The sequence below is a fragment of the Bufo gargarizans genome, chromosome 3 (genome assembly GCF_014858855.1).
Source record: "Bufo gargarizans isolate SCDJY-AF-19 chromosome 3, ASM1485885v1, whole genome shotgun sequence".
NCBI lineage: Eukaryota > Metazoa > Chordata > Amphibia > Anura > Bufonidae > Bufo > Bufo gargarizans.
The window spans coordinates 334,034,712-334,106,800 of record NC_058082.1 but is presented as its reverse complement, the minus strand read 5'-3'; the positions used below and the strand labels follow the sequence as shown (position 1 = coordinate 334,106,800).

Genomic DNA, 72,089 nt, shown 5'->3' with positions numbered 1-72,089 from the left:
AGCTTACTGGACAATAGGTAGCTAACATACATGAGCGTGGAATAGGGAATAAACATAGTTTATGATGCAATAGTTTACATACAGCATTGTGTAATAGGAGTTTAATGGACTATATGCACTAGGGGGTTAAAGTGCTATATGGTGCAATAAGCAATTAGCTCGCAATATCGTGCACTAGAGGGTTACAGTACGATGTGGTGCAATTAGCATACAATATTGTGCACCGGGAGTTTACAGTACGATGTGGTGAAATAGTAGAATATCTCCATATGATCCGCACTGCTCCTCCTTTATTTTATTTCCACCATGTACACCAAAGTTCTCCTTGCTACAGAACCAGTTATCAATGCACGACCCACAGTAACTTCACTCAGCTACCTTCCTGGTAAGGCTACTTTCACATAAGCCTTTTTTGCAGATCCATCATGGATCAGCAAAAACGCTTCCGTTACAATAATACAACCGCATGCATCCATCATGAATGGATTCGGTTGTATTATGTTTTCTATAGCCATAACGGATCCGTCATGAACACCATTGAAAGTCAATGGGGGAAGGATCCGTTTTCTATTGTGTCAGAAAAAACTAATCCATCCCCATTGACTTACACTGTGTGTCAGGATGGATTTGTCTTGCTCCGCACTACATGGCGGACAGAAAACAGTTTCTGCGAAGACTCCTGCGTCCCCCTCGAGATCATACACGATTTACCCAAATTACAAACCGTGGTTCACGAACAAGCTCAAACAACTACGCAGGCGCAAGGAAACTGCGCATAAATCTCGTAATCAATTAGAGTACAGACTAGCCAAAAACTGCCTTAATCGGGAACTGCATGCAGCGAAACGGGCATACGCAGAACGCATCCACCATTCTCTACGCTCGAATGACCGGAGAGCGGTCTGGAAGGGCCTTAGGTCCGTGACCAACTACAAACCCCCCCCCCCTTCCCGGAGCTGACTACCCCTTGTCAGGCACTGGCAGAGGAGCTGGGCAGGTTCTACTGCAGATTCGAGACCTCGACTGAGGTGGATGTAACTGTCCCTGCTGCCACATTATCTTGCCGGTTCGCTAACTTCGCTGACTCCCCTACAGTGAATGTGACTACGGTTCGCACCCTGCTGTCCAAGCTAAATGCGAGGAAAGCCCCCGGTCCCGACAGTGTCACTCCTGCGTGCCTAAAATACTGCTCAGTCCAACTGGCCCCGGCCCTCACCCCAATCTTTGTCAGATCCCTTAAGGAGGGACATGTCCCCGCCTGCTTTAAGAACTCAACTATCATCCCTGTGCCGAAGAAACAGGGTGCTTCCGATCTAAACAACTTCCGGCCCGTGGCTCTGACTTCGGTGGTCATGAAGACCCTAGAGAAGGTGGTCCTCTCCATCCTGAAGCCCGCCACTCTGGACCGGCTGGACCCTCTGCAATTCGCCTACAGGGCAAACAGATCCACTGACTATGCGATTAATATGTGTCTAGAATACGTCACTGAACACCTCGACAAACCCAACACATACGCGAGAATCCTCCTTCTAGACTTCAGCTCGGCTTTTAATACTATCTCCCCCAGTATCCTGCAGAGGAAACTCACAGCGCTTGATGTCCACCCAACACTACAACATTGGATCATGGACTTTCTCACCAATAGGTCCCAAAAGGACTACAAAAGGTCATCAGCTCGGCGGAGAGAACTACTCGACTGCCACTACCACCCCTTGACTCTATCTTCTCCAACAGACTGCGCTCCAGGGCTATGAAAATATCCAATGACCACTCCCATCCAGGCCATCATCTCTTCAGACGTCTAAAGTCCGGCAGCAGGTATCAGGCCATCCCTGCAAGGACATCGAGGAGGCTGAACACTTTCTTCCGTCAGACTGCTGAACTCACCACGCCCCATCTCCTGCCCATAATCCCTCGCTCCCTGATGTGCCCATTGCATAACCCTCCCCCCCTCCCCCTAGTACTATGCTTGTACCTGTGCCTAACCCAATTCCAAGCACGATCGACTGTGTCGTGTTTGGCGAATAAAGCTGATTCTGATTATGATTCTGAAAACACTGAAGGCAGCGTTTTAATGTCCACCTCCAGAGCGGAATGGTGACTGAACGGAGGCAAACTGATCCTTTTCCATTCAGAATGCATTAGGGCAAAACTGATCTATTTTGGACCGCTTCTGAGAGCCCATGACGGATCTCAGAAATGGAAAGCCAAAACACTAGTGTGAAAGTATTCTGAGTGGACACCGAACCGACCCCGTTATAGTCTATGGGGTCTTTAGGCTTCGTTACACTCAGTTAGGTCTCAGTTATCTGCAGAATCAGTCCTTTCCGTTCTCCTGCTCCTCAACGGAGCCGGAGAATGGAAAGGAGAAACAGTGATGTGAAAGGAGCCCAAGCCAAATGTTTCTCAAAAAAAGATACAAAAATGTTCCAAAGTACTGCAAGGTAAATGATACACCCAACACTTAGGTTTACTCACAAGGCACTTATCTCCACTGGCATATCAACCAGCTGATAATAAAATCCTGCTACACAAGCACCGCTGGTTTCCTCCTTCACACCCTCTGAATATGCTTCGAACACCAGCACTATCGTGTCAATAAGGCAACAGATAAATAAATAGAGATCCGCGACTAGTGAAGCACCGTCTATAACATTTCTTAAAGGGGTTGTCCAGGCTTTTAATATGGATGACCTATCCTGAGGATAAGTCATCATTATCAGATCGGCGGGTGTCCGACACCCAACAGCCTCGCCAATCAGATGTATGAGGAGACTGTGCACGCAGTGTACACGTACCGTCTCCCTTCTCTTTCCTGGTCTGCTGCTACTGTCTATGGCAAAGCAGCAAGCAGACTAGGAAGTGAGATGAGAGGCGGCACGTACACACTGTGCGCCATCTCCACGTCCAGCTGTTTGGTGGCGGTGCTGGGTGTCAGACACCCACCAATCTTATATTCATGACCTAACCTGAGGATAGGTCATCAATATTAAAAGCCCGGAGAACCCCTTTAAAAAAACGTTATTGTACTCTAGTATTATACTCAGTGCCACTCGAGTGGAATACAGATAAGGACAAAAACACTATTTTTCTCTTAGATATTGGGGCAATAGCAGGTTCACATACATATATGCCAGTGTAGGCAATTTTTTTTCCACTGAGCCTTGTGGGCATTTTCCCACTTGTCCAGTTGCAGCTCCAGCGCCTCCTGCTGCCACAACTGATTGTTACAGAAGCGATCATTGTGCATGTCTCCTCTGGTGTTCAAGACATTCTAGCTGTTCCACGTCCAAGTTTGGTATATTTGCTAGAATTCCCTTAAAGCAAAGGCCTTTCTCAACTTCCCGAGTTCTGACAGGGTCAGACTACACAGCTTGGAGATTTCACATGGCTCAGAGCGTTTTACAGCAATGGAGACGCAAAATGAGGATAGCATATGGATGGTTTCATGTATCATCCTCATTTTTGTGTCTCCATTGACTTGAATGGGACCACAATTTGCGGCCAAGAATAGGACATTTTCTTTATTTTTTATGGGATTGTGGGATGGACATATGGATATGGACGACACACGGTGTGCTTTCCACATTTTTTGAGGCCCCATACAAATTAATGGGTCCACATCTGATCCCAAAAAAAATGCCTAACGGATGCAGAAAAAAATACGGCTGTGTGCATTGGGCGTTAGTCTTACTCATTTATACCATGAATACAGCTCACAGGAACAGACACCCTAGACAAGGTCCCTCAAGTTACGTAGACCCAAAAATGGTAGACGTCTAGACCTTGTATGCCAGACCTCACCAGCCAACCTGCCATCATAGATGTACAAGAGGAGACACTGGCCTCATCCAATGCATTTATGATGCCAGCTGTCCCATGTCCAAACACCTGGTGTCCCGGGTCTGGATTCAGACCATAGTCTGCTAGTTTTAAGGCTATTGCAGACTGAAGGGTTAGCAGCACAGATGAGAGAAGGCTAGTGGGGACATGCAGGGTGTGTGTGTGATCCTTCTCTTCTACTTGTATGGTTTAGATGATCCCAGGAGGATGGATAACATGAACTTCCAATCCCGTTCTTAAATGGTTATGCAAAAAAAATGACTAGCTGTTAATCAAGTGTCAAATAATACGCACCAAACACTTGCACCACACACACATACACATGTGTGTTTCATACTATTGCCTACCATTCCCCTAATTTTTTATAATCTCAGTAAACTCCTTTAAAGGGATTCTGTCACCTCCCCTCAGCCAAAAAACGATTTAAAAGCAGCCATGCAGCACAGCTTACCTGGATTAGGCTGTGCTGTTTTATCTTGAAATCCGTCCAGCAGTTACTTCAAAAAACGACTTTGATCAATAAGGAAATGCGTCCTGAAGGTGCCCAGAGGGGCGTTTTTTTCTTCCTAGTGAGCCCAGTACCGCCCCTCTTTCAGTGCCCAGCCCGCCTTCCTTGTATTTTCTAACCGCCGCCCCCAGCCTGCCACAGCCTCCCCTCCCTCTCCTCCCCCTCCCTCACGCCGAACGAAGTCTCGCACAGGCGCAGTACCCACTGAGGGCTGCGCCTGTGCGATCATCAGGAGACTGAGGGCGGCAGCTTCATCTTCGTCACTGGGCATGCGCCGAGCCCAGTGACGTCCGATGCTCGCTCTTCCCTCAGTCAGCAGGGAAGAGCGAGCATCGGACGTCACTGGGCTCGGCGCATGCCCAGTGACGAAGATGAAGCTGCCGCCCTCAGTCTCCTGATGATCGCACAGGCGCAGCCCTCAGTGGGTACTGCGCCTGTGCGAGACTTCGTTCGGCGTGAGGGAGGGGGAGGAGAGGGAGGGGAGGCTGTGGCAGGCTGGGGGCGGCGGTTAGAAAATACAAGGAAGGCGGGCTGGGCACTGAAAGAGGGGCGGTACTGGGCTCACTAGGAAGAAAAAAACGCCCCTCTGGGCACCTTCAGGACGCATTTCCTTATTGATCAAAGTCGTTTTTTGAAGTAACTGCTGGACGGATTTCAAGATAAAACAGTACAGCCTAATCCAGGTAAGCTGTGCTGCATGGCTGCTTTTAAATCGTTTTTTGGCTGAGGGGGGGTGACAGAATCCCTTTAATATATACACCAGTTGCAGGTCGGCAATGAACAATATATAGGATATGGGCAAATAAACATGACAGAATAATGTTTTTTGCTTGTCCCTTGTTGGTTTGTGCAGACTACAATTTGTTCTACAAAAAAAAAAGACTCCATAATGATAGTGTTGAGGCAAGTGGTTTTCTGAGATTTAGATATTGATGACATATCCTCAGCATAAGTCATCAATATCTGATTGTGGGGTCCATCTCCTGGCATCCCTGCCGACTCAGCAGCCTCTTCCTAGACTATGTCACGTACATCATTAACATGTCCTATCCAATGGACAGCGCTATGTTTGGTAAGCAATTGTTTAACAAGACCATGGCGCCCACTCGGCAGCCTCTTCCTAGGCCAGTCATGTCACGTACAGTACAGACCAAAAGTTTGGACACACCTTCTCATTCAAAGAGTTTTCTTTATTTTCATGACTATGAAAATTGTAGATTCACACTGAAGGCATCAAAACTATGAATTAACACATGTGGAATTATATACATAACAAAAAAGTGTGAAACAACTGAAAATATGTCATATTCTAGGTTCTTCAAAGTAGCCACCTTTTGCTTTGATTACTGCTTTGCACACTCTTGGCATTCTCTTGATGAGCTTCAAGAGGTAGTCCCCTGAAATGGTCTTCCAACAGTCTTGAAGGAGTTCCCAGAGATGCTTAGCACTTGTTGGCCCTTTTGCCTTCACTCTGCGGTCCATCTCACCCCAAACCATCTCAATTGGGTTCAGGTCCGGTGACTGTGGAGGCCAGGTCATCTGGCGCAGCACCCCATCACTCTCCTTCATGGTCAAATAGCCCTTACACAGCCTGGAGGTGTGTTTGGGGTCATTGTCCTGTTGAAAAATAAATGATGGTCCAACTAAACGCAAACCGGATGGAATAGCATGCCGCTGCAAGATGCTGTGGTAGCCATGCTGGTTCAGTATGCCTTCAATTTTGAATAAATCCCCAACAGTGTCACCAGCAAAGCACCCCCACACCATCACACCTCCTCCCCCATGCTTCACGGTGGGAACCAGGGAGTCCATCCGTTCACCTTTTCTGCGTCGCACAAAGACACGGTGGTTTGAACCAAAGATCTCAAATTTGGACTCATCAGACCAAAGCACAGATTTCCACTGGTCTAATGTCCCATCCTTGTGTTCTTTAGCCCAAACAAGTCTCTTCCTGAGCAGTGGTTTCCTAGCAGATATTCTACCATGAAGGCCTGATTCACACAGTTCCGCTAGAACTCTGTGTGGCATTGACCTGGTCTCTAATCTGAGCTGCTGTTAACCTGCGATTTCTGAGGCTGGTGACTCGGATTAACTTATCCTCCGCAGCAGAGGGGACTCTTGGTCTTCCTTGCCTGGGGCGGTCCACATGTGAGCCAGTTTCTTTGTAGCGCTTGATGGTTTTTTGTGACTGCACTTGGGGACACTTTCAAAGTTTTCCCAATTTTTTGGACTGACTGACCTTCATTTCTTGAAAGTAATGATGGCCACTCGTTTTTCTTTACTTAGCTGCTTTTTTCTTGCTGTAATACAAATTCTAACAGTCTATTCAGTAAGACTATCAGCTGTGTATCCACCTGACTTCTCCACAACGCAACTGATGGTCCCAACCCCATTTATAAGGCAAGAAATCCTACTTATTAAACCTGACAGGGCACACCTGTGAAGTGAAAACCATTTCAGGTGACTACCTCTTGAAGCTCATCAAGAGAATGCCAAGAGTGTGCAAAGCAGTAATCAAAGCAAAAGGTCAACAGGACAATGACCCCAAACACACCTCCAGGCTGTGTAAGGGCTATTTGACCATGAAGGAGAGTGATGGGGTGCTGCGCCAGATGATCTGGCCTCCACAGTCACCGGACCTGAACCCAATTGAGATGGTTTGGGGTGAGCTGGACAGCAGAGTTAAGGCAAAAGGGCCAACAAGTGCTAAGCATCTCTGGGAACTCCTTCAAGACTGTTGGAAGACCATTTCAGGTGACTACCTCTTGAAGCTCATCAAGAGAATGCCAAGAGTGTGCAAAGCAGTAATCAAAGCAAAAGGTGGCTACTTTGAAGAACCTAGAATATGACATATTTTCAGTTGTTTCACACTTTTTTGTTATGTATATAATTCCACATGTGTTAATTCATAGTTTTGATGCCTTCAGTGTGAATCTACAATTTTCATAATCATGAAAATAAAGAAAACTCTTTGAATGAGAAGGTGTGTCCAAACTTTTGGTCTGTACTGTACATCATTCACATGTTCTATCCAATGGACAGTGGTGTGCTTGCAGGGGTGCACCACCAATAAGGCCAGATGAGGCATTTGCCTCACGCGGCAAGACCTAGAGACAAGTGGGGGTAGTGGCAGGGCTGTAGGAATTTCTCTCTATATTCAGCTGTATCGCATTAAGCCTTAAAGGGGTTATCCCATGATTAATGTAAAAAATTAAAATGAGACAACATACGCTACATGACAATATTTTTATAACAGTCATTGATCCAGTTGCTCTGCTAGATTAATATCATGTTGACAGTTGAAGGGGAGTGTCTTTCTTCTGTAGCTCTCCCTATCACAGCTCAGGAGGCAGTTGACGGTAGAATATTTTTCGCGAGACAGCGTCTTTAAACAGTAGGGCTGGAGGGGTTGGGTGCCGTCTCAAATTTTTGCCTCAGGCAGCAGAAAGGCTAGGTCCTGTGTGCTTGGTAAACTGCGAGGAGGCTGTAGTGCTCACCAGAAGGCAGTGGCCTCCTCACAGAGCTGATGGTCAAGGTTGCCGGGTGTCAGAAACCTGCCAATCTGATATCCTGAGCATAGGCCGTCGATATCTAAATCTTTACGTAATAGGCTACCCGCACCTCTATGTATACAGTCAGGTCCATAAATATTGGGACAGCGACAGAATTCTAACATTTTTGGCTCTATACACCAACACAATGGATTTGAAATTAAATGAACAAGATGTGCTTTAACTGCAGACTGTCAGCTTTAATTTGAGGGTATTTACATCCAAATCAGGTGAACAGTGTGGGAATTTCAACAGTTTGAGAAGCCAATTGTCCCATTACTTTTGGTTTCTTAACAAGTGGGAGGCACATATGCAAACTGTTGTAATTCCTACACCGTTCACCTGATTTGGATGTAAATGCCCTCAAATTAAAGCGGACAGTCTGCAGTTAAAGCACATCTAGTTAGTTTCATTTCAAATCCATTGTGGTGGTGTATAGAGCCCAAAATGTTAGACTTGTGTCAATGTTGTCCCAATATTTATGGACCTGACTGTACATACCTATAGCTTAGAACACAATACCATTTTTGTCTGGAGACATGCTATCATCCTTTCCACAGTTTTCCCCTTTTTGCATGTGCAGTGTCCCAGGGGGTCAGTAGTGTATGCTGGGCTTTGTAGTGCAGATTGACTCACTAACCTGGGATCCACTGTCGTCTTCAATTGGGGCAAATACTGGAACAGGCAGGTATTTAAGAGTTCGTGACGCCAGTGTCAATTAAACGGTGACACGCCGTGTATGGTATTGTAGAAGAATGAAGCAAGCATAGGATAGCCAACAAAAACTGGAACTTTTACTGAATATCAGTGAGTATAATACATGGACGCAGTTGGAAGCGCAGTTCCATGAAAGACAGTTGGTGACTATTGGAATACAGCTGGTTCTTGGAAGTACAGAATGGCCGGTCTTAGCAATGTATTATACAGAGTGTTGATTACAGGAGATGCAGTACAGGCGGCTTGCACACTATTCCTGACTGGTCCTGAAACATGTGACTTTCTCTCCAAGGTCTAATGCCCTTTATCTGGCGTACCCTTGAAGCTGTCCTTATCTAGTACCTCCTCTGTTATCTTGAGTACCTCTTGCTTTATCTGATCGGCCTCTGTGGTATTCTGTGTCTTGGCTGGTGGCTTGCTTATGCTGCTTCAGCTAAACGGATGATGACTCAGGAGGGGAACCTTTTCCTTGGATCCGGAACCCGGTTACAGGGCCTTTACTACCCTCTCCTAGTCGGCAGGCTTCAGGCCTGCTCTGCTCTCACAGGCCCATAGCCTGGCCTTCACTCAGACACAGGATCATTTCTGACCTCTGCTCCCACTGTCTGACTCCTACTACCACTTCCTGACTGGGCCTTATATAACCTAGGGTTCCCTAGCTCCCTCTAGTGACTCAGAGCTGGAATGACACCCTAGCCGGCCTGCACATGCACGTTTCACAGTAACAGGAAGTACATAGCATGACATTGACAAGATGTTCTATACCAACCTCCCCATAAATATAGGGGGAACGACAATACCCAAGTGACCCTTCTGTAGTGACGGGGTATTACTCTCCCGTACACTACATACCCCGCTGCTTTAAGCTGAGTACGACCTCGTACTCCATCAGGGCCCGCCCAACTGGAATCATTACCTGAAATAGAGAAAGACACATGCATACATACATATATGTCAATTACACTCATATCAGACCCAATTGGCAAAGGTGAAGTCTGGTGACAAGGGGCGTCGTTCTCTTCTTCACAGGATAGTGAGTGGAACGGGGGCGCTGACCTGGCACAGCGGATGTTTAAAAACCAGGATAGTCCATGACAATAAATGAGTCCATAGTAAAATCAACCTCTCAGAGGCTTGCACATAGGAAGTCCATCTCTGGGCACATAGACGTGAATAAAAACCGGTTACTAAATACTGTCAGCAGCACATATATAAAATGACAATACAGGACTCTGACAATACCAGGGCCATGTTATCCTGGCAAGTCCTGCTTACCCTTTAAAATAGTGCTGACATAAAAATGTCTTTTCAACCTGAAATGGGGGTAAAAAGGGAAAATTTGTGCGAAAACTTTAAGGCACAACTGGGATAATAGCAGCAAACCGGATGTCCCAAACAAAACAAAGGCAGCTGGAAGCAGTGGTATACAGTGGCACATTATTCAGTTAGAATGCCACCGGCCGTGTGTAACTGGCAGCGAGCTTGACCAGCTCTGCCAACTGGAGGGACAAAACGGCCATTAGGGAGATGGACATGAGGAAAGGAGTACTCACAGGCGAGTGTCATATTCTTCCTCGGATGACGAGTCGATGTACGGAACCTGCAGCAACTGCTCTGGCAAGGCCGGCCACATCTGGAAACCATCTCCTCTGACAATCTTTAGAGGGGGAGGCTTGTCCTTCATTGCCTCCATTTCGGCATCCGTCCTAGGAAACGGGAACCACCGCACGCCTCCTGCGCACCCGAGGTCCGCCACCCAATACACTCTCTTGCGTAGGGCCTCTAGGTCAGCCTTGGTGCAGGTCGTCGGAGCTACCGGAGGTCCGGTGACAGTGGCCTCTGGGGTAACGGTGGCAGCTGCTGCTTGACGTCGGGCCTCTGCACATTCTTCCGCCCGCTGGCAGCTGTCCAGCCTCTCTCTCTCCTCTTCTCGCCTCACCGCATCGGGAGGGGGGTATGGTTCCTCTGGCGCCTGCAAGACGATGGGCTCCCAAATCTCTTCTCTCACTGGGTGCAGAGTCGACACTGACTCCTCCCACACACTGGGCCGGTCTACCTCCATCTGAGGCCCGCCTCCCAGGCGTAACTCTTCAGGGTAGTCAGTCGCATCGTCACTCCTCAAGGTGGGTGGCGCTCCAGGACAATCTCCTCCTTCTTCTTGGAAGGTTTGGGCGCCAAATCTTCGCGCCTCTGCACATCCTGATGGCGCAGTAAAAAGCCTCATGGCGTCGGCGGCCATTTTAGATGTCCTGATGCTGCAATTCACTGACAGCAAGCAGGATGATGAAAAGTCCAATAAAACACAGTCCACAAATGCGATTTTCTCTCTGGGGGTAGCGCAACACAGTACAGCGTCTCTGATTCCTCCCAGGCACAATTGTAATCCACAGATTAGGAATAAAGGTTACAGTCTTTGCAATATGGTGGTGGAATAGTTAAAGCACACAGTTCACACTTCCCTGCACTTCAGAAGTATGCAGATCCTGTTCGTGACGCCAAAAAGAGCGATGCAGTGTCCCAGGGGGTCAGTAGTGTATGCTGGGCTTTGTAGTGCAGATTGACTCACTAACCTGGGATCCACTGTCGTCTTCAATTGGGGCAAATACTGGAACAGGCAGGTATTTAAGAGTTCGTGACGCCAGTGTCAATTAAACGGTGACACGCCGTGTATGGTATTGTAGAAGAATGAAGCAAGCATAGGATAGCCAACAAAAACTGGAACTTTTACTGAATATCAGTGAGTATAATACATGGACGCAGTTGGAAGCGCAGTTCCATGAAAGACAGTTGGTGACTATTGGAATACAGCTGGTTCTTGGAAGTACAGAATGGCCGGTCTTAGCAATGTATTATACAGAGTGTTGATTACAGGAGATGCAGTACAGGCGGCTTGCACACTATTCCTGACTGGTCCTGAAACATGTGACTTTCTCTCCAAGGTCTAATGCCCTTTATCTGGCGTACCCTTGAAGCTGTCCTTATCTAGTACCTCCTCTGTTATCTTGAGTACCTCTTGCTTTATCTGATCGGCCTCTGTGGTATTCTGTGTCTTGGCTGGTGGCTTGCTTATGCTGCTTCAGCTAAACGGATGATGACTCAGGAGGGGAACCTTTTCCTTGGATCCGGAACCCGGTTACAGGGCCTTTACTACCCTCTCCTAGTCGGCAGGCTTCAGGCCTGCTCTGCTCTCACAGGCCCATAGCCTGGCCTTCACTCAGACACAGGATCATTTCTGACCTCTGCTCCCACTGTCTGACTCCTACTACCACTTCCTGACTGGGCCTTATATAACCTAGGGTTCCCTAGCTCCCTCTAGTGACTCAGAGCTGGAATGACACCCTAGCCGGCCTGCACATGCACGTTTCACAGTAACAGGAAGTACATAGCATGACATTGACAAGATGTTCTATACCAACCTCCCCATAAATATAGGGGGAACGACAATACCCAAGTGACCCTTCTGTAGTGACGGGGTATTACTCTCCCGTACACTACACATGTTCTGAATATACATGGCCGTACATATTGTATGTAAGCCTTTTTTGGCAACATGCCGGTTAGCTAATGTGCCCTTTGACAGTTTGGGATATTATTTTGTACAACCTCTTTTACATCCCAGCTCCTTCTAATGTCACCCATACATATATTGGTGAGCGGCTGCTTGTCTCGCAGCTGGTTCCGCAGAACACACAAATACATGGCTCTCCTATGGAGGTGATGTGGAGAACTGTGTAGTGTTCTGGATCTGTGGTCCTAGATTCACATTCCTGGGCTGTGCAGTAATAACTTGAGGAGCTGCAGGCTGTAAACACTGATATTTTCTTTACCAAATAAGGATTTTTTTTATTAATCCTGATCCTCCATACCAGCGTTTAGTACAGGGCTCTTGCTTTCTAGTGCACTACTTATAGCTACTCTGTGTGTGTGGTTTATATGCCAGCATTGCTTCTTGGCATGCATGTGTGGTGGACAATGTGTAGGTTCACTGTACCCATCAACAGGTTCACTCATGGTGCTATAGGTGCTGAATACTTTATGGCTGGCCCATCATAAAATATATACGTCTCCTATAGCTATACAGAGATCCTGGTCTCAGTTTTTTGATTCCCAGCCCTCAGTGATTTCCATAAAAAGAGATGTATCCTCTCTCTATATTTGGACATGAGGGAAACATTCACAAGAATGTCTTGAATACTAGCCCCTGGGAGGAGAGGAGGGGGAGCTCCAGAGGAGAGGCGTGGGGTGGTGACTGCAGCCGCACAGTGTCCAGCGGTGGCACTGGGGCACACACCTGAGGGGGTTCCTAGTTCTAGATAATCTGAGTATTGCCCTTCACCTGGTCTTGGGTTTCATTTTCTTGAACGGGACATCAAGTTTTCTTGTGCAGCGAAGGTTTGTCCTGACTGCAGTAAGTGGCTTGTGTGTTAGATTTCATTTAATCTTCAACTCCAACCTTCAGAATCAACCATCATGTCCAGGGTGGCTAGGTTTCGGCGGCAAGTGAGCGAAGACCCTGACATAGATAACCTGTTGTCCACCTTGTCCCCGGAGGAGATGGAACAGCTGCAGAAGGAGCTTGATGCCGGGGACCCAGATGCTGGTTTGTCTGCGGGACTACGCAGGGACCAGACTGAGAGGGCTTCAAGCCAAAGGGAGGCAGAGAGGGAGAGCAAGAGACTGGCGCAGGCACAGGCGGCACCTGAGGTAACTTCTGTGTGACATGTCTGACTGCAGAGTCATTTACTGTAACAGAAAATGCACAAAACTCTTTACAGAGGCTGGAGCTGCTGCACTTACATATGTACCAAGCACATTACATTTCTATATGGTTTCCAGGTTGCTCAGTTGTGACTGAAAAGTGGTGCTTATAGCTGTTCAGTTGCTGCCGGTGACTTATTTCCCCACTGCCTGTGCAATCTCTGTCTGTTGTGTCAGTGACATAGGACCTAGTGACCCTGTTTTATTTTCCAGACTTTCTGACTCTTACTATTCAGAAGATTGGTGAACACTTTGTAAAGCCTGGCCTTGTTCCACAGTCTGCTCCTGGTTGGGGAACATGGCTCCCTGTCCATTCCAAATGAGCTTTCTGTAGCAGTTGTCCCCCACTATGTGTGTGCAGAACATCAAGGTGGATTTAGACGAGCAGATAAACGTTTAGGCGATCACAGAAATGAGCGACTAAACGTCCAAACGTTGTAGCAGACAACTAGCATTCAAACGAAAGGATTATCGTGTAACCTAATTTACATGATTCTGCCTACACAGGGCTGTCTATCGTTAAGACGATAACGCAATTCATTAATGACAAAAGATGGTTGTACTTGTTCGCATCAATGATTTCCCAGACGTTGAACAAGCGTTTTTGATCAGATCGCTCAATTGTTAGAAACATTTACATGGCACAATTCTTGTCCATATTCGATCGCTTGAGTTCAAATCATAACCATTATCTGCTCATCTAAATCCACTTTTACTATCAGGTAGTGCACATAGCAGCTCAAGGGAGTAGGTGTAAGGTTGAATTTACATGTGGCAGATTTGATGCAGAAATTTCTTCAACTGTTCATCTGAATGAGGCTTCCAGAAAGCCATGTGCTTGCTGCCAGAACAACCCCATTCAGATCGATAGAAGTGATTTCCATTTGCAGAGGTTTCTTGCATATACCCTTATGGCCACTTTATCTACTGATGAACTGTCATGCCACTTGGTTTCGCCCTCTCCTCATGCTTGTATAGTTGTACATACACCTCCCTGTTACCGTAGTGCTGTACATAGTGTTCATTGCTGTAGAAATTGCAGTTTCCCAATGCACGGGCAAAATCTGTGCTTCAGCAAGTTCTATTTTTTGCGGTGCAGAGGCACCAACAGAAACACAACGTAAGCCCTGCGTAGTGAATGGGTCCGCATCCGTGATGCGGGGTGCACACGGCCGATGCCCGTGTATTGCGCACCCGCTGTACGCGGGCCGCAATACGGACACGTCCAGGCAACGGCTGTGTGCATGAGCCCTAAGGCTGAGTTTACACATTCAGATTTTTTAAGCACTTTTTAAAGCCAAAGACAGGAAGCGATCATAAATGGAGTCTTCTCCTTTTCATTCCACTCTGCATAAAAAAAACTGAACATGGAAACTCAGCCTAAGGGCTCATTCATACGACCGTGGTTTGGTTCCGCATCCGAGGCGCATTTTTTGCGGCTCAGTTGCGGACCCATTCACTTTAATGGGACCTCAAAAGATGCGGACAGCACTCCGTGTGCTGTCTGCATCCGTTGCTACGCTCCTTGGCCCCGCAGAAATTATAGATCATGTCTACGTTTCGCGGACAAGAATATGCATTTCTATAATGGGCCTTCCGTTCCGCAAATTGCAGAAGGCACACGGGCGGCATCCTTGTTTTGCGGATCCGCAATTTGCGGACCCCAAAACATGGCACATTCATGTGAACAAGCCCTAACGGTTCATGCACACTAATGTGTGGTGACCATGCACGTATTCCAGCCCTCAAACAGCGGCTCTGAAATATACGGGCACTGGATGTGTGCATACCATTTCATGGATGCGAACCCATTCACTTGAATGGGTCCGGAATCCTGAAGATATGGTGCAGAGGCACAGAGTGGAAGGCCACAGAAGCACTATGGAGTGCCTCCGTGGTATTTCGGTCCATGCACTGCAACAAATAGAACATGCTCTTTTTTTTTTTTTGCGGGGCGGACGGATCATGGACCTGTTCAAGTTGAATGGGTGCCCAATGCATGGCACGGACAGCACATGTACTTGGTGTGCATAAGCCCTTAGGCCTCGTTCAAATTTACGTGTCCGTCTGTGAAAAAATTCATCCATGTTTCATCTGTGAAGATGGTGTGAAGAATCCATGTTGGGTCTGAGTCTCCATTTTTTTTGCCCTCCATGTGTTATTTGTATTCTATGGGCACTAATAGGAGCATTTCTAATTAGTGGATGGTGAAAAACGGACGCAACTTGGAAGCCATCTTGAACGGATCCATAGACATAAATTGGCCTGTTTGGTCCACATCACCGACCAAAATAGTGCATGTCTCTGTGATTTTTTTCACTGATCCACAGTTTTCAAAATACTGATGTGTGAACAGACTCAATCAATGAGATCGTGTGCAGTCTGTTTTTAACAAATATTTCCTGCCTACTATTCTCAGCCCTAGAAGGAGACAAATAACACCCAGATCAAATTTTACTTTTGGATGTATTTTTTTTTTTACATGCAACATTATTTATCCATAACTGGTGCTAGATACAAAAAGGAGGAGATTCATATAGCCTTCAGCTATACTTCTAGCATCACTGCTTTTAGCTTGTATATGCTCTGCCATCTGTGAGGCAGGAACAGAAGGGGTTACAAGAAAATGTACCAGGACTCTGATTTAAAGAGGCCCTGTGACCGCTCCTGACATGCCTGTATAATAGCTACTTGCATTCCTCATGTCCATGTAATAACAAATCTGGAACATCTATTCTTATGGCTCTATGTGGTGAAAGGCTCTAAGTTATGCATGAATTGCTAGCAGTCTGCAGTAAGAATACAGAGGGGTGGTAACCAGTTGGGGGCAGCACTGATCGGATAGAGTGAGTCTGTGCAGGTACACACTCCCAACTGGTTCCCACCCCCTCTGTACCCTTACTGCAGACTGCTAGCAATTCATACGTAACTTCTGTAAGAAATAATAAAGGATTGGCACATCATAGAGTCATAAGAATAGAAGCTCCAGGATTGTCATTACATTGGGAATGCATGTGCAGTGGGCAGGTACAGGTGGATAATATTCTGTATTTGTTGTGATGCCAATTTTTTGCGTGCGCAGGGTACTATCCCAGGGCCCTTCCAAGGTGTTATAACACACGTCCCAGATTAGGAATGCCAGAGTGGTGTAGTGGCCTATAATGTCTCTGTAGTTTGGTGGTAGTTGTGTCACGGTGTCTCCTATCTGGGTGCGGCTGGACTCCTGGCTCATGGCTCACTTGCAATAAATTCAAGTGTAGTGATAGGAGTAATAGAGGAACTTTGCAGAATAAATGATGTCCAGACCTTTAGATAAAGTTCAAATGTTGTTTTACTTTGGATAACTTGCATCCAAACAGCATACAGCTTTGGTCTCTTGGTCCCAGCAGGTTTAGGCAATGATTGGCAGGAATGAGTAATTCTGCTTTAAATGTTACTTCTGCTGTGTGGGGGACAGACTAGCTGAGGAGGAATTGGCTTCTCCTAGGCACTGGACTTATCTCACAGATGGATTCTCAGGGGATGCTTTCTTCCTGGAACTCTGGAGTTGGTCTGTAGTTTATGCTTTCTTCATCCAGCAGAGCTTAAGGTGCTCTAGCTGGGATATATATGGACATGTCTCAGCCGAGACTAGGTCTTTGCTGTCTTCCCTATGCAGGGGAACTCCACACCCCCCCCCCTACCCCTAGCAGGGGTTGGGCTACACTACCCCTAACTTCCTTCTCCACCCAAACTGCAGGATGTGGGTCCAGCCCACCACTCCACAGAGGGGCAGCTAAGCTGGAATAATCCATTCCAGCTCAGATACACTAAACTGTAGCTTGTGCCTGCCACTGAGTTGCTGCCACCTGCTGGTAGCCAGGAAAATTACATAAACAATTGCATTTAACATAGATTTATATGCACATTTGTGAAAGACATAATGTCAATTGTATCTAATGCACTGGCGGATCCAGGGGGGGACAACGGGCAATTCCCCCCCCCCCCCCCCGAGCTGGTGGCGCAGCCCTGGTGAAGTTTGGCGGGCGGCGGCATCAGGGCACAAAAAGATGAGCGCTTACATTGTGGAAGCATTCATCTCCATAGTCATCTGTATTGCCGTCCTCAGGACAGCAATACAGATGGCTGTGCTGCAGCGGGGCAGGGGAGGGAGAGGCGTGTCCCTTCCCTGTTCCTCCAATAGGCTGCCGGCACTAGATACCTTTCAGATACCAGTGCAGGCGGCGCAATGACGTCATCACGCCGCCTGAGACGTACTGCACGCGGGACACAGGCAGGAAGAGACCAGCATCGCATCGCTGACATGGAGGGAAGTATAACTATTTTTTTTTATATGTACATTACGTTTACTGGAAAATGATTGGGGGGGGCTCTTGTTACTGGCACATGATGGGGGGGTGCTCTTGTTACTGGCACATGATGGGGTGCTCTTAATACTGGCACATGATTTGGGGGGCTCTTGTTACTGGCACATTATGGGGGGGCTCTTGTTACTGGCATATGATGGGGGTCTCTTATTACTGGCACATGATGGGGGTGCTCTTGTTACTGGCATGATTGGGGGTGCTCTTGTTACTAGCACATGATGGGGGAGGCTCTTGTTACTGGCACATGATGGGGGGCTCTTGTTACTGGCACATGACTGGGGGGGCTCTTGTTACTGGCATATGATGCGGGGGGCTCTTATTACTGGCACATGATGGGGGGCTCTTATTATGGGCACATGATGTGGGGTGCTCTTGTTACTGGCACATGATTGGGGGGTGCTCTTGTTCCTGGTACATGATTGGGGGGTTTTGTTACTGGCATATGATTGGGGGGGCTCTTGTTACTGGCACATGATTGGGGTGGGGCTCTTGTTACTGGTACATGATTAGGGGGCATCTATGGGGCACTTATTACTGGCACATTATTGTGGGCACTTATTACTGGCACATTATTGGGGGCACTTTTTACTTGCATATTATTGGGTGGTACTATGGGGGCACTTCTTACTGGCACATTATTGGTGGGCACTATAGGAGCATCTACTCAGGCCACAAAAAATAGGTATTTTATATGGGGGGCTCTGTACAGTAGCATTTTATACTGGGACACATTATGGGAACGGGGGAGAGGAGTACTATGGGGTCATCTACGGGGGCACTAAGAAGTGGTATTTTATACTTGCAAATTATGGGGGACACTGAGGGCATCTACTGGAAAACTATATATGGGGCATTTTATACTGGTACATTATGGGGGGCACTAGGAGGAAGCACTTTGGGGGCATTTACTGGGGGCACTATATAGGGGTATTTTATGCTGGCACATTATTGGGACATTAGCTTAACTAGGGGCATTACAAGGGGGTATTTTTTGCACTGTCACATTATAAGGATAATTATTTCTACTGGGGGGGCATTATGGTGGGCTTTATTACTCCCCCATGGTATGAGCCCCATAGTAGCAGCACCAGCCTCTCCCTGCTCTGCTATCCCTCTGCCCCTTCTCCAAATCCTTATTATGAAATCTTTCTCATTAGGATAAAACACATCAGCTCCACCGAGCCCCTTAACAGTATTATGTTCAGAGGCCGACCATGGGCCAGAACAGGAAGTTTGTGTGGTTCAGCTTTAGCCAATAGCTGCAGAGCCATAATAGAGAGCAGCATATTATAATAGCATCCTCTACTGAACAGCCCACATGCAGCAAGCGTGTTATAGCTTATGGACTTGAAAGAAATAGTAAGTGGAATTGGATTTCTGCAGTTTTGCCCTAATGCATTCTGAACGGATAAGGATCCGTTCAGAATGCATCAGTTTGCCTCCCTTCCAAAACGCTGCTTAAGACACATTTGTAGACAAATAATTGGACTGTTCCTGTCTTTTATTGAGCTCATTGAGTAAATACTCAGTGAGCTCAATTAAAGACAGGAACAGTCCAATTATTTGTCTACAAATGTGTCTTAAGCAGCGTTTTGGAAGGGAGGCAAACTGATGCATTCTGAGCAGATCCTTATCCATTCAGAATGCATTAGGGCAAAACTGATCTGTTTTTGGACCGCTTGTGAGAGCCCTGAACGGATCTCACAAACAGAAACCAGAATGCCAGTGTCAAAGTAGCCTTAGTAATCAGGCCACTTTTTTTTACTAATCATTGCAGAAATACAGGAAATTCTAAAGGGTTCACTTACTTGTATGTGGACATAGCTCAGATTTGAAAAATAATGGTCCCAGTTAGTGATGAGCGATTTGATTTCCACAGATTGATTTGTCTCATAAACCTGTCCAGACAGCTGAACATACTCCCCCCTGCTGCTCGATTGACATGAGTGGACATCTTGGCGCAACTGTCTAGTCTACGTTTTCGACATCTTTTACTCCAAAAATGCGCCAAAAGTTTGGTACCCAACCACGCCCCTTCCCCATGAGGTATGCCCCTTGATGGGGGCCCTTGTGATAGACAGCATACTTGTGTACTTTTTTTTGCGGTAAGCTGCACCTTTTTTCCACTTAGGTGAAGAAAGTCACGATCTTAGAAAAATAAGATATTGTCTAAAACAACTAGCCTCTTTTAGGTGTTGTCTGATTTAAAAACCTATTTTTAAATGCCATATCAGAGTAGTTAAATGGCCCTTATTATTATCTAGCAAATTGCTACCAGGTGCCCCTACAACTTATATCTCAGGGTATGTTCACATGGCTAAAATCCACAGCAAAAATAATCTGTAGCAGTATCAGTAGCTGATTTTTGGTGGCAGATTTATAATTTGGAGGCTGGTTGAGAAGGGTTTTTACAAGCATTTTAGAAGAGTTCCATCATCACACTTGCTTCAAAGAAGTAACATCACTTCTGAAGTATTTTTCAAATCAGCTACTAATAAAAATGCCATTTTACACTGCACAGGGTGTTTTATTTATTTTTTACAGTGAATTAAATAGGAAACTGTTGATGGAGCTTTGAATGTGGCAGATTTTAGCTGTGTGAAAATACCATGAAACTTCATGATCAGCATATCAGGGAGAAATAACAGCCACGATGCCAGCGTGAACAGAGTCTTAGGTTTTACAGAGTGCATATCTTAAAGAAAACATATTGAAGAATTATTGATATGCCTACATAAAAGGTCTCATAGGATCACTGCCTTCATTTTGAGACCTGCTTTGTATAATGCAATGTAAAAATGAATCAAGCAGGCAAAGGAGGCAATATGGACAATCAAAACACAGTAGTAACACATTAGTAATATTTTTGCCTACATGATAAACACAATTTGTCCAAGTGAGACAACCACTTTAAGGTACATATTCTCTCTTTATGGTTGATAAGAGGGCAGACAGTCTCCTTATGGGCCCTATATTAAACTCTACTGTAATAGCTAAAACTTCTGTAGATCCATGATTTGCCTATACTGTGCATGCCAGTCTTTAGTGCTGCCTTTCATAGGGCACTCTTTTAAACTTGGTTTCTTAGAGTGTAACACTGCATTCTTTCATGTTTTCTTCACTCACATGCACAGCTGGTTTTAAAATTTGCCTGGTTGCCCCTTGGTAAGCCACACACAATATATCTCCTCTTTGTTGACTGTCGTCATATAACAGTTGGTTTTCTAGTTATCAAATGAGCGCTCACAATGTACTTCTCTCTTAAGAGACAATAACTTTTATAACTTTATAATGTGTATTTAGCAACATATTAATGTGATAAAACAATTTATTTTAAACAGAGAAGATGATTACTGGGTCTTAAAGTATAAAAAGTAAAACAATGTATTTGTGATCAAACCTTTTACACATCACTCTACAGTCTTTTCACCCTCAATGAATAATTTACATTTTTTGTTTGTTAGCTTGTTATTTTAGTTACTGATATAAAATAATTATGATTTTAACATAATAGACTCATTATTTATTTTACTTCATGAAGTCTGAATGAGTGCATATTTAAGATAAGGTTGGTCCAGCTGATTAAAATGATAGCTGTCTTGTTAAAATTGGTTGTGGTATCCCCAAGTGGTCCCCAAGAATGGTGTATTATTTATGCAAATTAGCCTTTAGTGCACCAATGCACTGAAGACCTTATTTGCATAATTAATTCAAGTCTTTTTTTTTCCTCTTGGGAATGCTGTACCTAACTTTTACAAGACAGGTATAATTTCGAGCATGATGAACCCTACCAGGCAGTATGGCTGGTTTAGTAGGGTTGATCCTACTGACAGGTGCTCTTTAAATGTGAAACTGTCATGAACAAGAAAAAAACATTAATTGAAGTCAAACAACTTTTTCAGAGTGGAAAATCTTCACAAAAGGTAAAGGAAGAGGCACAAAAAGAAGTCAGTGCAAAGGAGACAAAAGAAAAAACAAAAGACCCTCCACATAAAAAACTGGAAGAAACCAAAGACACCAAAACAAAGGCAACTAGAGAAACAGAGAAACCAAAGGATGAAAGAGTCAGCAAAATGAGAGAGAGGTTCAGGCAAGAGAAAAACAGTAGTGTGGTAGAAAAAGACAAATTAAAAAGAACTTCGTCTAAAAAGCTAGATGAAGAGAAAGATCCAAAACCATTAGAGAAGAATAAAACAGAAAAAGTGCCTACTGAAAACAAAGTAGAGAAGAAGATCGCCGACAATATTCAAAAGAAGGAAGTTGCAGAGGTACAATCTGAGAAAAAACTGGACAAAAAGAAAAATTCTGAAAAGACCCCAGAGAAAAAAGAGAAACCAGTGAGTATCCAAGCCAATAAAAACAACACACAAGAAAAACAAGCAACTGATCAAGAAAATAATTTGAAGAACACAGAGGCACAACGAGCTGAAAATGGATCTAAGAATGGAGCAGAAGAGAATAAAGACGATGACTCATCAAGTATTTTTGATGAACTCCTAGAAAAAGTGAAAAATAATGAAGCTGAGCTAACAGAGCTGAATCTGAACAATTCCGACTGTATTACCATTGAGACACTAATGAGTTTTACAGAGGCTTTAGAGTTCAACACTGTGGTTAAGATCTTTTCTCTGGCAAACACACGAGCTGATGACCATATCGCATTGGCTATTGCTGCCATGTTAAAGTCTAACAAGACCATTACTAGTATCAATCTGGATTCCAACCACATCACAGGAAAGGGCATATTAGCCATATTCAGAGCTCTGCAGCATAATGACACACTTACTGAACTTCGCTTCCATAATCAGCGCCATATTTGTGGTGGGAAAACTGAGATGGAAATAGCAAAGATGTTAAAAGAAAACACTACTCTCTTAAAACTTGGATACCATTTTGAGCTAGCAGGGCCACGCATGACTGTTACTAACTTGCTGAGTCGCAACATGGACAAACAAAGGCAACGGAGAATGGCAGAGCAGAAAGCATTAAAAGAAGCAGAGAGCAAGAAGAACTGTTTAGAAGTTCCCAAAGTAATTCCTCCTCCAGAAGAGTCCACTAAATCATTGAGAAAGCCGACTGCCAACAATCCCCAAAAGAGCACTTCAAAAAAAGGAGGAGCACCTGTTCCTCCCCCACCACCTCCACCAATGGCTCCTCTGGCACCACCACTTATTAATGAGAACATTAGAAACTCTCTGTCCCCTGCTTCTCAGAGAAGAATTGTAGAAAAGACTGGGCCTGCAGAGAAGAACTCAAGGGATAAACTTCTTGAATCAATTAGGTCTAGTAATGTCAAACAGCTTAAAAAGGTATGTTTCAAGACATAGAGCTGTGCATTGAAAATATGTTATATTCTTGTCAATCTTTCTTTGAAATCATTGGACTAACTCAGGGATGCCCAACCTGTGACCCTCCAGCTTTTGCAAAATTACAACTCCCAACATGCCCTGATAGCTGTAGGCTGTCCAGACACGATGGGAGTTCTATTATTGCAACAACTGGATGCCAGCAGGATGGGCATGCCTGGACTAATTGAAAGACAGTATAGTGTCCAGGTAGGTGACAGGTCAATTACCATATGGTGATTATACGTCACCATACTGCATTGTTATTGTGCTTTATAAGCAAAGCTTCTAGAGGGACAATGGGGGAAATTTATTGTGGCCATTGTGCTACAGAGCTGGCATCTCCAGAACTGGCCACCCAAAGTGAAGAAGAGTGCACTGTGAAAGCGCAGCCAAACTCACTGCTATGGGATTCCAAAAATAGCCGAGTTGGCTTTTTAGCTGACTGTGTTATTTAGGGTAGTCCCGTAGCAATGAATGGAGAGCGCATGCACAGTGCATTCTCCATTACTTCCCGGGTCCCGCAGAGGTGGGACCTGAAACTATCTGACATTGATGGCATATCCTAGCAATATGCCACCAATGTGTGAGACAGACCAATCCCTTTAAGTTTCCATTCAACTATGAAGTAGTACAGAGCTTTAACCCCTTAAGTACTGGGCCAATTTTATGGTTTTGCATTTTTTTCCTCCCCATGTTCCAGTAGCCATACCTTTTTTTAATTTTCCTTTCATATAGCAATATGAGGGGTTATTGTTTGCAGGAAAAGTTGCATTTTTTAAGGGCACCGTTTAATTTACCATGTCTGCTAGTAGAAAACTGGGAATTTTTTTCTTGTGGGGTTAAATTGAAAAAAAAATATGCTAAAAATGACATGACATTCTTATTCTGCAGCTGTGGAGATACCTGATATGTTTTTTTTTAATTAATATATTATTATATTTTTATATGTAAAATAGGGAAAAAGGGTGATTCAAACTTTCAGTATTTTAATTTTTTTTTACTTTTTATTTAATAACTATTAGCCCCCTAATCCCAGGGCTAGAATCTGGGATCTTTTGATCCCTTGTCTTATTTACGCGTGCTGGCCATGCCCCACCGTGGGCCAGCCACATGCGGATCGTGACCCCATTCACTTGAATGGGATCCGCGATCCATCCATTCCGCAAAGAAATAGGACAAGTTCTATCTTTTTGTGGACCGGAACCCCATGAAAGCACTCCGTAGTGCTTCTGTTCCGTAGTTCTGTTCCGTTCCGCACTGTATCTCCAGATTTGCGGACCCATTCAAGTGAATGGGTCTGCATCCGTGATGGGGAGTGTATTGCGGACCCACCGTATGCGGGCCGCAATATGGCCACAGGGGACACACGGCTGTGTGCAAGAGGCCTTATAGAGATCTATTAGGGTGAATAGGATTTTCACATGCTCCCTGCTGCACGCAGCAGGCTGCTATGGTAACCGATTGGAGCCCTGGAGCTGCATCCCTCATCTGTCTTGCTTCACATATGCCACAATCAGCGTTGATCGCAGCACCTGAGAGGTTAAATGATGGGGTTCATATGGAGCGGGCTCACTGCAGCAGCCCACTTCATACATTACTTTAGCCAACATGATGTATGGGTAGGTCACGGTGGTTGAAAGGGTTATTATGATTATGTGCACACAATTTATCAAGGGGATTTTATCATGCCCTCCACTCCAGTATTCTGAAAAAAAAATTGGGCTTATTTTATTTGTGACTTTTTTGCACTAGTTACTCCAGTTTTGAAACGTGGGTGAGAAAGTAGGTGTGGTTAGCTATGTTAAAGTGGCAAACTCACTCCAGTGCTTGTGGGGTAAAAAAAGGAGTAAGGAGTATGCCAGCATAGACTCAAACTGTCTCAAATATTACCCTCATGATAAATTCCCCTATTATTTATTTTGTACATACTAGAATCTAATTAACTAAACCAATTAAAAACACAATTCATTCCCTTTAGCTGTCCTACTGATCATCGGAAACTGAGTTTGTTCAAACAGAAAAAGGACAGTACTGTTCTGAGTAACTCCGAGCAGGCAGTGTGCAGAGAGAGACATTAACCCTTCATGTTATCAGTCTAATGACTCCTCTGTGTCTAATTAATTACCTAACTCCTCAGATGCTGTAGTCAATGCTGACCGTGGTACGAGAAATAGAAAGTTAAACTGTATCCATAATGACCTGTACTATAAGGGTTGGTTGACAATTGACTGATTAGTTGCAGATTTGATGTCACAGATTTTCGTGTGGCAAAATTGCAGCATTGTACGTACCAGCAAAGTGAATGAGTTTATCAATTCTCAGTCTCATGTCACAGAAAAAATCTGCAGCAGAAACTGGCCTGTGGTGCAGACGTTAAATCTGCAACATTAAATTTTATACTGCGGATTCATGGCGGATTTCACCCTTTCCAATGCAAAGAATTAAACAGTGTATACTCTTTGCTTTTCTGCAATAAAATCTGCAGCGTGTGAAGGCACTCTTTGGTTGTGTTTTTTTCCTGCTCCAGATTAGAAGCAGAAATGCTGCAGATTTTCTACCACAGAAAATCTGCAGCTAATCAGTCACTTGTGAACTCATCCGAAGGCCACCTGCACGAGTGTGAATGAAAACACATAAGATCCGCATAAATTTCTGTGCGGATTTCTGTGTGTTTCTACAGCATATCCACACCCTATTATTGAAAAGGGTGAAATCTATTTGATACACTGGCGATTTTGTAAGTTTTTCCACCTAGAAAGTAATTTTTACCGTGGGTACACTTCAACTGTGAGAGACAGAATCTAAAAAAAAATCCAGTAAATCACATTGTATGATTTTTAAATAATTTGTTTGCATTTTATTTGCTACAATAGAAGAACATAACTTAATAATTGGTACAGAAACCTTTGTTTGCAATTACAAAGGTCAGACGTTTCCTGTAGTTCTTGACCAACTTTGCACACACTGCAGCAAGGATTTTGGACCTTTCCTCCATATACATCTTCTCCAGATCTTTCAGGTTTCGGTGCTGTTGTTGGGCTACATTGAGTTTCAGCTCCCTCCAAAGATTTTCGATTGGGTTCAGGTCTGGAGACTGGCTAGGCCACTCCAGGACCTTGAAATGCTTCTTACGGAGCCACTCCTTAGTTGCCCTGGCTGTGTGTTTCGGGTCATTGTCATGCTGGAAGACCCAACCACGACCCATCTTCAATGCTCTCACTGAGTGAAGGAAGTTGTTGGCCAAAATCTTGCGATACATGGCCCCATCCATCCTCATTTTAATACGGTGCAGTCGTACTGTCCCCTTTGCAGAAAAGCACCCCCAAAGTATGATGTTTTCACCCCCATGTTTCACGGTTGGGATGGTGTTCTTGGGGTTGTACTCATCCTTCTTCTTCATCCAAACACAGCGAGTGGAGTTGATACCAAAAAGCTCTATTTTGGTCTTATCTGACCACATGACCTTCTCCCATGTCTCTTCTGGATCACCCAGATGGTCATTGGGGAACTTCAAACGGGCCTGGGCATGTGCTGGCGTGAGCAGGGGGACCTTGCGTGCCCTGCAGGATTTTAATCCATGACGGCATAGTGTGTTACTAAAGGTAATCTTTGAGACTGTGGTCCCAGCTCTCTTTAGTTCATTGACCAGGTTCTCCCTTGTAGTTTTGGATTGATTCCTGACCTTTCTCAGACTCATCCTTACCCCCCAAGGCGAGATCTTGCATGGAGCCTCAGACCAAGGAAGATTGACAGTCATCTTGTGTTTCTTCCATTTTCTAATAATTGCACCAACAGTTGTTGCCTTCTCACCATGCTGCTTGCCTATTGTCCTGTAGCCCATCCCAGCCTTGTGCAGGTCTACAATTTTGTCCATGGTGTCCTTAGACAGCTCTTTCGTCTTGATCATGGCGGAGAATTTGGAGTGTGATTAATTGAGTGTGTGGACTAGTGTTTTTTATACCAGTAACAAGTTCAAACAGGTACTATTAATACAGGTAATGAGTGCAGAGTAGAAGGGCTTCTTAAAAAAAATATAACAGAGACAGAATTCTTGCTGGTTGGTAGGTGATCAAATACTTATTTCATGCAATAAAATGCAAATGAATTATTTAAAAATCATACAATGTAATTTTCTGGATTTTTTTTTTAGATTCTGTCTCACATAGTTGAAGTGTATCTACAATAAAAATTACAGACCTCTCCATTCTTTGTAGGTGGAAAAATTAGCAAAATTGCCAGTGTATCAAATACTTATTTTCCCCTGTAATTGACATGCTTTTTCATTTGAAATCTGTGCGGCAGGTCAATTTCCAAACGGAAATCTGCAAAGGGTACATCACATACACTTTGCTAGTACTGTACTACACTGTGGTTTTTCCGCACAGGAATCAAATGCAGAAAAACCATATGTATTCTGCAACGTGTGTAGGTGGCCTAATAGATACAAACTAATAAAACAACCAGCTACTTAATACACTGCCCGTCCCAAAAATATTTTGTTGGACCGCCTTTAGCTTTGATTATGGCACGCATTCGCTGTGGGATTGTTTCGAGAAGCTTCTGCAATGTCACAAGATTTATTTCCATCCAGTGTTGCATTCATTTTTCAACAAGATCTTGCATTGATGATGGTAGAGTCTGGCTGCTGCGAAAAGCCTTCTCCAGCACATCCCAAAGATTCTCAATGGGGTTAAGGTGTGGATACTGTGGTGGCCAATCCATGTGTGAAAATGATGTCTCATGCTCCCTGAACCACTCTTTCACAATTTGAGCCCGATGAATCCTGGCATTGTGATCTTGGAATAAGTCTGTGTCATCAAGGAAGAAAAAATCCATTGATGGAAAACCCTGGTCATTCAGTATGTTCAGGTATTCAGCTGACCTCATTCTTGGAGCACATACTGTTGCTGAACCTAGACCTGACCAACTGTAGCAACCCCAGATCAAAGCACTGCCCCCACAGGCTTGTACAGTAGGCACTAGTCATGTTGGGTGCATCACTTCATCTGCCTCTCTTCTTACCCTGATGCGCCCATCACTCTGGACTCATCAGTCCACATGACCTTCTTCCATTGCTCCAGAGTCCAATCTTTATGCTCCCTAGCAAATTGAAGCCTTTTTTTCTGGTTTGCCTCACTGATTAGTGGTTTTCTTACGGCTACACAGCTGTTCAGTCAAAATCCCTTGAGTTCCCTTCGCATTGTGCATGTGGAAATGCTCTTACTTTCACTATTAAACATAGCCCTGAGTTCTACTGTTGTATTTCTTCGATTTGATTTCACTAAACGTTAAGTGATCGCCGATCACGATCATTCTGGATTTTTTTCCCGCCACATTTCTTCCTTGAATACGATGGGTCCCCACTATCCTTCCAGTTTTTAATAATGCATTGGACAGTTCTTAACCCAATTTTAGTAGTTTCTGCAATCTCCTTAGATGTTTTCTCTGCTTGATGCATGCCAATGATTTGATCCTTCTCAAACAGACTAACATCTTTTCCACGACCACGAGATGTGTTTTTCGACATGGTTGTTAAAGAAATGAGAAGCAACTCATTGCACCAGTTGGGGTTAAATAACTTGTTGCCAGCTGAAAGATAATCGCCCATACAGTAAATATCCAATAGGAGGCTCATAACTATTTGCTTAGTTAAATCCAGGTGGCAACCTTTTTTTGGGACAGGCAGTGTATATACAAACTAATAAACAGCTAGCTACTCACTCATGATAACTGCTTCACTCGTGCCATGGATAAACTTGGCGCTAAGGTAATTGAATGAAGAAACTTACTGGTCCAATACTGGGTGAACCATAAAAAATCCACTTTTATTGTATTCATAGCATATTAAAATCCTTCATGGAACTACATAATTGGCTTATGTATTTCAGTGTTATGCCTTAGACCTCTTGCACACAACCATATCCGTTTTTGCAGTATGCAAATCGCGGATACGCAAAACACGGATACCAGCCATGTGCATCCTGCATTTTCCCTTCTGCAGGTCCTGCACAATGTTAAAAATGTCTATTCTTGTCCGCAAAACAGACAAGAATAGGACATGTTTTACTTTTTTGGCGTAGCCACAGAATGGAAATGAATGCATCCACATCCAATCTACAAAATATGTGGATTGGATGCAGATCTAAACTACAGTCGTGTGCATGAAGTCTTATTCATGGCTTGTTACACTGTTACGGTTACTCCCAGGCTAGCTGGAAGCTGGACCGCTTGGATAGTCTGGATCTCTGTTTAGGGAGAGGAGCCGCTTCGTCTCGATATCCAGAAGGATCCTGTAAATGTAGAACAATCCCACTAGCTATTTTACAGCTAGGATAATCTTTCCCCCACAAAACGAGGCGAGGCTGCGATTTGAAGGTCAAACTAGGACTGACTGCCCTGGGGCATACAGACTCTTTTATTTACAATCCACCAACATAGCACTGCCCACAGGGGTTTGAAATACAACCAATCAATCCGTACAATAAACACAGACACTCCCACTCAAAATCCTCCTCTCTGTCTGTGATAAGATTACTGAATACAATGGCGAATATAATTATCTCAGGCAGAGAAATACAGTTTTATAAAACATATCACAGGAACCCCAAAACATGCAATAACCCCAAAACAAGTATATCCTCGGAACCGGGGGATCTGGGTGAACCACATATCCGAAATTCACCCACATCCGTTCAGTAGGCTGGAAGATACAGTTTTATGCCAGTTACACCGAAAATATACAAGTTATACAGAAAATAGTCACTAATAAATGTGTCCCTTGTTTGGTAGTTTCAAACTACTGAATGATGTCTCTGTGCACCAAATACAGGCAAGATAGCACCGTGTAGAAAAGTCCAAACAGTGTCTGTGAGTTAAAATGGCCACCATCCATTGTTCTCACCATGTGCTTCATCCATTCAGACTAACAGGGTAAATAACAGTTTTGTAACATACACTATACCCAGAGACCCATCCCCTTTTGAAAGCACATATCACATGATCTTATTTGACTGATTAAAAAACATAAAGTCAGGTAAAACATACATTAAAACCTAAGGATCTACATATTATACTTCTAAATACACAATGAAACTTGGATCTTACTTAGATTTATAAAACAAAATATCCATATTTATATTGATAAACTAAGTCGAGACACGTTATTATCGATATCCAACAGATAACAAGAAAGCCACTAATGTTTGTATGCTATCTAGGCAAAGAAAATACATGTTGTAATGCATCCAGTTTCAGGTTTTTCAGGAATAGAAAGGTAATTTTTGAGGCGGTGACCACAGAAGAAAAGTTTTAAATAGAGAAACATTTAGAATTTTCTTGCTGGCACTAGGGTATCCTAAGGGCTTAAACCGACACCTTAAAGAGGACCTTTTACTACAATAAAAAATCTAAACTAAGCATACAGACATGGAGAGCTTTAGATTTTAGGCTCAACTGGGAGGAGCCTGCCGGCATCTCCTTCTCCCAGGCTGTAGCGCTGGCCAATCGCAGCGCTCAGCTCATAGCCTGAGAGTTGTTTTTTTCTCTCTCAGGCTATGAGCTGAGCGCTGTGATTGGCCAGCACTACAGCCTGGGAGAAAGAGACACCGGCAGGCTCCTAAAATCTTAAGCTACCGGAGCCTATACCCGGAGAACAGAGCGGCGCCCAGGGATAATAGTAAGTGCAGGGAGATCCCTGGGCGCCGCTCTCCATGTCTGTATGCTTAGTTTAGATTTTTTATTGTAATGAAAGGTCCTCTTCAATTTATCAATATTAATGTGAATATTTAGTTTTATACATTTATATAAGATGCAAGTTTTAGTGTGTATTGTAAAAAAATAATAGGTATCTACACTCACCTAAAGAATTATTAGGAACACCATACAAATACGGTGTTGGATCCCCTTTTGCCTTCAGAACTGCCTTAATTCTACGTGGCATTGATTCAACAAGGTGCTGATAGCATTCTTTAGAAATGTTGGCCCATATTGATAGGATAGCATCTTGCAGTTGATGGAGATTTGAGGGATGCACATCCAGGGCACCACATCCCAAAGATGCTCTATTGGGTTGAGATCTGGTGACTGTGGGGGCCATTTTAGTACAGTGAACTCATTGTCATGTTCAAGAAACCAATTTGAAATGATTCGAGCTTTGTGACATGGTGCATTATCCTGCTGGAAGTAGCCATCAGAGGATGGGTACATGGTGGTCATGAAGGGATGGACATGGTCAGAAACAATGCTTAGGTAGCCCGTGGCATTTAAACAATGGCCAATTGGCACTAAGGGGCCTAAAGTTTGCCCAGAAAACATCCCCCACACCATTACACCACCACCACCAGCCTGCACAGTGGTAACAAGGCATGATGGATACATGTTCTCATTCTGTTTACTCCAAATTCGGACTCTACCATTTGAATGTCTCAACAGAAATCGAGACTCATCAGACCAGGCAACATTTTTCCAGTCTTCAACAGTCCAATTTTGGTGAGCTCGTGCAAATTGTAGCCTCTTTTTCCTATTTGTAGTGGAGATGAGTGGTACCCGGTGGGGTCTTCTGCTGTTGTAGCCCATCCGCCTCAAGGTTGTGCGTGTTGTGGCTTCACAAATGCTTTGCTGCATACCTCGGTTCTAACGAGTGGTTATTTCAGTCAACGTTGCTCTTCTATCAACTTGAATCAGTCGGCCCATTCTCCTCTCACCTCTAGCATCAACAAGGCATTTTCGCCCACAGGACTGCCGCATACTCTATGTTTTTCACACCATTCTTTGTAAACCCTAGAAATGGTTGTGCGTGAAAATCCCAGTAACTCAGCAGATTGTGAAATACTCAGACCGGCCCGTCTGGCACCAACAACCATGCCACGCTCAAAATAGCTTAAATCACCTTTCTTTCCCATTCTGACATTCAGTTTGGAGTTCAGGAGATTGTCTTGACAAGGAGCACAACCCTACATGCATTGAAGCAACTGCCATGTGATTGGTTGACTAGATAACCGCATTAATGAGAAATAGAACAGGTGTTCCTAATAATTCTTTAGGTGAGTGTATATTGAAGTCATAAGGTTTTGATTTGTGCTGTACTTGACTTCATGTTTTTCTTTTTTTGATCAAATGACATTACTGTATGTTATTTTTCCATGTGCTTTTATGAGGGGACTGGTTTCTAGGTATTACTATGAATAGGGTTTCTGGGAATCGCTAAGGGCTCTTTCACACTTGCGTTGTCCAGATCCGTCGTGTACTCCATTTGCCGGAATTACACGCCAGATCCGGAAAAACGCGAGTGAACTGAAAGCATTTGAAGACGGATCAGTCTTCAAAATGCGTTCAGTGTCACTATGGCAGCCAGGACGCTATTAAAGTCCTGGTTGCCATAGTAGTAGTGGGGAGCGGGGCAGCTTACCGTCCGTGCGGCTCCCGTGGCGCTCCAGAATGACGTCAGAGCGCCCCATGTGCATGGATGACGTGTCCATGCGATCACGTCATCCATGCGCATGGGGCGCCCTGACGTCACTCTGAAGCGCCCCGGGAGCCGCATGGACGGTAAGTATACTGCTCCCCCGCTCCCCACTACACTTTACAATGGCAAACAGGACTTTAGCGTCCTGGCAGCTATGGTAACCATTCAGAAAAAGCTAAACGTCGGATCCGGTAATGCGCCGAAACGACGTTTAGCTTAAGGCCGGATCCGGATTAATGCCTTTCAATGGGCATTCATTCCGGATCCGGCCTTGCGGCAAGTGTTCAGGATTTTTGGCCGGAGCAAAAAGCGCAGCATGCTGCGGTATTTTCTCCTGCCAAAAAACGTTCCGGTCCGCAACTGAAGACATCCTGATGCATCCTGAACGGATTTCTCTCCATTCAGAATGCATGGGGATAATCCTGATCAGATCAGGATTCTTCCGGCATAGAGCCCCGATGACAGAACTCTATGCCGGAACAGAACAACGCAAGTGTGAAAGAGCCCTAAGAAGAAGGAATAATGGTGAAAAGTAAAAGCAATTTTTCATGAAGGGATTTGATATACTCAGGATGCAATAAATGTGAATATTTTATGGTGCTGGATGTGCAATTTTTTTTAATAATCCTGTAAAGAAACTAAATCAAGTAAATATCATAAACATGTAAAAAAAACAATATCAGAATTGCTGTGTTTGTTCATCTCACCTGCTAAAAACAGAATAAAAAGCAATAAAAACGTGCTCAAGCGCCATGCTCGAGTCTCCTCCCCACACGTTTCTTGGCTGCTACGCAGCCAACAAACATGCAGGTAAGTTTTTCCCTCACTGTAATGCCAGTAGCCATGTTAGCTACTGGCATTACAGTGATTGGCTGGCTGGAACACGTCATCGGGTGCTATATAGCACCCGATGACGTATGTTCGGCTCATTCGTAGTCAGGGAGAGCTGAGCATAGGAAGGGACAGAGAGTGTAGGGAGTGTAATTGAATATTTTTCTTCTACAAAAACAATTGTAAGGACTATTGTGTGTGACAGCAGCAATATATGTTTGTAGCGCAACTTGTACTAAATTGCTCAGTGTCAGGCTTCTTGCATACAAGCGTTTTTTTCCCCTTTACGTTCCGTTTTTTGCGTTCCGTATACAGACCATATACGGAACCATTCATATCAATGGAGCCACAAAAAAAGGGAAGGTACTCCTTATGCCTTCCGTTTCCGTATTTCCATTTTTCTGTTCCGTTCAAAGTTAGAACATGTCCTATTATTGTCCGCGTAACCGACAAGGATAGTACTGTTCTATCAGGTGCCAGCTTTTCCGTTCCGCAAAAAAACTGAATGCACACGCATGTGTGCCGCAAAATACTGAAAAAGCCATACGGTCGTGTACAAGAGGCCTTAGAGAGAGCGGTGCATAGGAAGGGACAGACAATGTACGGAGTGTAATAGGAAGATTTTTATACAATAAGGACTATTGTGTGTGACAGCAGCAATATATATTTTTAGCGCATCCTGCGCTAAATACCGTGTAATAGGCCGCTGCGGACAGTTAAATTATTGAAATGTTGGTTGTTTGTAATGGCTCACCTAACTGTTGCACATGGAGTAGGTGCCCCAACCGGTATAGACACACCCAGTCTATAAAGTAAAAGATGAATATAAAATATAGAATGGTTGTGCACACCTCATATGGAGGGATTCATTTGACGTGTTAGTATAAATCAGATTTCTATAGTTGAATGATAATAAATAATAAATAATTTTATTTATATTGGAAAGAATAAAGGAGTAAAAAACTATATCTGATGTGTATAGAGTTTTTCAAAGGATGTCAGAAAAATTTAACATCGGGGACCGTGGTCAGAACGACCATAGGGTGGTGGGGTCTCCGTAATGAATAGCTCGGATACTCCTCAAATGGCTATATAACGCCCTGATTGTTTAGGGAGATATATCTGTACCAGAAAAGTATTTCATAAGTCAACGCTTATCAGATATACATGGACATTAGTCAAAGTTCATCAAATAAGTTGTAGTGCAAACATCAATCCAATTGGGATTCGGTTCATCCAACAAATCATAAACAGTTCATCCACAGTAGAACTATAATATTAAAATTCTTTAATCATGCGCAAAAAGAACCCCAAATTTAGGTATACAGGTAATTCCACCTAAAAAGAGGATAAATCCACCTATGAAGAGGATAGTTCTACCTTTAAAAAAAAGAGGATGATTCCACCTGTAAAAAAGACTTCTCCAGCAAATAGTTCAAAGGGTTAAAGTGCAAAAATAAAAAAATGATAATAATAATTAATCCAGCAAGTAGTTCGTCTACTATGAAAACCGTAATGTCTATTGGAGTAAATAGATGTGAGTGCTCCCGATTATACAACAATGTGCTTTAGGCTACTTTCACACTCACGTTTGGTGCGGATCTGTCATGGATCTGCGCAAACGCATCCGTTCAGATAATACAAATGTCTGCATCCGTTCAGAACGGATCAGTTTGTATTATCTTTAACATAGTCAAGACGGATCCATCTTGAACACCATTGAAAGTCAATGTAGGACAGATCCGTTTTCTATTGTGTCATAGAAAACGGATTCCTCCCTATTGACCTACATTGTGTGTCAGAACGGATCCGTTTGGCTCAGTTTCGTCAGACATACACATAAAACGCTGCAAGCAGCGTATTGGTGTCCTCCTCCAAAGCGGAATGGAGACAGAACGGAGGCAAACTGATGCATTCTGAGCGGATCCTTTTCCATTCAGAATGCATTAGGGCAAAACTGATCCGTTTTGGACCGCTTGTGAGAGCCATGTTTATTAGTCACAAGCATGAGTGTCTGTGGTCGTTCCGGCAGCCAGCACAGGGCCGCTCCTAAACCCACGGAGGGGCTGGCGCAGGTGACAGGGGCGTCCGCCTCATCTGTTATTTCTTCGGGCGTGGCAGCCGTCCCATTTCATCGCAGGACGTCGAGGCAGTGGTGTCATTCGTGACCCAAACCAGTGGCACAGAGTCCTCTGCCTTGGCTCACAGCAGCAGCAGCAGCTCGCCGCCTCCTGCAGGACCAGCCACCAAAAATCAACCCTGATGCTGTTTGACAGCGACAGTGAGAGGGACATCTTGGGGGTGGTAATGCAGGAGAGTGAGCTAGAGCTTGGTCCGGATGCTCAGGACCTTTTGTAAGGGATGGAGGAGGGGGTACCGCCCGTCAGTACCCCAGTGACATCCCTTCCAACTGGTGCAGGTGGTTTAAGCCACAGAACCCCCGCACCTAGTCAGACCCAGGCGTCAGCAAGGGGACAGTGGAGCCAGGTCAGGGGCTCCACGTCTGCTGTTCCCCTCAGTCAACTACTGGTTGACCTTGGGTCTGACATTACAGGCGATAAAGAGGAGGGTGATTTAGAATGGGTGTCACCTCTTTTGTCAGGTGACAGCAGCACTGATGAGGAAACAGGGAGCCCAGTGGCAGGGGCTCCACTGGTAATGGCAGCAGGAGGAGGCAGCAGCAGCAGCCTGGACATACACAAGCCAGAACCACCCCATCTGACAGGAGGTCGGCGCGTAAGTCGCCTGTTTAGGCTTACTTCACCCTGGCAGCAGACGATGTGACAATTGCCATTTGTCAGCTCTGCCATGCCAGGGTGAGGAGAGGGAGGTCTGTTACTCGGCTGGGTACCACTGCCCTTACTCAGCACCTGAGAGTCAACCACTGGCTGGAGTGGGAACAGATGCAGGGTGGTCATAGCAGCGCCAGCAGCAGTGCACAGGGAACAGCAGCTCATGCCACTGTCCTGCAGCCACCCCACCCCCTTTCAACAATGCATACCCACTCCCCCACTCCTTCTCCTAGAGATACTGTCACCAGCAGCCAGACCTCTGCGTCCTCTTCACCCTCCTCTATCACCTCCACTGCCATCCGGCGGCAGCTGTTGCCGACGTATTTGAACGCACCGCGCCCTACGTCCTGGGGACCGACGCATGCTTTCACTCAATGGGCTCCTGGCAAGGGTTATCACCCAACATCTGCTGCCCTTCAATACTGTGGACTGCAATAAATTCTGGCATATGTTGGAGCAGGCCCAACCCAGATGGAGTGTCCCCAGCTGCCATTTCTTTGCCAGGACCGGCGTCCCTGCCCTACACCAGCACATTGTGCAAAATGTATCCCTGTCGCTGGATCACGCTGTCAGCGACAGGGTAAATCTGACAATGGATGCATGGACTAGCAGACATGGACAGGGATGATACATCAGCTTTACTGCCCATTAGGTGTCCCTCCAAGGGCGCCGGGGAGGGATCATCAGATGTGGCAGCATCTCAGTTTATGGTGCCGCCCCGGAGTATCCAGAGGAGAACTGCTGCTCTCCCTCAAGCCACTGTCTCCACCGCTGCTGAGACCCCCAGCAAGCGTTCCCATAGCTATGCAAATGTGGGGCACGTCTGTGACAATGGCAGCAACCTCCTCGCCGCCCTCCATGCTGGCAGTCTCACACATGTGCCCTGCATGGCACAAGTCCTCAACCTTGTGGTACAGAAGTTTCTACGCACATACCCAAGGTTGAGCGACATCGTGCCAAGGGTACGTAGGATTGTCAGCCACTTCCTACGCTCCCCAACCGCCACTGCGTCCCTGTTCAAACTGCAGCAGGACAACAGTCTGCAACCTCACAGCCTGATTGCTGGAGAGGTGGTGGGAGCAGCAACAGGCGGTGAAAGAATACCTGCTGGACCAAGGCACTTCCGGGCCATCACACCCACTCCCCTACATAACCAATGCAGAGTGGGGGCAGATACACCAGGTCTACCATGTGTTGGCCCCAGTCGAGCAGGGAACCAAGATGGTCAGCGGGGAGCATGTCAGCCTCAATGACGTGCTCCCCGTAGTGTTCCTGTTGGACAGGACACTAGATCGCCTGCTCCAAGCTGGGGAGAGTGCCTAGGTGGAGCAAGAAGAGGCAACAATGCTCCACCAAGACCAGGCCCAGGACAAGGAGGTGGGAGGAGGAATAATTTGTTGAGGAGTTTGCTGACGTCCAGGAGTCTGGGCCTGGTCAGGAGGGAGAGCCGGTGAAGGGGGCACCGTTATTCCAGGGGTGGGGCGGTTCCAACAGGGAACAGCAGCAGCAGGAGGACCAAGATGTCATGGTCCTGGGCAGCCGAGCAGAGTCACAGCGGGCTGTCCTCTTCCCCATGGCTGCCCACATGCTGTGATGCCTCAGGAGGGACCCCTGAATCAGGAAAATTAAGGAGAGGGATCTGGAGCAGTTCATCCCAGCCAGCCAGAGGGAGGCCCGTTAGCAAAACCTACGGGCCTGCCTGCTCCTCTGACTGGAGCAGGCAAACCCTCAGCCTCACGCTCCAGTTCTTCCCGCCAATCTCACCCAGCAGGTGGCTGGCCCAAGCACCTTCAGCCGAGCAGGTGATCTTATGGGTGAGATGAGGCTGTTCTACCAACCTGCATGATCCAGTAGCAGCAGCAGTCACCAGCAATGGCTGGCCCACATGGTGGAAGACTACATGGGGTCCGTCGGTGCTTCCGATAGCATGAGCACCAACTACCCCATTGAGTACTGGGTTGCCAGGCTGGACACCTGCTGTGAGCTTGCTCAGTATGCGCTGGAAGTACTGTCTTGAGCAGACATTCAGCACGGCAGGTGGAGTGGTTACCAACAAGCGGACCCGTTTGTCCACTGACTCCGTGGACAGACTGACATTTATCAAAATGAACAAGTCCTGGATCGGCAGCGACTTTTTGGTCCCTGCTGTCGGTTCCGGGTACTGAAGGGTCCCTTGTCAATCCCTCTCCTTCTCTCTCCCTCCCAAACTTTATTGTTTTTTAGCTTCTGTATACATTTCTTGATGATTTTAATAATTTATTTATTTTTGGATTTGAACATTTTTTATATATTTATTTATTGATAGCTTTATATATTTATGTATTGATTAATTTATTTATATATTGATGATTTTATTTATGTAATAATTTTTTTATAGATTCATTTTTTTATATATTTATTTATTGATAACTTTATATATTTCTGTATTGATGAATTTATTTATGTATTTATTGAGGAATTTATTTATGTATTTATTTATGGATGAGTGGTTTTTTTATATATATAAATTTATTTATTCATGACTTTAGTAACAATATATGGAAGACTGGGCACAACCTCAAGATATTAAGCCATACATTTATTTCTTAAAACAATTAAACACCAGTATCTATGAGATAAATAGATAAATAGTAACTAAATAAATAAATAAATAAATAAACAGATCCAGCGGTGCAATCAATAAAATCACCAATAGTCCTAAATAGCAGCAAATATACTAGTTCATTAAAAGAATGCACTTTTCATAATTTCAAATATTAAGTATGAATGCGCAGCGGCGCAATTGAACTAGGGTAGCTCGATCAAGATAGCAGAAGTAGTCGGTCACAGTTTATTGGAAAAAATGTCCTTAGGAAGTCAACCGTACAAGTTCAGCAATAAAATTGAGTACAAAATAGCTGTAGGTTTGTGTCGCTAGTAGGCAACTTTGTACTTCCTTTATAGCGCACACAGTGAAGCTATGCAAATACCGAACCAAACTAATATGTAGCGGCGTCCCGCTGCATATAGGTTTCAGCGGAGTCCCGCTAATACAGCTGTATATTAGGCTTTGGGCACACCGACCTCAATGTCGGAATGATCTTACCCACTTGATGCGCCCCCGGCTGTCCTGTAGTGGTCTGTGGAGTTGTCCTTTAACCCCACAGGGTTTGGTTGCCGTGTGGTAAGTCAGCGTGCTTGAGTCCGCCGGTTTGGCTTCGGACCCGATGTACTGATGTTATCCACGTGGACCTTCAGCAGACGCCCGGCAGCGGTCTCTATTCTCACGTAGTGCACTACTCTTTAGATCGATGGGGGGGTCTGACCAGACGCGTTTCGGGGTTGGACCACTGAAGAAGGGGATACTCCAACCCCGAAACGCGTCTGGTCAGACCCCCCCATCGATCTAAAGAGTAGTGCACTACGTGAGAATAGAGACCGCTGCCGGGCGTCTGCTGAAGGTCCACAGGGATAACATCAGTACATCGGGTCCGAAGCCAAACCGGCGGACTCAAGCACGCTGACTTACCACGCGGCAACCAAACCCTGTGGGGTTAAAGGACAACTCCACAGACCACTGCAGGACAGCCGGGGGCGCATCAAGTGGGTAAGATCATTCCGACATTGAGGTCAGTGTGCCCAAAGCCTAATATACAGCTGTATTAGCGGGATGCCGCTGAAACCTATATACAGCGGGACGCCGCTACATATTAGTTTGGTTCGGTATTTGCATAGCTTTACTGTGTGCGCTATAAAGGAAGTACAAAGTTGCCTACTAGCGACACGAACCTACAGCTATTTTGTACTCAATTTTATTGCTGAACTTGTGCGGTTGACTTCCTAAGGACATTTTTTCCAATAAACTGTGACCGACTACTTCTGCTATCTTGATCGAGCTACCTTAGTTCAATTGCGCCGCTGCGCATTCATACTTAATATTTGAAATTATGAAAAGTGCATTCTTTTAATGAACTAGTATATTTGCTGCTATTTAGGACTATTGGTGATTTTATTGATTGCACCGCTGGATCTGTTTATTTATTTAGTTACTATTTATCTATTTATCTCATAGATACTGGTGCTTGATTGTTTTAAGAAATAAATGTATGGCTTAATATCTTGAGGTTGTGCCCAGTCTTCCATATATTGTTACTATATTTCCTTGAGTAGTGGGGTGTTACTACTCGACTGCGGGCACCCCGTTTTGGTGGTCTCACAAACCTGTGCGTCTGACTACCTTTGATTGTTTTATTCATGACTTTATTTATATATTTCTCTACTGTTGAATTTCTTCATGTATTTTTTGGGCAAACAATTTATATTTTTTTAATTCTAATCGATGAGTTTATTTATCTTTTTTCTAAAATGAATGAAACCTCCTATTTATTCATATATTCATTTAACTAATTGTTGTAAAAAAATTAGACAAAGATAAATCATTTCAGAACTTTTCCCACCTTTAATGTGACCTATAAACTGTACAACTCAATTGAAAAACAAACTGAAATCTTTTAGGTAGTGAAGAAAAAAAAAATGTTTATAATAATATGGTTGCATAATTGTGCACACCCTTAAACTAATACTTTGTTGAAGCACCTTTTGATTGTATTACAGCACTCAGTCTTTTTGGGTATGAGTCTATCAGCATGGCACATTTTGACTTGACTTGTCTTTGCAAAAACACTCAAAATCTGTCAGATTGCGAGGTCATCTCCTGTACACAGCCCTCTTCAGATCACCCCACAGATTTTCAATCGGATTCAGATCTGGGCTCTGGCTGGGCCATTCTGGTGAAGCCATTCCTTTGTTGATTTGGATGTATGCTTTAGGTCGTTATCTAGCAGCAGCCTGAAGGTTTTGTGCCAATATTTGGAACTGTTTATAATTCCCTCTAGCTTAACTAAGGCCCCAGTTACAGCTGAAGAAAAACAGCCCCGAAGCATGATGCTGCCACCATCATGCTTCACTGTGGGTATGGTGTTCTTTTGGTGATGTGCAGTGTTGTTTTTGCGCCAAACATATCTTTTGGAATTATTGCCAAAAAGTTCAACCTTGGTTTCATCAGACCATAACACCTTTTCCCACATACTTTTGGGAGACTTCAGATGTGTTTTTGCAAAATGTAGCCTGGCTTGGATGTTTTTCTTCATAAGAAAAGGCTTTCGTCTTGCCACTCTACCCGATAGCCCAGACATATGAAGAATATGGAAGATTGTTGTCACATGTACCTCACAACCAGTCAGGACCGGACTGGGGATAAAAACCAGCCCTGGAAAAACATGTGTGTAAACACGAATATGAACTTTGCCCCACGATAGCTCTTTTGTAGAACCCCCATTGTTCATATTATCAGTGTTTTCCCAACCAGGATACCTCTAACTGTTGCAAAACTACAACTCTCAGCATGCTCAGACAGTGTTTTACCACACCCTTTGACCCGCCCCTTTTTTGTTGGCCACCTATTTAATGATTGTTGCATGCAACATTTTACTTGACCAGCTTTTTTAGATATTCTACGGCAGTCCTGTTACAATCCCCCCTCCACCCCCAATGAGCCTTTCGACCAAATAATAAAATATTTATAAAATCTCACCCATGTGCTGCAAAAATAAATAAATCTGCAATGTAAAATCGATAATAAAGATCAACTACAAACAAACATCTTTCACATGAAAACTTACAATTACTTGGCTTGACCCTTGGGGATCTCGGACACCACTTCAACACTTTGGCCAGGGGCTCGGCGGAGCTGATGTTGTGTTTTATCCTAATGAGAAAGATTTCATAAGGATTTGGAGAAGGGGCAGAGGGATAGCAGAGCAGGGAGAGGCTGGTGCTGCTACTAGGGGGTCATACCATGGGGGGAGTAATAAAGCCCATTATAATGCCCCCCAGTAGTAATAATTATCCTTATAATGTGCAAAACATACCCCTTTGTAATGCCCCCAGTTGAGCTAATGTTCCCATAATGTACCATTATAAAATACCCCTTCTCTGTGCCCCCGTAGATGAGCCCATAGTGCTCCCCCTTCCCCATAGTACCCACCATAATGTGTCCCAGTATAAAATGCCCCTATACAGAGCCCCCCATATAAAATACCCCTTATTTTTAGCCTCAGTAGATGCGCCTATAGTGCCACCCAATAATCTGCCAGTAAAAAGTGCCCCAATATATGCCCCAATCATGTGCCAGTAAGAGGTGCCCCATAGATGCCCCCCAATCATGTACCAGTAAGATGTGCCCCCATAGATGCCCCCAAATCATGTGCCAGTAATAAGAGCCCCCCCACCATCATGTGACAGCAGTCAGAGCCCCCCGTATCATGTGCCAGTAGCCAGAGTGCCCCCCTATCATGTGCCAGTAGCCCCCCTTATTATGTGCCATTAGCCGCCCCTTATCATGTGCCAGTAGCCCCCCCTTATGTGCCAGTAGCCCCCTTATCATGTGCCAATAGCCCCCCATGTGCCAGCAGCCCCCCTTATGGCAACTCCCTTTAATTACTGAAGAGGAGAAAGACCTGGTGGGTTGGGAAAAAATAATGAATGAATGTGCAATGAAAGTTATGCAGTATATCATTATAGTACGTAAGAGTAATCTAATGAAGATTAATAATGCAATAGATGAACTGCAGGAAGAAATTGAACCAATGAAGAGTGCAAATAAGGAACTATATGAAAAATGTAGCAAACAATGTCAAGAATCTGTGTTAAAATCTGAGAAAGAAATAAGGAGTAAAAAACTAAAGAAATATGCCAAAATCTGTGATGATTACAAAACAGATATGGTATATAAATGGAAAAACAAACAAAAAAGTGTAGAGGTGACTATGCCAAATACGGCACATGTGGGTGAATACAGTGATAGTAATCCTAACCTAGGTAACTACACTGGAGGTTTTAGGAAACCAGAAAATGGAATTGGGAAGCAAAAGGTTTTTAAGAATAATTATAATCAAAAAAGTAATGAGTATATACCGCAGTACAATTATGGTTACGAATCTGGAAACCAAGAACGTACCTATCAGCCTAATAGGGATAATGATTATATATATGAACCACAGTTTGGAAAATGGTCCAACAATAAATACCAGCAAGCTCAGGCCCATCAATACAATGAAAGAGGACAACAGGGTTGTGGTCAAAATTATGGATATAGAGGAGGGCAATCTAGTGGATACTATGGACAAAATAATGGATATAGGGGACAACAACAATACAGACAACCGTACAGACAGCCATACCAAGGGGGGGGATACAAAGGAAAATCGAAATGGAGACCACAAGGAAACTATAATTATAATGATAACTATGATGCTAGCCTTTTGAATAAAGGGGCTTATTATGGAGGTAATAATTATGGAGAAGAACTGAAAAGGGATAACTGTGAGGGGAGTAGACCAAATCCTAAACAGCAAGGTGAACAAAATTTTCCCCACCAGGGCATAAAAGGAGTACAGAGGGAAGGGGAAATAAGAGAACAGATAATGAGGATACCACAAAAAAGAGGTCTGACAGAGGAAGACGGGGAAAAAGGAAGAATAAGCCCCAAAACAAAAAGGAGCAAGGAGATCTAAAAGGAATCTTTAACTTGAGCAGCCATATCTTAACAGAAGGGGAAATGAACGTCCTAAGTAAGGGCTTAAAATATGCACCTAGCCAGAAAATTAACAAGTTTGAGGCATTTCTGGACATACATAAATTTATCTGGAAAATAAATATGGCCAAATATTGGATTAACAACCCCGCACCGCAAAGTGTAAACCATGTGGGGGGAACTACTAAACCAGATGAGAATAAAGAAACCATTTTACATACACAAATGAAAGAGAAATCAAAGTTTTTTCCGAAAAACCCTAATAACGAATGTATAGAGGCATTTAAAACTGGATTGTTAAAAGAACTGGAAGAGATGAATATGGAGAAGGTGACATATAATCTCACCTATAAAGAGAGAAAAGCTCTCAAAGATCTGGAAAAAAATCCGGATATAATTGTGAAACCGGCAGATAAAGGGGGAGGGGTGGTGGTAATGAGCAAAGTGAAATATGAGGCCGAAATGGCAAGACTGGTATCCGACACTACAACCTATAGGAAATTGAAGAATAACCCTACCCAGGAATACAAACGAATTCTTGATGGTATATTAACAGGGGGCCTCAAAAAAGGAATACTTAATAAAAAAGAGTTTAATTATCTCACCATCCCTTTTCCCTTGGTGCCAGTAATATATCATCTGCCCAAGGTCCACAAAAATCCAGTAGACCCCCCGGGGAGACCGATAATTTCGGGGCTCAACTCATTGACGTGTAGAGTCACGGAGTATATTGACTTCTTCTTACAAGGATACGTTCTGCAAAATCCCTCCCACTTGAAAGATACTGGGTCTGTACTGGAGCTCATTAAAGATCTAAATCCCCCCACTGTGAATACATGGATGGCCACAATCGATGTGGCATCCCTGTATACAGTGATTCCAAAGAAATTAGGAATGGATGCAGTGGAGAACAGAATAAAAAATGATGTAAGAATGGGGAACCAACAGGGTAACTTTATCTTGGAATGCCTCAGTTACTGCCTTGATTACAATTATTTTTGGTTCAAAGATTCATATTTTGTACAGTGTATTGGTACGGCGATGGGGGCGAAATTCGCCCCCAGCTTTGCTAATATCTTCATGGGGGCATGGGGGCATGGGAGGAAAACTTCATCCTTCCCACACTAGGAGCGGACACTCCAGGGGGGAAACTGACCTTCTGGAGGAGGTATATTGATGACTGTCTCCTAGTGTGGGAAGGAGGGAGGGAGGGACTTGAGTCCTTCATCGCAGAATTGAACCAGAATAATTGGAATCTACGATTTGTGGGAGAAATCAGCAATACAAGTATTAATTTTCTGGACCTATGCATCCGGATAGAAAAGGGGCGTTTTCTCACCAGCTCCTATTTTAAAGAAACAGACGTGAACTCTTATATTGATATAAAGAGTTGTCACTATGGTCCATGGCTTAAGAACATTCCGAAAGGGCAGTTCAAAAGGATGGCCCGGAAATTGCACAGAAGTGAGTGACTATAGAACACAATGTGGGGTGTTAAAAAATAGATTTGTGGAGAGAGGATATGATGAGACCAATCTAGATGTATGCATACAAAATGTAGAGGTGGAAACAAAAAGAAAAAAGGAACATACAAAAGGAATAGTGGAAAAGGAAGATAAGGACTACAGATTATCGTTTGTGACCAAATTTTGCTCCATGTCAGTCAACATCAAAAAAATGGTGAAAAAGAACTGGGGGGTGTTAAAAAACGATCCAACATTAGGTAAAATAATACCTGCGAACCCATCCTTTATCTTTAAAAAAGCGACCAACATTAGAGAAAAACTCGTACGCAGTGCTATACCCCCAACAAACTTAAAAAAGAAAAAAGAAGGTAAATTCACTTGGTGTGGTTTCTGTGCAGGCTGTAAAAATCGGAACTCCAAAGAACGCCAAATAAATATTAAATATATAGTATCCAAAAAGAATGGGGTCGAATTTTGTATAAAGAGCAATTGCTCGTGTGAAAATGAAGGCATTATCTACGTACTGGAATGCCCGTGTGGGCTCCAGTACGTAGGACGGACAATTAGGAAGTTGAAGGTTAGGATACAAGAACACCTACGGAACATCAGAAAAGGCCTAATGACCCATAGTGTATCAGCACACTTTAAATTAATACACGGAAAGAATCCTTATGGGCTAAAGTTCGCTGGAGTTGAAAGTGTTGGGCCACACTGGCGTGGAGGGGACTCGCTGGCACAAATCAATAAAAAAGAGGTGGAGTGGATTTACCAGCTAGGGACCCTCCAACCCAGTGGTCTCAACATTGAGTTTGACCTAAAACCATGCTTACTGTAAAATGAAATTACTGGTGGCGCCATCTGACTGTTCTCTACCTAGCCTCCTAAGGACCTTTGAATGACGTCAGGATCCTGGCTGTTCCATTGGTCCATGACGACTCGTGGTAGGAGCATCAGAGGTGGAGGCTGGGTCGAGAGCACCTGAATGACGCTACCAGAGTGGGTGGTGTCCGCCTTAGTGATGCTCCAAGAATGGGTGTTGATTAATTGAGTGACGCCCCAGAAATGAACGGAGGCTCCAAAAGTGGGCGGTGAACTTCTACGTGATGCTCTGGGAGCAGACGGATATTACCTGCTGAATATTCTAGGAGGGGATGGAATAGATAGGAAGATAGGACCATAATAGTTAGAGTTGGAACACTTCCAAGATATGAGAAAACTGTCTGGAGGAATGATCCCTATAAGAAGGCTGATTATATATTGAATGCGGATACTAGCGGAAACCCGAAAGGGTTTGTCTTGATAATAGGGAGTAAGAAGTTGCTCTCGTGTGTGTTTGTATTTTTACGTTATCTTTGTTTATATTTTAAAGGTGATTGCACCTAATGAACTGTTGATTGTAATTTTATGATATATGATTTAAAACTTGAAATTTTGAAAGTATATTATACCGATCGGAATCACACCCACTTGTATAATGAGACAGCTGGGCTATTTAAAGGGCTCGATGGTGAGCATGCTCAGTCATTGCCCCTGAAGAAGCGAGGCAGCGAAACCCGGGTCGGGCAGGAATGTGACGATCATTTTGTATTTTATGCCTTTTGTCTACTGATCTGTTGTAAGTAGAATAAAACCTTTTAAGATAAGATTCTTAAGGGTGCTTCACTATTTTTCGTATCACCTTAAATCCTGTAGAGGAGGAGATCTGGGAGGATCGTATTCCTTGGTATTGAGGAGAGGGGTGGACACCCTTGTATCATCCACGTGTAACCGGAACACATAGTGTCCAGCAGCGCGGTTCCAAAACCTATGGATTTGACTTTGCCAGTGTGAAACCTACCGCACTATTCCGGGACCAGCAGCAGCGCAAGTAATTGTCCGTGTTGGGACACAGGACTGACCTCTTTGTTATATCTGTATTCCCCTTATGTGCCAGTAACCCCCCTTATCATGGGTCAGTAGCCCCCCCTTATGTGCCAGTAGCCCTCCCATCATGTGCAAGTAGCCCACCTTATGTGCCAGTAGTCATCCTTATGTGCCAGTAGCCCCCCTTATCATGTTCCAGTAGCCCCCTTATGTGCCAGTATCCGCCCCTTATCATGTGCCAGTAGCCCCCTTATGTGCCAATAGCCCCCACATGTGCCAGCAGCCCCCCTTATGTGCCAGTAGCCCCCATATAATGTCCCAATAGCCACATATCATGTGCCAGTAGCTTATCATGTGCCAGTAGCTCCCCTTATTATGTGCCAGTAGTCCCCCTTATGTGCCAGCAGTCCCACTTATGTGCCAGTAGCCCCCCTTATGTGCCAGTAGCCCCATTATGTGCCAGTAGCCCCCTTATCATGTGCCAATAGCCCCCCCATGTGCCAGCAGCCCCCCTTATGTGCCAGTAGCCCCCATATCATGTGCCAATAGCCCCCATATCATGTGCCAGTAGCTCCTTTATCATGTGCCAGTAGCCCCCCTTATGTGCCAGTAGTCGTCCTTACGTGCCAGTAGTCCCCACTTATCATGTTCCAGTAGCCCCCCCATCATGATCCAGTATTGTACCTATATAAAAAAAAAAAAAACACTTATACTTTCCTCCAGCAATGCGATGCAGGCCTCTTCCAGCCTGTGACCCTCGCTTTACAGCTCAGGCGGCGCGATGACGTCATCATGCCACCTGCACCAGCCTCTGATAGGCTGACGGCCTAGTGCTGGCAGCCTATCAGAGGAACAGGAGGGGAGACACCTCTCCCTCCCCTGCCGTAGCATAGACATCTGTATCGCCGCCCTGAGGACGGCGATACAGATGACTTTGGAGATGAGCGCTTCCACAATGGAAGCGCTCATCTCCTGCTGTGCCCTGCCGCCGGTCGCCCCCACTTGTCACCAGGGCCGCGGCCTTGCGGCACTCAGGCCTACTGGCCTAACGGGAAATTTCCCGGTATCCCGGCAGGCCAGTCCGGCCCTGCAGCCAGTACTTGCCAGATACTCCTGCAGCTCCTTTAATGTTGCTGTAGGCCTCTTGGTAGCCTCCCAGACCAGTTTTCTTCTCATCTTTTCATCAATTTTGGAGGGATGTTCTTGGTAATGCCACTGTTGTTCCATATTTTCTCCACTTGATGATGACTGTCTTCACTGTGTTCCATGGTATATCTAATGCTTTGGGAATTCTTTTGTACCCTTCTCCTGAATTATACATTTTAACAATGAGATCCCTTTGATGCTTTGGAAGCTCTCTGTGGACCATGGCTTTTGCTGTGGGATGCGACTAAGAAAATTTCAGGAAAGACCAACTAGAGCAGCTAAACTTTATTTGGGGTTAATCAGAGGCACTTAAAATGATGGCAGGTGTATGCTGAATCCTATTTAACATGATTTTGAATGTGATTACTTAATTCTGAACACAGCTACATCCCCAGTTATGCACACTTATGCAACCACATAATTTTTTTGTTTTCTTTCCTCCACCTGAAAGATTTCAGTTTATTTTTTAATTGAGTGGTACAGTTTATAGGTCAAATTAAAGGTGGAAAAAGTTCTGAAATTATTTATCTTTGTCTCATTTTTTTACATCACAGAAACCTCACATTTTAACAGGGGTGTGTAGACTTTTTATATCCACTATATATACTACACATTAACCAGTTAGGGACATATGATGTACTGTTACAGCTTGATGTCCCGGTACTTAAGGACACATGACGTACCGGTACGTCATGTGTAGTTCCGATCACCGCCGCCCAGTGGGTGGTGATCGGAACAAGGTGCCTGCTCAAATCATTGACCCGTGTCGGCGATCGCCGCAACCCGCAGGTCAATTCAGACCTGTGGTTTTCAGCTTTTACTGGAGTTGCGGCGGTCGGTCGGAGGTGCCATCGGTTTCCAGTGCGGCTGTAAGGGGGACCCAATGGCATGGAAGGCAGCAAAACTCCCCCACATATGCCGGGCCCATCACCGCTTATATATTTACCCCATTTACCCCGCTTACAGTGCTGCTCCTGGTCCCTGCACCATTGCTGTTGCTTCTCCCTGCACACGGATGAAAACATCTGGTGTCGAGGGGAGCACCCAATGGCAGGCGTGGACAGGGAAAAGCCTCCCTAGCATCACGCAGGTGACGTTAGTGAGACTCGTCACCATCCCAGCCTACCATTGGCTGCTCCCCCCCCAACACCGGATGTTTTCATCCGTGTGCAGGGAGAAGGAGCAGCGGCGGTGCGGGGACCAGGAGTGGGGCCGGGAGTGGGGTAAGTATATTACCTGTGAGGGACCCGGCATATGTGGGGGAGTTTTGAGAAATTGTATAACCCCTTTAAGCATGGGTAGTACTGCTGACACTGACTCGCTACTTTATATGTGTATACTTCCCCCATTCCCTTGCTGCCCCACCAGAGTGTTAACACATTAGCAGGACTCATGAGCTCTAACTCTTGAGCTTGTCTCCACTATCTGCGTGTGGCTCATGGGTTCTGTCATATTACAGCGGTGCTTATAAGAGTATAGACATCAAGTAGTCATCCAAAGTCAGTGTCAGTAGTACTAATGTAGTACTAGTCGTGCTTGAAAGAGGTGACAGACTCCCTTAGCTTTGAAGGCTGCACACTCATATTAGTCACAACATTGACACAATCTCTTTTTTTTATAGGTGGAAGTGCCCAAGTGGCTGAAGTAAACAGGATTACCAAAGGAAAAGTTCTTCTGTTGCCTTGTGCTTCTGAATCCATATCTGTTATTGCAGCAATAACTTAAGATGCCTTTGGGTCCAACAGCCTCTCTTAGCCATCATTGCTAGTGAAAGCAATTTTGTATTATATCAATGTGACTAGCTGTTTACATATCCATTATATCAACATTTGCAGCCAACCAGTCCCCTGACCCAGCGGGGACTGGATAATATCATTTCTGCTAATCTTACTGGGATCAATAAGGGATCAGTAAGGAATGGGAATTTCTCAAGCACTTTTCAAAGGCAGGATACTATGTATTGAATGCATGTAATATGTTGCATATTGCTAAAGCCCATTTTGAAGGTCTCTTTTTGCTATTGTTCATTCGATCCCTCATTTCACGACCCCCGTAGTTTGTCAGCAAAATATATGGACTTTGCCATTATTTTGTATATGTAACAGCCACAATAAATGGTAAATCACAATTATATGTTGGAAAAGAAAACATTTCTTCTCTGTCACTTAGTACATGAAGCACTTTCCTCTGTTACCCTCTCCACTGTGAACTGGTTAACAGATACATGGCGCAAAGGCTGTGTGAAAACATAGATGGGTACTGAGTATCACAGTTATTTAAAATGCTTTATTTGCACAGACATATTTTTGGACTGACTGTAAATTTATTGTGGAAAAGATTGTTTCATGAGCTTAATAAACTTCAGAAACACATGGGAGTACTGCAAGTTTCTCTAGGATGTGTTTGTCTGGCACTGTAAATCTCTCTGACAGACAAAAGATACTTTATGCTTAAATTTTCCTTATATGGGAATTATAGCAACTCATTACTTCTTCCCAGGGTAAGTGGGGGGAGTGCGCTTGGTGAATGAGGTAACGCAGGAGACAGACGGCTACCAATTATTGCATAGTCGTGATAAGGCTGATGTGTCTTAGCTGGAAAAAAATATTTACTGTATGTAACTTGTGCTATTGCCACCCACAATATATTATTTTAGGTGAAATAAAGGTGAGTATAGTATAATATTACACAGTTTTCCTTCATGATTTTCTATTCCTTTTTAATAGGCTTTAAAGCTTAGAAATTTTAATCCATGTTTAATTATTCATATAAGCAGCAATCTGTACCCTAAAAAAGATCAAATTTCCCTTAAAGGGCTTCTGTCACCCCCAAAAAGTCATATTTTTTTTTAGGCTAATTAAAATCCTTATACTGCGATTTTTCAATATATAGTGGTCTTACCCTTTTCTGTTGGCTAGTTTCTTTAAAAACTGCACTTTTATAATATGTAAATTACCTCTCGCCCTACTTGCTGGTAGCCGCCACATCCTCCTTTCAAAAAAATGCCCCCTCCTCCTGCTGATTGACAGGGCCAGGGAGCGCTCTCCTCCTCCGGCTGGCCCTGTCTGCAATTCAAATCCCGCGCCTGCACCTCATTCGGCGCAGGCGCTCTGAGAGAAGGACGCTCGCTTCCTCAGCACTTCCTCAGTTCGCCTGTGCCGATGACGTCTTCTCGTTCGGGTTTAGAAGTGATGTCAGCGGCTCAGGCGCACTGAGGGAGTGCTGAGGAAGCGAGCGTCCTCCTCTTAGTGCGCCTGCGCCGACTGAAGACCGGTACGGCACAGGCGCGGGATTTGAATTGCAGACAGGGCCGTCGGAGGAGGAGAGCGCTCCATCGCCCTGTCAATCAGCAGGAGGAGGGGGTGTTTTTTTTAAAGCAGGATGTGGCGGCTACCAGCAAGTATACGCCCTACTTGCTGGTAGAGAGGTAATTTACATATTATAAAAGTGCAATTTTTAAAGAAACTAGCCAACAGTAAAGGGTAAGAGCCCTATATATTGAAAAATCGCAGTATAAGGATTTTAATTAGTCTAAAAAAAAAATGACTTTTGGGGGGTGACAGAAGCCCTTTAAGTAATTCAATACCTGTTTTTTACATATGGTCTGAATCTCATGTTCACCTAGCAACATAGTCAGAATTTGAAATAGTAAGGCATAAATGATGTATGGAGAGAAAAAATAAATGAATAATGAGACAACAAAGAACATGTCAGGAAATCACCTAGCCATAACCCAATGCATGACTGTTTTAGAAGGGTTGCTATGCTAACCAGCCAAGCCACAGCTGGTCAATCTATCTGTGAGGCTGGGTGCCAAGCCAATCAGGTTTCCAACTTGGTGTCCAGTTCCAGATCCAGGCAGGGGATGTAAAGGGGTTGGCTACCTTTTAGTTTTTTTGGGGGGCGGATCTAGATTCCTGGTCAGACCTGTAAAAGGAACCATATTTACCAGTTTCCTGATGCTTCTTTGCTCCGCGGCCCCCCTTGGGACATGTGAATGGGCAAGTCACCTCTGTGGCCAGTCATTGGCTGCAGCTATGTCAAAGCGGACGTTGACAGCCGGAGACTTAAGCGAGGTAGCTGAGGCTGAGGAGAACAGGAGCTGGGACCCAGCGGTGGGAAGCAGGGTCAGGATGGGGGGGGGGGGTGGATTTAGACCAAAAAACACCCAAAAGATGGCTAACCCACCTTCCTTTTTGTTGTTTGAACTCCTGGTATCTATGGCTTGTTTTCTGGATTAGCAGTCTGCTGTTTTGGCACTATATGTGTTTCCTGTTTTTGTAAACTACTCTTTGTACTGCTGGTCATTCTGGTAAGCTTGCTTCTAGTGAACTCACACTAGTTTTCTGCTACATTACTCCCCAGATGTAACTTGGGTTCCTGGAAGCAAAGCTCATCTGGCCTTGCAGCGGCTCTGGTGAAGAGCCGAAGAACCTAGGAGTAGTCTTAAGCCTCATTCACATGTCAGTGTTCCACGTTCGTGTGCTGTAGGTGTTCTCCACAGACTGCACACGTACCCATTCATTTTAATGTGTATTCACACATCATTTTTTTACCACGGTCCATGGGGCTGTCTTTTTGGCATGAAAGCATGCTCTATGGGTCCATGAAAACCACATATGCCATCCTTGTTTCATCCATATTTCATGAATCATTAGGAAGAGATGCTTTACAGAGGCATCACTAACCACCTTTTCACAAATTTGAGCACGGAAACGGATGTGTGAATGAGGCTTTAGTGTCTTACTAATTGGAGTCATTAAGGAAAACTGGTAGCAGTTTCTGAGGTTGCAGGCTGTGCTTCCGGATAGTAACCATAGTATTTCCTTACATAATCGCAGGCCCAATATAAAATATGGATCAAGTTATAATCTTGTTGATCAAATTCAGGGCTTGATGCAGTTGGTCCAAGATCTTGCTAAGAGGCTTCAATATCAGGAGGCTGCACTTGTCTAAAGTGCTGCTGCATAACTGCTCCTATGCACTTGTCTGTGGAACCAAATTTTCCATATAGGGTTTTCTAAAGATCGGAAATTGTTTGTGACCTTCTAGAAGAGTTGCAAGTTATATTTCTGTCTAAAAGCTCATTCATCGGGTACAAAGCAGCAACAGGTGGGGCTCATCATGTCTCTTCTGCAAGGAGATCTACAAGCCTGGGCCTTCTCCTTTGATGTTAATGCCCCTGAACTGTCATCTGTGGAGAATTCTTATATGACGGATAAAGTGGATTGTAAGGCAGTGACAGAAGTGAATCTTCTTTCTCTCTATCACGAGGGTTCCCTGTTGAAAAATATTGTTCCGAATTTAGGTGATGGCCCATGATGTCCCAGTGGAATTAGCCAGTCCTTTGTTACTATTTTCGTCAGTGCTTGTCATACCGTTTGAAGGATCTTCTGGTTAACTACCCGCAGGCTACATCTTTAGAGAAAAGAATGACTTTGGCCATTATACATGATACATGTCGTTTACAGGAGCACATGAAAGAGTGTCTGTCTTACCAGCCACCTTATTTAAAATCAGGATCTACCCACTATTATTCAAAGATCCTATGCAGTTGAGATCCACCATGTACACCCAGGATCATTGAACCTATTGGAAAAGGTGGGGATTGCGCTTTTAATGTGTACATGCTAATCACTTGCTCGGAACTTGCCCCTCACTTGCTCGGAACTTGCCCCAAGCTGGAAAAGCTCCAATGTCTAGGTGGCTCACGGGAAGACCACCCTAGGTATATTCTGGTTTTTATAAGAAAGTACTTCTGCATGTCTCTATTGCTTAACCACCTCAGCCCCCCTAGCTTAAACACCCTTAATGACCAGGCCACTTTTTACACTTCTGCACTACACTACTTTCACCGTGTATTGCTCGGTCATACAACTTACCACCCAAATAAATTTTACCTCCTTTTCTTCTCACTAATAGAGCTTTCATTTGGTGGTATTTCATTGCTGCTGATATTTTTACTTTTTTTGTTATTAATCTTTCCAAAATGGGGTCACTTGTGGGGTAGTTATACTGCCCTGGCATTTTAGGGGCCCAGATGCGTGAGAAGTAGTTTGAAATCAAAATCTGTAAAAAATGCCCTGTGAAATCCGAAAGGTGCTCTTTGGAATGTGGGCCCCTTTGCGCCCCTAGGCTGCAAAAAAGTGTCACACATGTGGTATCGCCGTACTCAGGATAAGTTGGGGAATGTGTTTTGGGGTGTCATTTTACATATACCCATGCTGGGTGAGATAAATATCTCAGCAAAAGTCAACTTTTCCCATTTTTTTATACAAAGTTGGCATTTGACCAAGATATTTCTCTCACAATCCCCAACTTCTCATGAGTATGGCGATACCACATGTGTGACACTTTTTTGCAGCCTAGGGGCGCAAAGGGGCCCAAATTCCTTTAAGGAGGGCATTTTTAGACATTTGGATACCAGACTTCTTCTCACGCTTTAGGGCCCCTAAAAAGCCAGGGCAGTATAAATACCCCACATGTGACCCCATTTTGGAAAGAAGACACCCCAAGGTATTCAATGAGGGGCATGCAGAGTTCATAGGAAAAAAAAAAATTTGCCACAAGTTAGCGGAAATTGATTATTTTTTGTTTTTTCTCACATCTCCCTTTCCGCTAACTTGAGACCAAAATTTCAATCTTTCATGGACTCAATATGCCCCTCAGCGAATACCTTGGTGTCTTCTTTCCAAAATGGTGTTATTTGTGGGGTGTTTGTACTGCCCTGGCATTTGAGGGTCTCTGCAATCATTACATGTATGGCCAGCATTAGGAGTTTCTGCTATTCTCCTTATATTGAGCATATGGGTAATGAGATTTTTTTTTTCCGTTCAGCCTCTGGGCTGAAAGAAAAAAATGAACAGCACAGATTTCTTCATTCGATCGATCAATGTGGATGAAAAATCTCTGCCAAAAAAAAAAAAAGAGGGGAAAGGCGTCTGCCAGGACATAGGAGCTCCGCCCAACATCCATACCCACTTAGCTCGTATGCCCTGGCAAACACGATTTCTCCATTCACATCAATCGATGTGGATGAATAAATCATAGCCGGGATTATATATATTTTTTTTAATATACAAAGTGTTTGCCAAAGTATATGAACACCGCCACCTCCTCAGCTCATATGCCTCGGCAAACGGCTGAAGTTGGGGGCTGCCAATCAGGATTTGCCAGCACCTCAGGGATTCTAGGGGGTCTACGGGCCCATCTGTGCGGTGGCTGCGACGGGGTAACTAATGCACGTGCCACCTTACCAGCTTCAACTGCCCTTCTGGTGCTCGCCACTTCACCATGTTGTACGGCAGTGCTGGTACTAGGTCCAGGAAGGGCTGCGCTGCTGGTGTATGCCTCACCACGTAATCCGACAGCGCCAGCCCCACTCTGCTGCCCTTGAAGCGGATCCTGCGCAACCTGTGGTCTAGCAACACGGGGCTGGGTACGCCTGGTGGTATCAGGGACCTCAACCTCCTCGTCCGAACTTTGAGTCAGACTGCCACTGCTTTCTACAGGTTCATATTCTGACCCGCTAGATTCGACCGATGAGGGTTCCCATTCCTCATCCGACTGGGTCAGAAGCCTGTAGGCCTCTTCAGAAGAATACCCCCTGTTTGACATTTGGGCAACTAAATTTAGGGGTATTCCCTGAGACTACCCAAGAAAAAAAGCAAGCCTGTCTTACAAATGGGAGGCTAGCGAAGTACCGGAGGCCGCTGCGGTTGATAAAAAATATCAAAACAGATTTTTTTTTATCGCCGCAGTGCTTGTAAAGTGAATGTGCAGTGATCCAAAAAATAATTTTTGGGTCACTGCGGTGGGCGGGCGTGGGCGAACGCACGTGTGGGTGACCGATCAGGCCTGATCGGGCAAACACTGCGTTTTGGGTGGAGGACGAACTAAGGTGACACTAATACTATTATTGATCTGACTGTGATCAGTTTTGATCACTTACAGATACTATAAAAGTACAAATGCTGATTAGCGATACGCTAATCAGCGAATAAGTGACTGCGGTGCGGTGGGCTGGGCGCTAAACGATCGCTAAACTACCTAACCAAGGGGCCTGAATTATCCCTAAAACCTAACAGTCAATACCAGTGAAAAGAAAAGTGACAGTTTACACTGATCACTTTTTTTACTTTCACTAGTGATTGACAGGGGCAAGAAGGGGTGATCAAGGGGTTAATTGGGGTGCAGGGGGGGGTGATCTGGGGCTAAGTGTAGTGTTTGGTGCTACTCACTGTGATGCCTGCTCCTCTGCTGGAACCAACCGACCAAAAGGACCAGCAGAGGAGCAGGGAAGTCATTTAACACATCATATTTACTAATATGATGTGTTAAGTGGCTTCTGATTTGAGATTTTAAAAATCACCAGCCTGCCAGCCACGATCATTGGCTGGCAGGCTGGTGACGTGACCCCCCTCTAACTTTTGCCGGCCCACGATGCGCATGCGCGGGCCAGCTAAGCGCGTCATCTCGCGTCTCGCGTATATGCGTGACTGCGCAGCACTGCCGCCTCCGGAACGCGATCCTGCGTTAGGCGGTCCGGAGGCGGTTAAAATGAAAATGTGATTTTGGGTAAGGCCTTTATTGATTGCAGGTCAGCAGCTAATATTTGGGATTCTCAGGTTGTCTGGAGATAAGCTATCCACTGGTACAGTTGTTAGCCAGATTAAAGGGCCATGTATTAAAATCAGCTAGAAATTATGTTCTCAGTAAATCTCGATCCGACCTGATTTTCCAAGTGAATGTCACATAATAATAATAAATAAAACCTGTCAGCCCTGGTCATCGTCACTAGTTTCAGTTTGGAATATTCCAGTATTTGTCAAATAATTATGAAGCATTTACCTGTTCTTAGTTGTGACGAGCAGTGGGTAGATATTGCTAGTGCCGGTATTAAATGTGTAGCTCGCAGAGCACATACTTTGGCACAGAAAGTAAGTCCTTCCCTGTTCTCTGATATAAAGCGGGGTCGACCCACTTGGCTGAGACACAAGGGCAATTACAAATGTGGTCATCGGGTATGTACTTGCTGCAAAGCAATTCAAATCGGGTGTCACATTGTATCCACTGCTAACCACCAATACTTTGAATTAAAGCAATATATCAATTGCAATACTAGTTTTGTGGTCTATTGCATCACATGCTCCCTGTGCCACCTCCAATATGTGGTTTGCACCACCAACAGCCTCAAGGTTAGAATTTTCAGACACATTTTGGAGATTCCACATTCTAGAGTGAGAAATGTGTCTGCAGTTAGTTCACACTATGCAGCTGTTCATGGAGGCGATGTTACAGGGATGCAGGTTCAGGGATGTCGAATATCTTCTATATAAAAAGAATCTTCATATAAAAGAGAGGATAAAAAAAATAATAATATGAATATAAAAATTATATGATACTTTGGGCGGACATAATTGTATCTAAGTTCTTTTATCGAGTATCTTAATTTGATTTGTGCAAGCAGTGAAACAAAGGGACAATTGTCTATGCAAAAATATATATGTAATTTATTATACACAATACAAATCAAGAATATAAAGTCAACACGAGTGCAAAGACAAACAATGAAGCTGTAAAATAATACCCAAAATATGCCACACTGTGGTGCTAACACACCACTATCTCACCAGCACAGTAGAACTTAGTTACTTATGACAACACCAATGCTATACTTTTAACAAAGAGACCAATGATTTATATACCAGGAGAAACTTTGGATCTTCTGTTAACCAAACAGGCTATAACAATAAAACATGGATTAATATAAATGCTATCCCTTGACTCTGTTTCCCTATGACCAATCAAAAATATATGATATCAATACGACAAAATATCCAGCTCGGCAATCAGACTACGGAATATAACTTTCCAAGGGTTCAGTCCTCTTTTGAAATAATGTCAGATCTCCTATTAGCAATATGCATCTTTGCTAAGAGAATAATCAGCATTATGGAGGCGCCTAACACTATATATTCCCACAGTATGGGGACTTTTGGCTATATACCGAGAGAAATATCTTATTAATATCACGAGCAGTAAGCACAGTATACATTACTGGGTCAGAGGTAGACAGAGTTTCAGATGGAACCAGTTCTCAAGAACTTTCCTAGTAGTCAAAAAATAATCAAAGTTTCTTTTGGTATATTTTTCTTGTGATCAGTTTCCTTGCTGGCTTCGATTGTGGATTTCCTGTGACTTCTGAGGCAGCGCGGTCCAATCAAAAGAAACACTGTTGTACTGCAGATGAATATCACAACCGTAAACACAAATTCTAAATACCTAATATGTTCACATGACCTTCTTAACCTTTCGAATATACATCAGTAAGAAAGGTCTCTTCCTGACACTTTTAATTACCCATAACCTAGACTTGTTGGAGACACTGTCTTCTCCTCTATCTTTTTGAATATATGTTAATGGATAACCGTACAATGGCCTTGTTACTCGGCATCGGGACTTGTATACTTTGCTTTTCCACATGGATGAATAACTACCATCTGAAATAACATTTAACTCTTCCCAGAAATCAAAATATCAGAAACTTACTTAAGTGTTTCTGTATCTTCTACAATATACATTCTAAATGACACATACATTGATCAATATATATATATATATATAAATCGATACATGGTTACACATAAATAACACATTATATGAATCAATGGTTAAAATATGTTGCAAATCTAAATATACCATACAGAAATATATAGAATATAATTATGAATATATGAATTGGACCTCACACAGCAGATGTGTCTTAAGGATATAAATTCTTATCTAGTCATGGCTTAACCATGAAACAAACATTGTTCCCTTCAGAAAGACATTCCTGGAGAAGCCTGTATACTCTGCATAGATAAACACATATCTCATATATTAGCAATAACTTTTAAAATACAATGTCCGTTCATGTTCACGATGACTCTTATATAAACTGAACTTGCCATAAACTCATCTTGGCCTCTTCAGCCACATAACAGAACTTTGGTTCAAGCTGATTTCATTCTTAAAGGCAATGAGCATTCGTTTTGGCTATAATATCATTAGATAACACTGTACACTCATGAAAATGCACAACAGGGACTTGAAAGAGTTAATCCTCCAGTTCTAGGAGGTGACCAGAGAAGGAAATTGTTGAATAGGGAATCTTTTTGGATCTTTCGTATGGGTTCATGTATCCCTAAGGGATTAAACCGCAGGCATGACTTGATTCTTAATCAAATAGTAGCAGGCACACTTACAAATGGAGGAAATATTGATAATTTATGGATCAGTTTAGTTATATAAAATGAGTAGACATCAATACAGTAAAAAAAAAAGAGCCAGAATAGATATCAGAATAAATATCAAATAAACATCAAAATAAATATCATAATATATATCAGAAAAAGTATCAGAATAAATAGTATCAGAATAAATATCAGAATAAAAATCTGAATAACTATCGACTGGGTTGTTCAACAATATCATATGGTGGCAGCAACAATTGACAATATTCAAAGGGATGTAAAGGACTGTAGTAACAGATGATGTCTTTAAAAGGTTATAGCGACGTGGGATTGATATAAGAGTTAATGTCCTAGAACGGTATAGCAATTGTAGAGCAATAAGGCTGATCTATAATGAGTATAATGTTCAGCCCAAAAAATCCTCAACAGATAGCTGCAAGTGAGGCAGTAATATTGGCCAAATGGCAGGTGTTGGTAGCAATGTTTATCAGTAATAACACAGTAGTAGACGGTGATTTAAGGACCTGCAAGTGGGGTAAAGTAGGTTTCAGGCCGGTGTACCTCAAAGTGGCATCTGTTATATCCAGTGGCGTACCGCCCATAGAGGCAGACCACGCCATTGCTATGGGGCCTGCGGCACTGAGGGGCCCGAAGCGCAGCGAAGCCCACACTATTTGGCCCCGCCCACTCATGACATGCGGGCCGGCTATGCGGCTGGCCGGCTGCTTTTCTTCAGCCAACTCTTCTTCTGCAATCGCCGCCCCCCCCCCCCCCCCGGCCCCATCTGACCTGATCCTGACCTCCTGACCTGATCCTGACAGCCTGCAAGTAGCGCTCGAGTCGCTGGCCAATCAGCACAAAGCAACTCTGTTAAGGCAGCTGCTGATTGGCCAGTGGCGCAAGGGAGGCGGGAGAATCGTTTTGAACTCGGCCGTCACCAGTGTGCCTGAGCTGAGGAGACGAAGAAGGAAGAACAGAAGCACCTGTGTCCCTGGCCTGAAGTAAGTCAGAACCGTTCGTCCTGCCGTGCTGCCTGCAGTGCCTGGCCCTGGCTGCCTGAGACGAGTGAGACTGAGAGAGAGCAGACTCAGTCAGCACTCAGCAAAGACTAGGTACCGTATGATAATGTTATGTCAGATGTGGATACTCAGATTGTCAGACACTGACAGCGGCAGGCCAGGCAGCAAGAGAGAGGAGGGGTGGGGAGGGGGACAGCCAGGACAGGGTGGGACATGCTTCAATCCCACTCCAGTGAGTCCTGTTGTCCTATGAGCCCCAAAATGCCCATGGGGAAAAGGAAGAAAGCACACTGTCCTGAGATTTATGGGGGGCATTAGGGGTTGGGGGGGCTCATAGAGGACAGTGTGCTTTCCTCCTACACCCACTCCTTCCTAACAACCCCCCACTGGGCATTTTGGAGGGCATTAGGCGGGGTTGGCTGGATATTAACCCCTCTAAGTCCTTGCTGCTAATGCTGAGTGTGCACATAGCCACCAAATGATATCTCACCAACCAGCCAAACCCCCCCCCCCCCCCCCCCCCACACACACACAAAAATATGTGCACACTCAGCATTAGCAGCAAGGAGTTAAAGGGGTTTGGGGTAAGAAAGAGAAGTGATGACAAAATGGCGCAGGTAGCAAAGGGGTTAAGATGTGGGGGATGACTTACGTCCGGCTTTAGCACAGTGGACAGAGGCAGGAGGAGTGATGTGTATGCGCTCCTGCCCTGCACTCGCTCAGTTGTGTGGCATGCATATTGCGCCCTGTGTCCACTGTCCTGTGCCCACTCTGCTAAAGCCTGGCAAGTGACATGGCCCATCTGTGTCCACTGTCCTGTGCCCACTCTGGCAAGCCTGGGAAGTGACACGCCCATTGTATGAAAATATTAAAAAATATTCCCCATATGGCAAAACAGAAAAGAGTCCAAAAGGCGGATTAGCTGTTTTTAGTCGCTTCCTTTTCCACAATAAATTTAACTAAAAAGTGATCAAAAAGTCATAAACACCCCAGAATCAATGGAAAGTTCAGATCGCCCCGCAAAATTTGAGCCCCCATATAGTTCCGTATACATAATTACAAAAAAGTTATAGGGGTCCAAATATGGCGACAAAAAAGTAAAACCTTTTTCCCCCCCAATTTAGAATTTTTTTTCACTGTCAAAACGCAAACAAACAGAACAAATCCTTATTGGAAAATACAGGTACATTTTATACGTTACTGCAACAAAGTTGGTTAATAATAAAATAAAAATGTTTATCCCTAACAGTTATAGTAGGTCATGTATAAATTTATTTAATGGGGGTGTGGCATGGGAGGAGCCAGGTCAGGCAGTGGGAGGGGCCATGGTGGGTAGTGGGTGGGGTTAGTGGGCCCAATTCAGATTTTTGCTATGGGGCCCAGTGATTTCTATGTACGCCCCTGGTTATATCCGTCTGTATATAGGCTTTTTGGCGTTCCACATGGAGTGAGGCAGCGCTCGTGGGCTCTGTATGTTACAGCACACTTCTGAGACGTCAGCTGTGACCTCACTTAGATTCCCTCTTACACATTATGAGTGTTGCAGAGGTCCAAAGTGGCAACAGGGTTGTATGAATCTTCGTATTGCTTGCAAGCAAATGATGAGCCCTCAGCTTCAGCAAATGCGTTTCGGGACCCATAGTCCCTTCATCAGTGAGACTTGATTCTTCATTATTGACTCTTTGTGCAATATTGTTTTTATGAATGTCATTTTTACTGAAATGTTGTAATATAAGAACACTTTGTATTTTAATTGCATGAAGGTGTGGATGGGGTTAATTGTGGTCACATAATTTTTTCAGCTGGCCACTATACAGGGTGGGCCATTTATATGGATACACCTTAATAAAATGGGAATGGTTGGTGATATTAACTTCCTGTTTGTGGCACATTAGTATATGTGAGGGGGGAAACTTTTCAAGATGGGTGGTGACCATGGTGGCCATTTTGAAGACGGACATTTTAAATCCTACTATTGTTTTTTCAATAGGAAGAGGGTCATGTGACACATCAAACTTATTGGGAATTTCACAAGAAAAACAATGGTATGCTTGGTTTTAACGTAACTTTATTCTTTCATGAGTTACTTCCAAGTTTCTGACCACTTATAAAATGTGTTCAATGTGCTGCCCATTGTGTTGGATTGTCAATGCAACCCTCTTCTCCCACTCTTCACACACTGATAGCAACACCGCAGGAGAAATGCTAGCACAGGCTTCCAGTATCCGTAGTTTCAGGTGCTGCACATCTCGTATCTTCACAGCATATGCTGTGTAGTCTACCCTTGTCATGAATAAGGATCAGTATGCTATGATCCGAAATGCGTATACATGGACTTCCTTTTTGGTTTTTAATGCACTACTTTAATAAAAGCTGCCACATTTTGTATTGGAAGCTGGGTTTCTGTTTTTCTGTTTAGATATTGCCTTTTTTCCGTTATCTATTACAGCCAGGTGAACGCACCTCCCTTTCTTTTTTGTTCAGCACAATATATTGCACCAAAAGTTTTACCTCTGTGGTTGCAATCAATAGCTGCCATTTTCTGTGTTCCTTCTCCTGTTATCTCTGAATAAGATATGGAGCAGGGGGCTTAGGAGGTGTGCTGTGGGCCACAGCAGTTAAATTCAGGAGGGCATGTGCAGTCAGTGGCCAGGTAAATTATTGACTGGGAGAAGGAGGAGCTCAAAAAAGTATCCCCAGCGTTTCAGCTAAAACATCTCCGCTACCATTCCATAAACAGTACAACTGTGCTATTGAGCTTCTTCCTGACACCTTGTCTCATAGTCTCTGCTTTTCTCAACCTTTCAATATCAAGCAAAAACCTATTCTGTCTGAAGGTACTATGGTATCTTTGATTGCTCCTGATCTTGCCAGTGACACGAGAGGATGCCAGCAATTAGCTCCAGTATCTGTAACAGCCAGGAAACGGCTTGTGACTCTTTAATTCAGACTCAGATTGCTTAATAAAATGCAAGTTTCTGTTTTGTGTGGGCACCTGGAGATCACAAACATTAAAAGATTCTCCTCTTGTTATTATTGGTCGCTATCTTTATCCAGGGATGTTAAGGCCGATGTCTCTGCCTGTGATTCATGTGCCTATGCTAAGAATCCCCATGTTCATCCTAGTGGTGAACTTTGTACAACAGAGACCATGGATCCATCTCTTTATTGATAAAACTGCTATTTGGGTGGTGATGGTTTGTTTCGGTGCCTTTTGGGTCCATTGGTAAAACTGCCAAATTCCAAAACCTTGTCTGGTTTATTTCCTTTATTTTATTTTTTTGTGTCAATATATATATTTTTTTTATTAAGGAACAAAAAGCTTAGAAAGTAAATGCATAAATAATCAATACCATCGTTACATTCTTGCACCTCTTTCTTTTACAATCCCTCCCGAATCAACCCCTCATACCCCCCGATGCGTCCCAAACACATTGAGGAGGTAAGTTCTAGACTTGACAGCAGCGAATCAATGGATGTCGTATATCTGGACTTCTCCAAAGCATTTGAAACTGTACCACATAAAAGGTTAGTATATAAAATGAGAATGCTCGGACTGGGAGAAAACGTCTGTATGTGGGTAAGTAACTGGCTCAGTGATAGAAAACAGAGGGTGGTTATTAACGGTACACACTCAGATTGGGTCACTGTCACTAGTGGGGTACCTCAGGGGTCAGTATTGGGCCCTATTCTCTTCAATATATTTATTAATGATCTTGTAGAAGGCTTGCATAGTAAAGTATCAATTTTCACAGATGACACTAAACTGTGTAAAGTAATTTACACTGATGAGGACAGTATACTACTACAGAGGGATCTGGATAGATTGGAGGCTTGGGCAGATAAGTGGCAGATGAGGTTTAACACTGATAAATGCAAAGTTATGCACATGGGAAGGAAAAATGCAAGTCACCCGTACATACTAAATGGTAAAACACTCGGTAACACTGACATGGAAAAGGATCTAGGAATTTTAATAAACAGCAAACTAAGCTGCAAAAACCAGTGTCAGGCAGCTGCTGCCAAGGCCAACAAGATAATGGGTTGCATCAGAAGGGGCATAGATTCCCGTGATAAGAACATAGTCCTACCACTTTACAAATCGCTAGTCAGACCACACATGGAGTACTGTGTACAGTTCTGGGCTCCTGTAAACAAGGCAGACATAGCAGAGCTGGAGAAGGTCCAGAGGAGGGCATCTAAAGTAATAACTGGAATGGGGCAACTACAGTACCCTGAAAGATTATCAAAATTAGGGTTATTCACTTTAGAAAAAAGACGACTGAGGGGAGATCTAATTAATATGTATAAATATATCAGGGGTCAGTACAGAGATCTATCCCATCAGCTATTTATCCCCAGGACTGTGACTGTGACGAGGGGACATCCTCTGCGTCTGGAGGAAAGAAGGTTTGTACACAAACATAGAAAAGGATTCTTTACGGTAAGAGCAGTGAGAATATGGAACTCTCTGCCTGAGGAGGTGGTGATGGTGAATACAATAAAGGAATTCAAGAGGGGCCTGGACGTATTTCTGGAGTGTAATAATATTACAGGCTATAGCTACTAGAGAGGGGTCGTTGATCCAGGGAGTTATCTGATTGCCTGATTGGAGTCGGGAAGGAAGTTTATATTCCCCTAAAGTGGAGAAAATTGGCTTCTACCTCACAGGGTTTTTTTTTTTGCCTTCCTCTGGATCAACTTGCGGGATAACAGACCGAACTGGATGGACAAATGTCTTTTTTCGGCCTTATGTACTATGTTACTATGTTACTATGTATATTTGTGACAATTAACCCTAGAAAGGTCGCTTAATATCCAACATTCAGATGTAAACGGGATTGTTACCTTCATTTTATTGGTAATCAAATTATAAATCGAACCCCAGTAGGTTTTTAACTCTGGACACAACCAGAGCATATTAAAAAAATCTGTAAGTTGTGAATCACAACGTGGACAGTTAGACGACTGTCGAAGGCCACATTTTTTTAAGCCAAACCGGCGTAATATAAATGATCTATGAAAAATATTAAACTGAACCAATATATGATTAAAATTATGTGAAACTGTTCTTAGTGAGCCCCAAATATATTACCCCAATCTTCCAGTGTAACTATTGGACAATCAATTCCCCAAGACCTCAGACCCAGGGAGACCACCTCATTAAATAGTGCTTTAAGTAATCTCTCATACATATATATATATATATATATATATATAAAAAAAAGGAAAAATCCAGCGGGAGCACCAGCCGAGTTGTGGGTGCAATGTCCAGCACGGGGTAGCGGCAATACCCTAAGTATTGTAGAGACGAAAGAATCCGGACTGCACTCCAAAATGAACGTGAAATAAATGATTTATTCACCCATAAAAATGGCAAACTTGCGACGTTTCGGCTCACAAGAGCCTTCCTCCTAAGGAAGAGAGGAAGGCTCTTGTGAGCCGAAACATCGCAAGTTTGCCATTTTTATGGGTGAATAAATCATTTATTTCACGTTCATTTTGGAGTGCAGTCCGGATTCTTTCGTCTCTCTCTCTCTCTCTATATATATATATATATATATATATATGAGTTTCTGCCTGTCTGTCTGTCTAGACGTCTACATGTTCTTTATGCGCGACCAAACGACAGGTTTTAGCAGTTCGCAGGTCCTTAAATATTCAGTCATATGACATATGACAGCACAACTACACTGCTACCTGCATGGGCCACTATTAAACGGATGGGTACTGTGGAGTTCACTGTTAAAGGGGTGTGCACTGTGGAGGTCACTGTTAAAGGGGCAGGCACTGTGAAGGTCACTGTTAAAGGGGCAGGCATTGTGCAGGTCACTGTTAAATATGCTGTCACTGTGGAGGTCACTGTTAAAGGGTTGGCCACTGTGGAGGTCGCTGTTAAAGGGGTGGTCAATGTTAAAGGAGCAGGCACTGTGGAGGTCACTGTTAAATGGGCGGGCACTGTGAAGGTCACTGTTAAAGAGGTGGGCACTGTGGAGGTCACTGTTAAAGGGGCGTGCACTGTGGAGGTCACTGTTAAAGGGGCAGGCACTGTGAAGGTCACTGTTAAAGGGACAGGCACTGTGAAGGTCACTGTTAAAGAGGCAGGCATTGTGCAGGTCACTGTTAAAGATGCGGTCACTGTGGAGGTCACTATTAAAGGGGCAGGCACTGTGGAGATAATTGTCAAAGGGGCTGGCACTGTGGAGGTAATTGTTAAAGGGGTGGGTACTGTAGAGGTCACTGTTATGGGGTAAAACTGTTGATATCTTTTTACAACACACGGAAACATAAAATAAAATAGATTAAATATACCCGTACGAAGCCGGGTCCTTCTTCTAGTAGTTTATATAATTGAGAAATCTTAGATGTATTCACTTACTGGTGTGACAGATGGTTACCTCATAATATACACACAAAGATGCCACATGCCGCATGCTAATGAGCTGATTTGAGTCCAGCGTGATGTCAGTGAGTCCAGCGTTTATTTAATTAACAGCTATAGCCACTCCCCTGCCCACCTGCTGCTGATTCATATGAAAAAAAGCTGTCAATCAGCAGCAGGTAGGCGGGGAGAGTCAGGAGCTCATAAATATTCATGACTCATCATCATTATCAGCTGGAGCTTTTCAATACAAGATGTTGGCAGATTGATTTTTGGATTAAAGGGGTTCTCCAGGATTTTCACACTGATGGCACTTGGCACCCCCGCCGATCAGCTGTTTGAGGAAGCAATGACGCTCATTGGAGCTCCAGTGAGCATTGAAACCTCCTCACAGCTTACCAAGCACAGCGCCATCCATTGGATTGTGGCTGTGCTTGGTATTGCAGTTCAGCCCCATTTACTTGAATAGGACTAAGCTGTGCCTAGGCCATGTGAACAATAAATGTGATGTCACATGGCCTGGAAAGACAGCTGATCTGCAGGGGTGTCGGGAGTCGGATCCCCTGTGGATCAGTATAAAACGCTCAGACAACCCCTTTAATTATTTGATATATGCACATGGCATAAGTATTAAAGACTTTTTTTCTCCACTGTATTCACTTATGGAAAATGAAATGTCAGATTAAATTCAGAGTATCAAAGTAAACTCCCCATTAAATGTGGCATGTCTGACCCAGGAAGAAGTGCAGTGGATAATGAGAAATCATCGGGTCCAGATGGGATACACCCCTGTATTCTAAAATAATTAAGCAATGTAATAGACAGACCTTTATTTTCGGTAGGCAGCCATGCTGGGTAAGGGCAGCATGGTGCTGCACCACACCCCTGCAGCTCCAAGCGCTGCGATTGGCCGATCAATAAGACTGGCACATCGCAGCACAGGAAGCTGCCAGATGCATCGGGGAGGGTTGGGAAGAGGTCAGGGAGGTGGCAGGTGCTGAACAAGCCTGCACCGGTCACCTCCGAGGTGAGGCAAAGGACACCAGTGTTTTGGGTCCCCTGTCAGCGCTGCTATTGGCTGGAACAATGCTCCAGTCAATTGCAGCGCTATAGCTGCACAGGAAAAGGCAGAAGTTCCCTGAATGCAGCCATTCTAGCTTGTGACTGTATACAGAGAGGTTCTGTGTCTTTCTGTGTTGCTTGTGGCTTGCTGGGACTTGTGGTGCACAACACAGCGATTTAACCCCTTTCCTGCTGAAAAGAAAGAAGAAAAGAAGAATATCTGGAATAGCTGCACACATTTTTTCTTTCATTTGCAACTGTTCCAGATCCCTAAACCACCCTCCGTCCCTGTCCTTTTTTTACGGGCGCCATTTGGACCTTGTACTTTTTTTGGGTCTGTTTATATATTTTTTTTACTATTTTCTAGCTCTGCACCACTTTTTCTGTGTGTGAGCTGTGACCACCAAGTGCTGTTCAGTGCGTACCTGCCTGATCAGCACCTGCAAAATACTTGTGCAGATTTTTTGGCAAATTTTTCTTTTTTTAAGAAGAAAAAAGTAGTTAGGGCTTTACATAAATATATATAGAGTTCTATAGTTTTATATATATATATATATATATATATATATAGATATAAGCCAAATTTTTAGCCAGTGTTTACTGTACCGATCAGTCGTGTGCTCCGTAGCATCTGCACATTTTTAAGGTTATTGTTTTTTTTTTTTGGGGTGTGAAAAAAGAGCTGCAGTTAGTGGTAGTAAGAGATATACCGTACAGACCAAAAGTTTGGACACACCTTGTCATTGAAAGAGTTTTCTTTATTTTCATGACTATGAAAATTGTAGATTCACACTGAAGGCATCAAAACTATGAATTAACACATGTGGAATTATATACATAACAAAAAAGTGTGAAACAACTGAAAATATGTCATATTCTAGGTTCTTCAAAGTAGCCACCTTTTGCTTTTTTTTTTTTTTTTTTATCATATCTTTATTTTATTATCATTGCCAGCATAATGATAAGTATCAATAACATAAGGGCAACAAGCCCAAAAATCGAGGAAGCGTACAAATTACAACGCATACATGGAAAAATTAGTCTGTTGGTCAACATACATAGGAACAGGCTTTCTGAAAGGCCATATGACAGGAGAGGCAGCATATCAACAACTAGGTAAGGCTCAGGGACCTAAAAGCACTAAGTACATTCAATGGAAAGTGCAAGCTCAATGTTGACTGACCAGGAGGCACAAATAACGGCTAAATTTGTTGGCTCCTAAATATGTAAATAAACGAGAAGGAGGGAAGCCGTATACAGAAGGCATTACTACAAGGAGACCTCAACCAGATCTCGACCGACACCAGTCCATCCACGTCACCAAAAATTTATCATGTGAGAGAGACTCCCAGCTTGACAATTCCTCAAACCTACAGATCTCGTTAGCTTTAAGTATCCAGTCAGCAGTGGAAGGGGCTCTGTCGGACAACCAATGCAAGGGAACCAGTAATTTGGCCGCAGCCAGTAAATGGGCTAATAAAGAGCGCTTATGGAGGGAAGAATCTGTTGAGGGAACATTAAGGAGAACCAGAGAAGGAGAGAGCCTGGGACTGAGGAATGATCTGTTGGAGAAGCCCACCAAGCTCGGACCAGAAAGGAGAAATGCCTTCGCACGACCACCAAATGTGAGATAGTGTGCCGACTGCCTTGTGACATCTCCAACAAATTGGGGGAATACTCATATCGATTCTATGCATCATGTCTGGAGAGCGGTACCATTTAGTAAACAATTTGAAGGAATTCTCCTGGATTCGGTACACCTAGAGAATCCATGAGAATTCCTCAGGGCCAACGATACCTCCTCATCTGAGAGGGAAATCCCAAGCTCTTTCTCCCACTGCCCAATAAGGGGGGGTCTAGATTGAATGCCCTCCAGAAGTAACTTATTGTAAAGCAAAGAGACTAATTTCTTCGTCGGACTGGGGGAGACTACAAGTATATCATACCACGAGGGGACGAAGTGTTTATTGGCAGATCCCAAATAAAGCTAACATATGGAAGAGAAGTGAGCATAATGCAAGGGGGTCCATTTCTTGAACTGTGTCGAGGTCTGAAGGTCGTGTAAGGTGGGAATCTGACTCCCTGCGAGTATATCACCCAAAGGAGTGTTTCCAAAGGAATCCCATATACCCAAATCGTCACAGTACCTCGGGTCAAGACAGTACGGCAGCAGGTGCAAAGGCATGACAGGGGAGGGGCCAGTAGTGAATTTAAATTTGGAGGCAAGCATGCGCCAAGAGAGGAGTTGACCCTTAAGTAAGGGGGACAAATCTAAGTCCAGTGCCCGATCCGACCTTACCGACCATAACCGAGCCAACTCAGGTGGTTTGAGAGAGAGTCGGGCTATCTGGCAAGCTAATTTCGAGACATTGGGGTTTTTCAATTCTATTAACGAACGCAATTGGATTGCCTGGTAATAAAGTTTTACGTCAGGTAAACCGAGACCTCCTTTATGTTTAGGGAGTATCAGCTGGGCATGTGATAGTCTCGGACGAGCTTGCTTCCAAACGAAGCCTGATATAACCTTAACATAAAGAAAGAATCCGGTAGATAAATGGGCAGTGTTTGGAGAAGGAATAATACTTTGGGTAAGATATACGTCTTAACAATGTTCTTACGACCCATCCAAGAAACAAAGGGAATGTCTACGTTTTTTATTTGGTCCGTAATGTTATTGAGTAAGGGGGAGTAGTTCAGAGAATAGGCCTGGTCGATATGGGCAGATATGTTCACTCCCAAATAAGAGATGTGTGAGGTCGCACACTGAAAAGGAAAAGCACGGGACAGAAAAGAAATAGTAGAATCGGGGACACCAATTCCCAGAGCTGTGCATTTAGAAAAGTTTATCTTGAAGTTGAAGATTTGTCCAAATGATTCAATTAGGCTAAGCACTATAGGGAATGCTTCAGTAGGGTTAGGCAGAAGAAGTAGCATGTCATCGGCAAATGCCGCTACTTTATGGGTCAAAGGTCCCACTTTTATACCCGCAATGTCATCTTTTTGCCTAATCGCCTGAAGTAACGTCTCCAAACACAAAATAAATAAAGAAGGGCAGAGGGGACACCCCTGCCTAGTACCATTGGAAATGGAGAAAGAGGAGGATAGGGTCCCATTGATCCTGACCCGCGCCCGAGGCGAGGAGTAGAGGGACAGCACCGCACGGACAAAGGAGGGAGGAAAGCCAAATTTAAGCAAGGACGCCTCCATAAACTTCCAATCCACTCGATCAAACGCATTCTCAGCATCAGTGCTGAGAAGGGTGAGTTGTGTGTTGCTAGCTAGAGCGTATTCGATGGCATGCAATACCTTCACGGTGCCATCCCTACACTCCCGCCCACCTACAAAACCCGCCTGGTCCGGGTGAATCAATCTTTGAAGGAGGGGGTTAATTCTATGAGCAAGAATCTTAGCCCATAATTTAGTGTCTGCATTAAGCAGCGAGATGGGGCGATAACTGGAAGGAAGGGACGGGTCCTTCCCCTCTTTAGAGAGCACCACAATATGAGCCTCCAAGGACTGAGTAGCCATAGGGGAACCAGAAAGAAGAGCGTTAAAATAAAGGACCAGTTGAGGACATAAGACCGGGAAAAACTTTTTAAAATATGAAATCGGGAACCCATCTGGGCCAGGGCTCTTGCCCGGGGGAATAGAGGATAAGACCCTTTTCACTTCCTCTAGAGTGATAGGTGAAGTAAGTGAGACCCTATCTGCATCAGACAGAACCGGTAGCTTGAGGGAGAAGAGAAATTCAGAGGTCTGCCGCATACGATCCGCCAAATCTGCAGAGGTTTCACCTTGTCGTATATTATAAAGGGAATGATAGTATGTGGTGAAAACACTAGCAATATCCTCAGTGGCAGACACCTCATTTCCACCCGTCGAGTGCATAGACTTAGGCTACTTTCACACTAGCGTTCGGGTTTCCGCTCGTGAGCTCCGTTTGAAGGGGCTCACGAGCGGACCCGAACGCAGCCGTCCAGCCCTGATGCAGTCTGAATGGAGGCGGATCCGCTCAGACTGCATCAGTCTGGCGGCGTTCAGCCTCCGCTCCGCTCGCCTCCGCACGGACAGGCGGACAGCTGAACGCTGCTTGCAGCGTTCGGGTGTCCGCCTGGCCGTGCGGAGGCGTGCGGATCCGTGCGGATCCGTCCAGACTTTCAATG

General features: G+C 44.2%; 1 protein-coding gene across 1 annotated transcript; it reads left to right on the top strand.

Annotated features, from left to right (window-relative positions):
* Positions 1-12,864: 12,864 nt before the first annotated feature.
* Positions 12,865-50,598, top strand: LMOD1 (leiomodin 1). The gene is made up of 3 exons (XM_044287344.1): positions 12,865-13,323; positions 21,647-23,053; positions 49,848-50,598. Exons 1-3 carry the CDS (start codon positions 13,090-13,092, stop codon positions 49,872-49,874), a joined length of 1,668 nt encoding a protein of 555 aa, XP_044143279.1. The 5' UTR covers positions 12,865-13,089; the 3' UTR covers positions 49,875-50,598.
* Positions 50,599-72,089: the final 21,491 nt, after the last annotated feature.

What these genes read in the sequence shown, in the direction of transcription:
- LMOD1 (XM_044287344.1), top strand. Translation starts at nt 13,090, where the DNA reads ATGTCCAGGGTGGCTAGGTTTCGGCGGCAAGTGAGCGAAGACCCTGAC. An exon ending in AGGCACAGGCGGCACCTGAG is followed by an intron (nt 13,324 to 21,646) that starts GTAACTTCTGTG and finishes CAACTTTTTCAG; the next exon opens with AGTGGAAAATCTTCACAAAA. An exon ending in ATGTCAAACAGCTTAAAAAG is followed by an intron (nt 23,054 to 49,847) that starts GTATGTTTCAAG and finishes TTTTTTTTATAG; the next exon opens with GTGGAAGTGCCCAAGTGGCT.